Source organism: Castanea sativa, chromosome 11 (genome assembly GCF_040712315.1).
Source record: "Castanea sativa cultivar Marrone di Chiusa Pesio chromosome 11, ASM4071231v1".
In the NCBI taxonomy this organism is placed as follows: Eukaryota; Viridiplantae; Streptophyta; class Magnoliopsida; order Fagales; family Fagaceae; genus Castanea; species Castanea sativa.
In genome coordinates, this window is record NC_134023.1 from 36207579 (window position 1) to 36279667 (window position 72089).

The window sequence follows — 72089 nt, forward strand, 5'->3', positions numbered from 1 at the left end:
GACATATTCCAAGCACAAGATTGCAAGCATAAAAAAAGAAAAGCTGTATAGAAACATATAATTTATTATTATCTTGTAAATTAAGTGCTAAGTTCCAATCAAGGCATAAATGTAAAAGATGTCCTTAATACAATCCTTTATCTCAAACCAAACTCAAATGTCTGCTAAAGGGAATAACAAGACATTAAAAGCAAAAAAGAAAAAGAAAAAGTTGTGTGCTATGTATATGCTGTAACTGCAGGTAATCAACAGTGCCACATTTTCCTTGGCTGGTAGCTAGGAGTCACCTTCAAGTTCTCCTCACCACCATCACCATCATTATTATCACCACCACCATCGCCTGGGTGGGCCGCTCCTCCAGGACCATATAGCTTCCTTGAGTAGTTGGTCACCTCCAACTTAAGATTCTCGGCCAGCCATACCAACTCCTCATGCTCTTGAATAGTGGGCTGCAATTTGAAGATAGAAGTATTAGTGACTATAACAAGAAGAGAAATTGGGTGGAAAGAAAAAAGAAAAAAGAAGAAGAAAGAACTTACCGCTTAAGAGTAGGGAGGGAAATGATAGCCCATGACATTAGGGTTGCAGGGCACGACACGCTCTCGAGCAAAGCCATCCAGGCCATAGGCATAGATCGTCCAAGGGATATGTGAAGGATCAATGGGCTCACTAGCAGCATGTCCCTCTATTACAATTCCCCACATTAGTAGTCATGACAAACCAAGAAAGAAGAGAGAGAAGAAGAACAAGAGTTTGAACATATACTTGGATAGTGAGAGAAGGCATGAGGTGAGTAAGGTTGAACTCCTTATAGTCTAACCCCTTAATGATCCGCTCGGCATAGGAAATATCACTCCCCCACGAGTTGTACTCAGCATCAGTCATGGAGTGTGGGGCAAGCATGAATTCAGGTGGGTCCCTCAAAATTTATGGGTCATCCATACCCACCAACTGGCACCTCAGCCTCTCTGCCAGATATAGAGCCCTCAAACCCGCTCCTTTAAAGGGTTGGGTAATCTACAAAGCAACAAAAGCGGCAGGTTCCAAGTCCCGAGTAGCAAGAAGGGGCTAGTTGGCCCATGAGGCCCAGTTCACCTATAAAGACACAAGGTTAGGAGGAGAATATTCTAAGGAAAATACAAGAAAAAGCATGACCAACTAGAACTCTAAAATTTACCTCATTTGAAGTCAACCTCGCAAGATGTGCCTTCACTTGATGAAAATCCCTCAGAACTAGGTCAATGCTCGGAGTTATGAGGCCGTACTTAACCACCCACCACTACAAAAAAGTAGTACAAATCACAAGTTAGATACAAGATGACAGTTTGCAAGATGGCAGATGCAAGTTAATAATTTGCAAGATAGTATAGTTCGCAAGACTACAAGCTACAAATAAAAGTGCAAAAAATGAAAAGAGAACTAACTTCTAAGAGCTTCCAAGGCCCCACAAGCTACCGTAAAGTGCCTCGCCTGAGAGTGTCAAGAGTGGAGTAAAGATAAGCAAGACATGCTTACTCCCAGTTAGCCCTCTGTGCCTCCCTAAAATCCTAGAAAAGGGTTAGCCACCTTAAAGACATCGTTTACCCACCATAGGCAAAGAGGTAAGCTCCTAGCAGGTGGAGAAGAAAAGCCCTAGCCATACGGATACATTCATACACGGTCCTTTGTGGGAGGAACATGTAATCCGACACCAGGTCGAAGTAGCGGATGGAATCAATGGAGTACTTCCTCCCCAACATGTCAATGCCCAGTTGCACACCTGACATGCCGTTCAAATTGATGATGGCCCCCTCAAAGCTAAGGCCAGTCATGTAGTAAAAGTCATAGGCAGTCACCATCATCTCCCACTTGGCGATATGAAAGGTGTGAGTATTGTCCCACCACCTCTCAATGAGGCACTGCACCAAGGTGGCACTTGTAGACTTCTTTGGAAGGAGACCAATGATAGGCTTAATGCCCGCCTCCCGAATGTAGTCCCTGGTTTTGGGTGCAAGCAAGTTGAACCATTCCACCACCTCATTGGTGCTTCCCCTACTAGCATAAAGGGATGATGACTGCATAAAGAAAATGTCATTAAATTCATAATTCAAGTGAAATTCAAGGAATATAGTGTTGTGGTGCATGAGTGGAGAAAAAAAAAAGGATGATACAGTGATATTCAGATGCAAAAATGACAAAAAGGGTAAGTTAGAATTGCATGTGGAAGTGAAATAGTTGAAAAAGGAGTTGGAAATAGGCAGAGTAGGGTTTCTACTAAGCTCACATACGTAGGTCAAAGCCCATGCACGCAGACAAGACCCCATGTACACAGGTCCATTTCCACGTATGCAGTGTCTCAAGAACATACCTGCGTATGCAAAAGCAAAGCCGTGTACGCATGAATACAAGCTATGTATGCACGCCCCAGCCCACGCATGCAAGAACACAGAGTTCTTCGACATTTTCAAAGAAGCATCATCCAAAATCAATCCTAGACATGTTCCTACCCCTCTTAAGACATCAAGTTTTCATCCAAACCCACCCCACAATAAAACCCAAGCAATCACATAGCCAAAAACACATTTAAACCAAAGATTAGAGGGAAACTTGAAAATGAGAAAAAAAAAAAAAACTTACAAATTCACCCATGGGAATGTGATTCTCTAGCCAGTATGTCAATGGTGGAAGTCTCACCAACCTCGTGGCTCCACTCCAGCGGTTGAGATGGAAGGCATCAGAGGATAGGACACAAGAGGATTTCTTGGCCTTGGGTGCCATTGGAGAAGACGATGAGAGAAAGAGAGAAAATGAGAGAGTTTGAGAGAATGAAGGAATCAGAAGGTGTGAGGAAAAGAAAGAGGGGAGGGAGGTTTTTATAGAGAGAAAAGAGAGTGGAGTTATGAAGAATACAAAAAGGTGAGAGAGATGAAGAGAATGAAGAAGAGGAAAAGAAACAGTTGGCAACTGTTGGAGAAAATGAAAAGGCAGGAACACACTTGATGGCTAAACTATGTGTAGTTTAAGCCTCACCACTAAAATATATGTAGTTTAGTCATGAACAGTAAAAAATAAAATAAAAATTCCTTCTTTCAAAGGAGGGACATCTCACGACTTCCACAATTAGATACAAATTATTAAAAAAATATTTCTAGTGGATCAAGCACATCAAAAAATTCTCCAGTGAATCAAACACATCAAAAAGCCCCCCAGTGGATCAAGCACATCAAGAACCATGCCCAAGGTGTAAGCACCTCTAGAACCTTCCCTCAACGGGTCAAGCATGTCAGACATCATCCCCAAAAAGGAAGCAGAAGACTCTTCCTTAATGTTTTAAGCATCTCAAGCAATATCCCCAGTGAAGGAAGCATAAGATTCTTCTTTAAGTGGATCAAACCTATCAAACACCATCCTCAGTAAGGAAGTAGAAGTCTTTTCCCTAGTGTTTCAAGCATCTAGAGTGAATTCCCAATAAGGAAGCAGAAGATTCATCCCAAATGTATCAAATATCATTCTCATAAGAGAAAGCAGAAGACTTTTCCCCAAAAATTCAAGCATATCAGGCATCATACCTATGGAGGAGGTAGGAGATTCCTTCCCAATGGACCCAAGTACACCAAGGCATGTCCCCAGTAAGGAAGTAGAAGATTCTTCACCAAGGTATCCCTAGTAAGAAAGTAGAAGACTTTTCCCCAGTGAGTCCCATATAAAAAAAATCCTCAGCAAGGAAGCAGAAAATTCTTCCTTAAAATCCTCCATGAACCATGAAGGAAGCAGAAGATTCTTCCCTAGTAGATCACTACTCCTCAGGGAGCTTCTCATCCCCAAGCAAGTCGTGAGAGGCAAAAGATTCCTCCCCATGCACATCCACTCAACGAGTTTTTCACCATCCCTAGTGGATCCTCCTTATGCATATATCCTCCGGGAATTGAACATGCAGGCACAGTAAAAAGAAGGTAGAGATAGTGATAGAGAAAGAGGCCAAGGCCAACCCGAGACAAGAGCCTCACCAGATAAGGTAGAGAAAGAAGTGAAGAAGACAAGAGGAACAAGTCACCTAGAGAAGTTTGAGGCAAGAGCCCCGAATGGACACTACAGAGACTATATTCTTTTGTTGTTTGTTAGGTTAGCTCGTAAGAGCACCCTTTAATTGTTTTCTTTTTTTCTTTTTAGTGACTCTAAGATAGTGAGTCACTCACCATTTATTTGCAAGTGGAAAAACAAGTTTTGGGATAGTGAACCTATTGTTGCTCATTTCCTGAGCAACAAAGGTGGGACTTTGGACATACAAATCCCACGTAGCTCTTCGGAGTTGCACCTTGCCTCACGTATGTGTGATGTGTGTCATGTGCATGGGTTGGGCCCCAATTTGTACATTGAAACAAAATATTTAGTCTCTTATTCTTTTGATTCTGTTAGTGAAGCTCATAAATCAAAAGAGGGGCATCTGTAGACACCACATTTTGTACCCCTTACGACTCAAGCCCCCGTTCCCCAATGATTCTCGAACTTTAAGGCCCAAGGCCAGTTTGGAGCTACAACTAAGATTTCAGAAGCATAAGAAATGCTAGTTTTTTGGAATAATGGCTGAGGTTTGAAACAAATCCCATATCGTCTGGGAGCCAACCCCATTTTTTCCACTATAGAAGGCCTTACATTTTCAAAACATAATGAAATTCCATGGGAAAAACCTAAGATTCACTAAAAAATAGTGAATCAAAATGGAGTTTTTCACAAAACACCCTCAAGTCATTTTTTTATTTGATTGTGACATTTTCTAGGCCCAATCCTTTGAGTTTAAGATTGCTAGTCACTATTTTATTGAATTGTGATAGATTTGACTGAGGGGAACAATAAAAAATCAAACCTAGGAGCTTTTGATTTAAAGTATTCTTTTAAACTTTTCTTTTTCTTTTTTGCCTTTAATCTTTGTTTTAATTTGTTTCTTTTGTTTAGTTTATATTTACCCATGTTTTTTTTATGTTAGTTTTAGGCCTTTAAGCATGTTAGGTTGCTATATTTTATGTTTTGTGTTTTGTTTGACTTCTGCTATGTTTCTGTGTAAATTAGGTTTTCTGGGTAAGGATTTGCATATGCATGATATAGCTTGTGCACGCAGGTTGAACTCATGCGTACGGAGACTTGTTCTAGCGTGTGCAATGTCATTACCCAGAAACCCTAATTTTTGTTTGTTTTGTTTCTAAATTCACATGTGTATTCTGTGTAGCCTCATTTTCATATGTTTCAAGCTCCATAACTGTTTGTTTACCTTTAAAAATGTTTGTTTGTTAGCACATGTGTAGAGTAGGGTTTAGATTAGGGTTTCTCAGTATTATTGTCACTCATTCACATGTTCATGCAATGATGCCATGGGTGTTGTGCTGCTGAGAGGTAAGTAAAGGATAAACCATACATTAGCAATGTCCATGCATTGTATTAGGGTTTCACCTTGATGATATGATAAAACATGCTTAAATGTATGATTAGGGTTCTATAATATGTTTGCTTTGCTATGATGATATGCTTGTTGCCTTATCGTAGATGTATGATAAGTTTTCACACGTTAGATGAATGCTAGGGTCTTCTTTTATGCTTTGGCTCTCTTTTGTTTTAGATTAATAAGTATGTGTGTTTTGGGATGAAATATACCATAATTGTATGCATAGATGTATGTTAGTGTGTGTGTGAGTACAGATGCTAGTGTTGAGAGTGCTTTTAATGAGGTTAAGGTATAAGACATAATGATGGGAGGCCAACCATAGGGTTGGGAAATCTTCGGTACCTAACATTGTCCCAAGAGCTTAGCTACACTCTGAACTCAAACTCTAGTAGTAAGATCAAAGGTGTTAGGTTCTAAGACTTTAGGAACTAATGTATTAGAACATTACTTTGTATATGTTGGCAAACCATGATCAAAACATAGAGTCTAAGTTTAGATTTGCTCAAAGTTTGGTTTAATGTAAGTTTGGAATTGAGTAATTGCAGGAAATTACTACTCAATTTTTGCAAGGCTCGATTGATTGAAAATTAAACTTGATCGATCGAAAGTCACATATCAGTAAAAATCAGCAAACATAAAAATGCCATAACTTATCCGTTTGAAACCCAAATCGCGATCCGTTTTTTCTAGTATTTAAAGGACATCATAAGCTAACCCTAGGTAGGGTTTTCAGAGTTTTTCTTAGAGAGATTAGAGTGCATCTTGTGCCTATTTTGTAGATCTAGGTTTTTGTACCCAAAAAGCTCTCTCATATCTTCTATAAGTGTTATTTCTTGAAGAATCTTAAGATCCAGTGTTGTAGAAGTTGCTGCATTCTCTAGTCATCAAAGGTGCTGATGATCAAAACCTTCAAGGGTGGTCTTGGAGTAAAAAACAGGAGAGTTTGTGTTTTTTGTCACAAATGTGGGTGCTTGTGTTGCAAAGGCCTAATAGAGAAGGAGTCCGTGGATTTGGAGCTTGTACGTGGTCATGTCAGTAAGTTCTACATATGGTAGCAATAGGATGTTAATGGTCTAAATCCTATTGTAAACTTCGATTCTCTATAGTGGATTTGCTTTTAACCTTGATGATAGCTAGGTTAAATCCTCTCTAGGTTTTTTATCGGTTTGGTTTCCTGGGTGATCATATCATTGTGTTCTTTATTTTTCGTTGCTTTACATGATATGACTTTATTTTTTTAACCTAAATCTGAATAATAAACCTAAGTATTCACTTGGTTAATTAATTAGGTTAAACAATCTAGTTTACAGGGATCTAAAACTAAACAAAAGGCCCTTCCTTGAAAGGACGCTACATTCATGGTTCCTAAACCATTAAACTAGGTGGTGACTCCACTTTCTATTGTGCCCACAACTGCTGGATTACATTATCTTCATATATTCTTTATGCTTACAAAATTTAAAGATTTAAAGATGATCAAAGATTAATAACCATGTCATCAATGAATTGTTTAAATTCAAGTTTTTGTAGTTTAAAATAATGCATAAAAGATGAATTTATGGATTGAATGGTAAATTACATTAGATTGGCATGCAAATTGGTATGCATGTTAAAAATATATAGAACATGTGATTCAACGGTTAGATTTTCAAAATATGAATTTAATAATAAGTTATTAGGTGGTATAACATTGCTTAGAGTTACACCAGGTGTAACTTGAACTCAACCTAACCCTATATATATATAAGGACGCCATTTTATTTTAATCAAGTTAACTTTTAACGTACTACATTAGTTGTCACTACATCTCCATGTTTATGATTTTTGAATATTGGTAGGAAGAAAGAAATTGATTTTATTAACAAATGCCTTAAGGACATTTGTCAAATACACCCATTATAAATTCATAAGTCTAAGGAGAAAAACCCAAACTTATAAAAAATTTTAAGTATGAACATTATAGACAAAATGAATCAATGTAAAAAACAATTCAATGTTTAGGGCTTTATACGATAATGGATGATGATAAGGAGATAGACTTAATGTGGATTATATATATATTTATATAGTTTTTTTTTTGAAGGCGAACCAATTAATCATTCATTGATATGTAAAGAATCATAATACAAAGCATCCGCCGCAGGCGGTGGAGTATCTTTAATCCAATACAAATCATCAATTAAATTCCTAGCATGTTTTGCTAATGTGTGAGCAACTATGTTTCCCCCTCTCTTTAACCAATTAATGGCTAGGACTTGCATTCCTCTAAGATTGGACTTGATGTCTTCATAGATGTGGCCAAGCAGTGAGCTATTCTATGTAGAAACAGATAGAGCCGAGGTAATGGTGTAACTTTAGATAAAAATTAAGGGAACTTAGTTATTGCTTCCCAAGTTTGCATTGATTTAACTAGGCTGGGTTGGATCATGCTCAACCCAACTGACCTGAGTAGATTCTAAGTCTAGCGTATACCTTGAACTGAGCATGTCATTCCATTCATATTAAAATGAAAGATGCTCATATCTTAGGGATTCTGGAGAACAAGCAATTTCGACACCAAATATCTTGATCAAGCATCTCTAAAATGAGTAATAAAACACTAGCCTCTGAGCACGTGCTCACACGCGTGCCCAGAGGCTCTTCTATTTTTTTAGGAAAAAAGTTAATAATTTGCATTAATTATAATTTGGGATTATTACATTTTACAATTACAAAAAAACCGAGGGGTGTGATAAAAAATTATTTCACCTGCAAACGCATAATGCTCATCACACCCCTAGGTTTTTTTGTAATTAGAAACTGTAGTAATCCCAAATTATAATTGATGCTAATTATTATTTTTTTCTCAAAAAAATAGAAGAGCCTTTAAGCACGAGTGTGAGCACGTGCTTAGAAGATAGTTTTTTTTTTAATAGAAAAGGCTTTCATGTTATCAATTTATTTTTCTTGAAAATACATAAAAATAACTAAATTAATTAAATAGTTAAATTTTTATTAAATTTTATAAAACATCCTGAATACGGAAAGATTAGTAGCTTTGAATACATTTGTATAGGACCTTTGTTTTGGATATATACACATTTGTGTATATTTCGTTATGCATATAGATTTTTGTTTGATTTAATTTGTATAGCAATGTATTTAATTGTTAGATTGGATTAAAATTGATTGGTAGCTAATTTTGAGTGTGATATATAATTTTCAATGTCTGTCATACCCTCGGATTTAATTTTCACAAAGCTGGAAATGTGATTAAGGCTCAGTTGAAGTAAAAGAAAATTTGAATAGTATTAATTTATTGAAACACCAAGAATACTGTTTGATAAGTCCACCTATTCTCTAAGTTTAATATCAAGCAATGAATTTATTTGGTGCATCTATTATTTTTTTGAACCCAAGCCCAAAAGTTTAATGAATGATTTTTTTTTTTTTAGAGTTTCAACCTATGGCGTCTGTTCCTGATGATAGCTTTTTATCATCAAACCAAGACACCAATCAGTTTTTGGTGTAGGCGGGGATTGAACCCCAGATCTCTTATACAACCATCAGAGATTTTACCAATTGAGTTAATTGGAACCCACAATGAATGAAAATTATTCCTTTTGGTTTGTGAATTTTGTAATAATATAAAAAGATATACCGGTCATAGAGTATCACAATTATTGGTTTTTTTTTATTAATTTTAAATGAGAGTTATCAATTTAAAAAAAAAAAAAATCCTAAAAGGCAACCACTTAGTCCTAAAAGGTAGCTAAAGACTCTTAGTTAGTGCACATCCATAACAAAATTTTCAAATGCTAAAGACTCTCATGTTGTATAGTCAGAATTTTTTTATTAAAATTTTTAAAATTGGTAGTTATTTAATCCTAAAAGATAGGCACTTGATACACATCCATAACCATATGATTCTGGATGAAAGCAAGTTCACAGATTTCTTCCACGATTCTTATGTTTCTCATCACATGCACGCTAAGCTTTACTTGGAAACGGTTAGTTATTTTTTTGGATAGGGGAAACAACTTCTTTAATACTACACACTTGACATTGTAGATAAGCATCCATTTTTTAAAGACCAATTTTTAATAATAAAAAAGGAAAAATATATATGATAAGTAATTTTTATTATTCTCATTCTATTATAATTAATCTCAATGATTAAGCTAAGACACAAAATTTTCACATTTAAAAAAAAAACGAAGGACAATTTCAAATTTCATATGGTAAGATATTTACAAAAAATTGTCATTACCAGCTACTTGATAGATTGACTACCACTTCGCTCACCCAAATTGATCCAATGTGTCTACTATGCAATCTAACAAAATTGTTGATATGTCACCCTAAAAAAAATACAAAAAAATAGAGAGTAAAGCTTAAATGAAAAACAACAGAAAAAAATAATAATAATAGGAGGAAGAAAGAGCACCACTTAGAACACATACACTAAAATGATTAGCCAAACCCGATAACCACAAAAAAAACAAAAATATATATATTATTCTTACTCTTTAAAAAAGAATCATTAATTAGAGAAAATATAAACACTCATCAAATTGACCAAATAAAAGAAAAGATTAAAAAATAAAAATGTGGTCCTATTTTGTAGGTAGTATTTATGTGGGAGTTAAAAGATTTTTTTTTTCTTTCTTTCTTTAAGACTCTAAATCACAATAAATGAATATGATTTTTTTTTTCCTCTAAATTCTAAGTCTAAGCCAACGTTCAACTAAATTTTTTTCTTAAAAGAAAATATCATTTTGAGTTCAAATAGAACTCATATTTAAAAACGTGAATATAAGATTGGGTTCAAATAGAAACATGAATATAAGATTGAGTTCAAGTATAACTCATATTTGAAAACGTGAATATAGGAACTCATATTCACGTTTTCAACTAATATGAGTTGAAAACATTTTCTTATATTCACGTTGAAAGAGTTCTAATATGAGTTGTGAGCAAAACAATAGGAATATAAGAAAACATGAGAGGATGTTAGAGGATTTTTTTTTAAAGATAAGATAATGATATAGAAATGATAATGATAATAAAGTAAGGAAACCAAATACATGATAGTAAATATCGAATTGCAACTCATGAAAGTAAATGTAACACAGAGAACCCAACAGGCATGAGGCATCCAAAATAGAGGTGATCAAAGATACTTACATTTTGGCCATTGACTACACTTCAAGTCTAAAGTCCAAATAGTTCGATGATGTTGGAGGATAGAGCACATAGAAATCTTGAAGATCAACACCTCAGTGCACGTTCCTTGAAGTTTAGATACGAAAATCTTGAAGATAGACACCCCACTGCACGTTCCTTGAAGAAATATGTGAAAGAAATTAAAGGTGAGGTTGAAATATTCGATTTGTTTCTAAAATATAAGAATGAAGTTGTTCATGAATTATAAAACCAAAATAGAAAAGACCAATGTACATTGACAGACACATACTGTTGAGCAGGAGCAAATTTGAGCAAAGCAAATAGAAAAAGTGATGGTAATTGTGAAACGAAGATTAACACAGAATTGAGAGAATTGAAGAACTGAAGAAGAAGCAATTTGAGTTTGAAAACCAACTTGAATGTACTGGGAGTGTGGTCCTATTTTGTAGATAGTATTTTACGAGAAAAAATTGGAAACTAACACTAAATTTTAAACAATTTTGTTAGTTAGCAACGTTTCCAAACTATTTAGGAAACTAACATTTTGAGTGTAAGAGACTCAATTTTGCTCTTTGAAATCGACTCTGAGAGGCACGATTTAAAGAAAAAAGAGATAGAGGACAACCCCAAACGCCCGAGGAAGAAGAAAAGCTTTGCAACAAATCCTTTGCCTAGAGCCCTAGCCACCACCGCTTGGAGCTTTTGTTGCCTGAGTTTAGTCCGAGCTGGCCACCGTCGCCTGGATTTAGTCCGAGTTGAAGGGTGGTTAGGGAGATTTGGGTTCGTTGATCTCGCCTGGATCTAATCTTGTTTTTTTTTTTAATCTCTTTGGGTTCGTTGTTTCTATTAGGGGTTTGGGTTTGTTGTTTTTGATTTGCCTTATCTTCTTCTTTGTATCGTATCAGCTTCTTCTTTGTTCATCTGCATTTGCTTCTTTTTTGTTCCTTTGTCCATTTCATTATGGAACTCGAGTCTTAAAGACTTGATTTCCACGTGAAACTTGTGGCTTTGTGGCTCGAGTTCGAAGAGCAAAATCGAGCCTTTCACTCTCGAGATATAAGTTTCCTAAATAGTTTGGAAACGTTGCTAACTAACAAAATTGTTTGAAGCTTGGTGTTAGTTTCCAATTTTTCCCATGTTTTACGTGGGAGTTAAGGAAACAATTTTACCAAGTTTTGACCCTACTTAAACGTAGGGTGTAGGGGTATTTTGGAACTAAAAAAATCTGGTCTAAATAGAGTAAGTCTCTTAAATAGTAGTATAGATAATAGGAAAATGCTAACGAATGCCCTTAGGGCATTGGCTAATAATCTATTTAAAGAAAGATTTTATGGGATAAAAAAAATTAATATTTTGACGGTTTTTTTCATTTTTCATAAAAGTGATATCAAAACTTTCTTAAAATGGATTCTTAGCATGACCCTAGATAATAAGCAATGCTAGAGAACAAGCAACTCTAAGGTTGCATTTGTATAAACTATTGCAAAATGGTGTTTTTCATTTGAAATGAGTATTTGTAAAAAAGTTATCAGAAATTTCTGTTGCGAAACAGAGTTTTTGGTTGTAAAAACACACTATCAAAATGCCCTAATTTCGAAAACCACAATCGCCCTAAATAATAACTAGCATTCATGTCTTCATCATCGATGTGAACGTCAACAAAAGGATACATTACTTTACACATCATCATCATCATACATTAGAACGTACTTCATCATACCAAACTTTAAAATTTACACGTTGATTGTAATATATATAGCTGCATTAGTTATGGCAGTATAAGGTTCTGCCATTCCTTTAGAAGGAGAAACGTCTTCATAAATGTTAGTATAAAAAAATTCAAATTTTTGGAATAATGTCACTTAGCCACTGGCTAAGTAATTCCATTTCACTCTTTCCCATTAGGCGTGGCCTTAATTGCAGCAACCCTATGTTTCGACCGTTCCTCTTCCCTATGTATTGGAGCCTCCTCCAACCACATTATATATGCCCTTATCAACAAAGCCACTTCAAATTTCATACCACAATTAATCAGCCTAAACAGCAATGGCAACCTGCAAAGTGAGCCTGAAGCTCCTAATTGACACAAAGGGCAACAAAGTCCTATTTGCAGAAGCTGGAAAGGACTTTGTAGATTTCTTATTTAACATTCTTTCTCTACCACTTGGAAATGTAATTAATCTACTCACCAAGAATAGCATGGTGGGTTCCCTAGGCAATGTGTATGAGAGCATAGAAACTCTCAGTGAGGCTTACTTGCAGCCAAACCAGAGCAAGGATGCCATTCTAAAGCCCGAAACTCCAGCAAGTGCTACTAGTTACCCTCTCTTTCTGTCAAGTACTGTTAAATCAGTGAGTGTTAACAAGTTTTACATGTGTCAGTATTTTCACCAAAATGTAGCTGATGATCCACGTGTCACTTGCCCACAATGCCAATACTTGATGTCTGTTAATGTACCATATATTTCTCCAGCAATGGCAAAAGAAGCATTGTCCAATGATGAGGGTGGTTATGTGAAAGGGGTGGTGACTTACGTGGTGATGGATGACTTGGTAGTGAAGCCTATGTCTACTACATCCATTATTACTTTGCTCCAGAAGTTCAATGTCAAGGAAATCGGTGCACTTGAGGAGAGGGTTGTTCATTTGGGCATGGATGAGGTATGTTATGGTTCATTTTGATATGAGGCATGTAACATTCTTTTTTATCATATTTTATCTTTTGCTGCTCAGCGAGAAAGTTAGAATTTCCATTTTATTGCTAGGGTCTGAAGCTGCTGCAAGCCTCTTTGCAGTCTAAGACAGTTTTAACAAGTGTGTTCCTTGGGAAGATAGGAACACTATACAAGCAAATGATGAAGGATACGTTATCCAGAAAATATTTGCTTCAAATATTCAAAGGTGCTTAATTACCTATGATGTGCAAAACAACACATTATATAGCATATGCAATCAATAATATAAAAAATAATTATATGCCTAAGTTATTAAAAACAATTGAATATTTGTTGATTTACTCAAGCAATAGGTTCATATTATTAATTAGATTTATTTAAAAATTTACATTTCCACTTTTTTCTAATAACATTTCATATAATTGAAGTTGATTCTTCGAAAGTATTTCAAAATGCACTGCTAAAAGGAACTCCTCTAGCGGTTAGTCAAAGAACAAATGTTCTGCTCATTATGGTGATAAAATTGGAGATTTTGTAAGGAAACATATACTGTGTTTGGTGAAGAGAAACATCACCCAGAGTGGCTAGTGCATAATACACTGTATTCCAAGCTGCAATTGGAATTGGCATCCTGCAAGATCCTTCAGTTCATTGCCCAGTTGCTTGTGAGCTGTAAGATTTTATTTTTATTATGCTTGGAGTTCAATGGTAATGCCTAAGAGAGTTATAGATGTACTTTTTAGTTAGAGAAGTTGGTTTTTGGAATGCAGCCCCTCTTTGCTTATGCCTTATGTGGACAATCTGGTGAACTAAGTTCACTTAGATAGAGCCTATGGTGTCACTGTATGCAAATGATCTATAGTCTACTCAAACACAGAATCAATGTAACAGTGAAGAATTGGTGAGAAATTGGAGGTGAGTAGATGATTTTATTGACATGTTGAACTAGTTGGAAACCTAGAAGCACCAGACCGTCTGGTCTCTTGCTCTTGAATCATCCAACCAAGTCTGATGCATGTGCACCCAGCTGAAACCATCTGGTAGCTCTGCCTGATGAAACCCAGAAATCACAGATAATACATTAATAATTACCATACTTATGCTCTCTCCAATGTAATCAAGTAGTAAATCAGAAAGGAGTTGAAGGACAGTAATATATTTCGAGGAATGAGAAGAGCCGATTTGTGGTAATACCTTTAAACTCATTAAGACTGTTGTCACATAGCACTGCAGCTCATTCCCTATAAGAATAACCAACAATTTAGCAATAGACACAAGTGAGAGAAAATGCAAAGATTTTATAAACTCTCTTTACTATAAAGAGCTTCATGCAGAATTTTTCAATTTATGCTCTTTTCACACAAAAATTCCCATGAAGCTCTTCATCTTTATTTTTGCTTATCAAAATTAAGAATCTAAATAAAAAGGTCAATTAAATATTATTGTAAGATGACATCAACAATAGCAAAATTAAGAATCTAAATAAAAAGGTCAATTAAATATGATTGTAAGATGACATCAACAAGTTTCTTTTCTTAACTTATCTCATCTATGATCCACACTCACTTCTTTCTCCAGATGTGTGCATTGCACATACTCTCTCTCTCTTGCTGCAACATATCTTATCACACACACAAAGGCTTCTGCCTTTTTGGATGAAAAAAGGAAGAGAGACGTAAAATAACATTGGTTGAAGTAGTGAAAAGAATGTATTAATTAAAGAGGTGACAACAGAGTACAATTTTGGATAAGATAGAAAAGAGGAAAATAGTACATGTTGAGGAACCATAGCTGACCTCAAAGTTTTGGGACTACAGGTTTATTGTTGATGTTGTAGTAAAGACTTTTTTTTTTTTTTGGGAGAAAAAGGAGAACCCTATGAGAAATATTTAAAATTAACCAATCCTTTAAACAAGTATCGGTTCTTGTGGTTGTCCAATCTTTCAAAATATAATAAGAAACACAGACCACTTATTTAAAGCTGTATGCATATTATCTAACAAATAGGACAATTTCAGAGGCCTACAATGAACCTCACTGCTACAAAGTCGCCCAGGCGAAGAAACCCAACCTGATGCCTATGGAACTCATTATCCCCTTGCTGGGAAAAGTAAAGAAGAAAGAAAACCAACCTATCACTTGTTTGGAACCACTAGAGCCTTTAGCTGTTGTTGAACACTCATCAGTAGCAATTCCAATTTGGCTAATTTAGCTCTTTAATACAACTGTAGCCAGTCTACTGTACTGCATATGACAAAACTCCAAGCAAGGACAAGAAAATCTACTAATAATGAAGCCATTTCGCTACTAATGGCTTACGGTACTTGAAAAAGTCATTTGCTTTATTTTCTTCTACAACAGTGATGCATAAAGATGCTGCTATAAGATTTTTTTTTTTTTCCTTCTCTTTGATAAGCAACAAGAAGTTATAAGACTTCTGTAGAAAATAAGAATAGAATAGGTTGCCCTAAAAAATTACAAACTAAGCTCTAGAAATTCTATAAAATCTACAAAAGAAAGAATAGAAACAGTGCCAAAAGAACTCAACCACTCATACAAAGAATGGAAATATTGACTTCACCTCAAAAGCAGACAGCTCATAATGATTAAATAAGTGGTTATTCCTCTCTCTCTCTCTCTCTCTCCAAATTATCCACATAAGGCATAAATGAGCTGCACATCAGATGGAGCAACTCCTATACTTTCCAACAAAAGCTTGCATCAATCAACCTCTGCAGCATCACCCAATGTACTCCAAAAAACATTAAAGACAATGACCATATATCCTTTGCCAATTCCTTTGCACGTGCAACACCAACCCACTAGGATGATATTTGCTTTGGGAAAAATTATCCGCACAAAAGATCTTACCTAATGTTGCTGACCCAAAAAAAAAAAAAAAAAACCTTCTTTGTGGATTTTGCTACCCCAGATACTCCTCTAAGGGAACTGCAAACCAATAGAAATTCTCAGTACCTCAGAACAAGAACAAAAATTGAACTTGCCACTGCAGTTCAGCTTCCACCACAATCAGTTAGGCCCTTCTCCAACAGGAATTTAGAATGGCACAGACCAAAGCAAGAGAAAATCAGCTGACTCCAATTCCAATACATGAAAGGCATGAATAAGATTGAGATTCTGAGGAATTCCCCAACTTGCATAGCACCCAAACTGCACGGGTTCTTCTTCGTCCTCTGCTATCGGTAACAAATTTGGAAACACTTCCTTTATGGCCATGTCAATTTTTAACTAAACTCTAGTGAAGATGATATACTGGATTTAGTAGTTTGCTGTTTGATTCATATAATGTCAATGGTTGGAGTTAGCAACCTGGATAATGATGTGTATGTGTTGCATTGCTATTGCATAAGTGCTTTGTTTCACATATTCTAGAAAAATAAAATATTAAATATTCAAAAAGACAATGAACAACTTAGATTGATGAATAATCAAGATGGTTTCAAAACAAAGGTACTTGTAACAATTGCCATTCATTTCATCCCTACAATAACAAAACTAATGAAAAGGATAGATGATAGTTGGTGCACTTATTTATCAAATTTTTCCTACAGTATTAAAGAACAAAAGAAAGGAAAAAATTTCATCACTGATAAAGTTGGAGTTATTCTAGTCCTAAGCCAATAAAGAATTTAGACTGCCGCCTGAGATATGAAAAGCAAATCTCTATTCAAGGATAAATTTTGCAGGAAGTATAGAAATGCCTCAGCCAAATTTATTTATCTACTTTATGTACAGATGTTTCCTTAAGAAATAGAGCATTAACAATTGCAAAAATCGGAGTCTATTTTTGGAAGTTTAGACAACAATTTGGAGCTTGAATAGTCTAGGACAGCATGGTCGGCTTTGTTATGATTAGAATCAGAATCTGCATTGAGTTCATCCATGGACAGAATGAAGGAATTCTTTATTTGGACTGGGCTATGGCAGAATGAAGGAATTCTTTATTTAGAGTGGGCTATGGCAGGACTGAACTGAGCTGAGCATAGCCCAGTCCATCCCTAAAGATGTAAAGTAGAATACAAACTAAGAGTTCATATATCAATATCAATTATGTTAATCAAAAAAATCTCACCAGATAGCTCCCACTTATGAAACTTCACCAAGCATATGTCTGAACCAATTTGTGCAGAAGATATTCGATCCACCCATACCCGAAATCGGTGTCCCTGCTTGTCCCCATACAATTTAGCCATAGAATCTATACACTGGTGGAAAGGTTGCTCACCTCCAGAGGGATGGACATAAATACCCAATGGACACTAGGGGAAAGGAGGGAAAAAAAAGTAAGAGCAAAGTAGCAATTAAATTGTTGTTTTTAGCAAATTATATCAAATTGCAATGACAGAAAAGGTATGCAAGGTAAGAATTGACTGCATGTATATGAAATAGTTTCTAAAAATTGATTATGCTTGGATTCTTCAATCGAAAAATGCTTATGTTTCCTTCTGTGTTATTATTATTATTTTTTTATATTAATTTATAGAAGAGGTAGAGAAACTTAATTAACTAATAAGTTTATATTCACCATGGTTATTAATTTTGAAGGTTCAATTGAACACGAATCCTATGTCTATGTCATATTGTTGAGGAATAAAGAACATCATGTCTAGTCTCACTGCCTGAATCCACCTCTTTCCTTTTTGTTTTATTTGGTCCTTCCTTAGCTAATTCTCTTTATTCAATCTTCAACTCAAAAATTATTCTTCACTTTGAAATCTACATTACTCAAATGAAGGACTTCAAAATGGCTTTCGCCAGGCTATATTTTTGCATATACTGCATTGTTTAATAAAATAATGTAGAATAATACCAGATTACACTTACAAATACTAACTTTAGATTTTGCACGTACTGCTCAGATTTCTCAACTTCTGCACGTCGCCATCTCTCATAAAACAAATAATACTTCACCACTTCATGACTAGGACTAAAAGTGTCTACTTTGCATTTTTGAAAGTCTCTAATATCTCTTGGAGATACATTTGGTCCCAGAAAAAATTTACCAATGGCTTGTATGATCCCAGCCGCACATCTCTCAGTGGCATGAATTATATTAGGATTATTCTTGGCATTTTGTGTATACCACTGCAACAATTCTTCCTGTGCATTGCTAACCTGCATATTTGATAATAAGTGGCACTTGATATCACAATTATCAATTTGTAACTAGGATGACATAAAACAAGCACGTGATAAACTAAACATGCTTATCAGACTACAAACCATCACACCATAGACTTCAGGAACGCTGTACAGTTCAGCATCATTTCCAGAGTCACCACAAACAAGAGTATGCATAGGCACTTTTCCATCAACTTTGAAATTTTTAAGCAGATATGCAAGAGCCTGCCCTTTGCCAGCACCTTGCGGTAATATATCCAATGCAATCCCGCTGCTATAAATTATTTTTACATCTACCTGGGCAAGAACAAATCAAGATTAGATGAATATGTATTCAAGAATAAATAAGAAGCTTTAGTAACAAACACATAAAGAAAAATTAAAAAAGGCCATAAAAGCATGAATGAAAGAGATAATCCTCAAAATCCTTGAGCATATAAGTAGCATTAAAAGAGATTGTTAATGTTCTAGCAATATGGTTTTAGATCAACAGGCATATCCTTACACCACGTTCCTCCAGGCGTTTAGGGAGAACATTGATTATTTCCCAGGCCTTAGCCTTCTCCACAAAAAAGCTAACCTTGTGTGGTCGTTGATCCTTTTCTGACTGCAATAAACACATAAAATTTTAAGTATGAGAACTTATCACAAATATTTGATTGTCTCAAATCGCAAATACATTCCTATTTTTTTCATAATAATTGTATAACACAATATCCAAAAGCATTAAGCACACAGTCCATATTAAGGCCAAGGCAACTACCGAAGTCTATTAGCAAGAAAATGTACCTGGGGAGTAAGTTCTGGAAACTTGGCTGTTTCCTGTGTGACTATGTCTCTGCTCCACTTCTGGTTCAGATATTGTGTCCAGGCAGTGTCTGGTACCATTGATTCACCATATGTAATCTCAGTTCCCACTGACATTATGGTTATATCAGGGGTCAACAAAGGTTTCCTAGTCCTCAACTTCTTGTAACTTGTAGGTGACCTTCCCGTTGAGAACACAAGCAAAGAATCATGGCGGTAATAGGCTTCCCATAATGCATTAAATCTAAGAAGAGAGAGGTTATCCAGATCATCATGATCAACCTGCATTGCAAACACTTATCCAATTGAATCACTAGAGGGATAGCACAAAGATATCAATAAACCATTATAAACAAATTAACAGGAAATCTACCATTGTAGAATCAAGATCTGAAACTATCATGAGACGGGCAGAACCATTGAAGCGATCCATATGTACTCTATTTCCTAAAGTCTGCATAGAAATCAGGTAAATTGCCTGACACTTGATAATGTTCATAACATGAGCATTTGAAAATTCTCCATTTCAATAAAAAGAAAAAATAGGAGCTCAAATTTGCAACTTGATGGCCATTGGGGGCTCAGTCCTTATCCTTGAGTGTTGCTTTAAATTTCCATGGTATCAATAACTAAAAAGAAAAAAAAAACATACATACATACATACATATATATATATATATATATATATATATATATATAAAGTTGAAATAAAAATGGCCCAGAATAAGGTGTTTCATAGAATTCATTCTCTTTTTGTGCTGATTTTGCATACTTTGTTAAATATTGTGTTGATAATGACAATTACAATCATAACAATGATAATAATGACAGTGTATCTGATGGTGAAAGATGATATTGTGACAATGGAGATGAACATGACAATGTTTGTGAAGGTGACAACCACGGGCTTATAACAGTGACTGCAACTGTTGAAGGATAACTATATCCCTGATTCCAAGACCATTAAGTCCATGGTACAGATTATTCCTAAAGATAGTATCTCAATGATGTATGACAGTGATGATGAAGATATAATGTTGACAACAGCATATCCCTAAAGAAAATGGTTATGAGTAGTGATGAAAACAACGATAAGAGTAATTGCAAGGAGAGAATGGCCCATGCATGATGTATGCCAATCTAGATTATTTGCAAAGTTTTTCGAATCAAAATGGAAAAGGCAATTCCAGAATTAGTGTTTTCACATATCACAATTAAGAGAACTAAAGTTGCAGCAGCAACCATTAAGGGTCACTTTTGTCTTATTGTTCCATTGATGAAAAGAATGGAGACCAACAAGAAACTCACATCATCACTCTGTGCTAGCAATCCCAAGCATCTTAAGACCCATACCAAGCCAAGAGCCTTGTAACTCAAACTGCTTGGCACCTCCTGATGTTTCCAATGGAGACATATATAGGGTTCAAATCCCTCACCCCCAACTATTGAATTATCTTCAAAAAAAAAAAAAAAAACTTGCACATCTACTATAAAGTTTAGTAGCTTATGCTCTTAGTAGAAAAAAATAAGTCTAAAGACAACAAATTTCTCAACATTTTTCGCAACTGCAGAGGTGGTAGGTTGGATTGGTCTACAATAAAAGTGATGTCAATAGTGGTCCAATGAAAGTGATGTTACATAATTCACAACCTAACAACTCTACAAGTTTGTGAAATTTGTTGTGCTTTAGCATTTTTGAGCAGAAAAAACTACATGCTAAGAAAGCTAACATAGTTATATACCTGCCCAACCCTACATAAATCCCCCCCACCTCAAACCTCCAACCCATTAATTGGCATGGGAATGGCAATATTTTTAAGCCATTGATTATCAATTGGGCTGTCATTCTCTTCAAAGAACATGCCCACCCCATCAAAAACCAGACAATGCCATTTGTTACCAATCATGCATAGGTGGACATTAGACAAGAACAAATATGACTCATCATCAGTAAAATCACACCCATCTTTTTTTTTTTATGAAAAAAAAAAAAAAAAAAAGACAAAGAACTTGTACATAAGCAAAAAAAAATGGCACCCATTACTCTACCTTCAGTGTCTTGGTTCCTCTTATCTTTCTATACTGAGTTGCTGCCCTTGACAGTAACATTTGACAATATTTGGCGTAAAAGTTAAGCATACATCAATTAAAAGTTAAAACAAAGTTATAAATATTTTATTACAATTAATTTGTACATATGCAAACCACTTTTTTTCATGAGAGGCATATAAGAGAAACAGAAGTGAAAAAAGATATAACAATTAGCAAAGATAAGACATGAAGAAGAAAAGAAAAAAGCTGAGATTATGTACCGGTTGAAATACGCGTATTGACTGAAACAGAGTTTTTCTTTTGAGCCAAAATGGAAGTTGGGAGGATTATGTGCATCGATTGAATGACTGGAACAAAACATTTTCAACTATTTCAACCGGAATAAACTATACGCAACAAATGTCATGGCGGACATCTCCATATCTTCCAGTGGGCCTCTCCATATTCATCACAGATAGAGGCCCAATAAGCAAGATTCTAGGCTAGAAAATTGTATTCACTATTGGCACAGACAGGAGAACAAGACAAGCGAAAATGTTGGCCTCCAATTAAAACTAATAGCATCTTATTTGTCGTGAAATTATTACAATATTTTGCACTGTTCTAAAACTTAGACTTGACCGTCCCAATCGGGTTAACCTCTAAATTTCAGTTTTTTTAACATTAATAATCAGTTCTAAAAATCGAACGTGGGTCAAACTTGTTTTCTAATTCTTTTAAGTTCTAAGATTACTCTTTAAGTTTTTTTCAATTCTATGGGTTTCAATTAATTTAACTGGTAAAGTTTCTGATGGTTATATAAGAGATCTAGGGTTCAATCCTCGCCTACACCAAAGACTAATTGGTGTCTTGATCTAATGATAAAGAGTTATCATCAAGAGAGAACGTCATAAGTTGAAACTCTCTAAAAAAAAAAAAAAATTCAACTTCCGTGTTTCAAACACCCCATTTGTAAGTTAAGCACCAACCAATAGGCTAGGTCACTAGTTTGATTTTCAAGGGTTTGAATTTATTTTATTTTTATTTGAAGTATTTTAAAGATTTGTTTAGGTTGAATAATTACATGCAATAATAAATTCCACACGTCATCATTTAATTGAGGCCAACTATCATTAGTAGCAAACGCCATAAGTTGAAACTCTCTTAAAAAAAAAAATTTTTTTTTTCAACTCTTGTGTTTCAAACACCCCATTTGTAAGTTAAGCACCAACCAATAGGCTAGGTCACTAGTTTGATTTTCAAGGGTTTGAATTTATTTATTTTTTATTTGAAGTATTTTAAAGATTTGTTTAGGTTGAATAATTACATGCAATAATAAATTCCACACGTCATCATTTAATTGAGGCCAACTATCATTAGTAGCAAACGCCATAAGTTGAAACTCTCTTAAAAAAAAAAAAAAAACTTTTTTCAACTCTTGTGTTTCAAACACCCCATTTGTAAGTTAAGCACCAACCAATAGGCTAGGTCACTAGTTTGATTTTCAAGGGTTTGAATTTATTTATTTTTTATTTGAAGTATTTTAAAGATTTGTTTAGGTTGAATAATTACATGCAATAATAAATTCCACATGTCATCATTTAATTGAGGCTAACTATCATCAGGAGCAACACCATAGGTTGAAACTCTCTAAAAAAAAAAAAGTATTTTCAACTCCCGTGTTTCAAACACCCCATTTGTAAGTTAAGCACCAACCAATAGGCTAGGTCACTAGTTTGATTTTCAAGGGTTTGAATTTATTTTATTTTTATTTGAAGTATTTTAAAGATTTGTTTAAGTTGAATAATTACATGCAATAATAAATTCCACATGTCATCATTTAATTGAGCCCAACTAGCACATGTCTTCGTCGAATATGTTACTAAATGTAAACATCAACAAAAAATTGACAACGGAACTAACGCTCTTCAAACGTGTGTTTTGCATTTTAGCTTTTGATTTTTGGGCATATCTTGGGGGCATATATACCAAAATTATCCTCAAAAAAAGAATTTGTACAACATGATGGAAAATGCATCTAATGCTATTGCCTCGGGATGGAAAATCATAGTAAATCATCCTTGTGGCATTGGCAAAAAAATAAATAAATAAAAATATATAGACCAAGAATGGAATAAGTATATTCTTGGTACACTAACACAAGGTAACATAGGTTTTGTTCATATGCAATATGTCATTTACAATCGAAAGACTAAAAAAATCCCAAATATGTTGAAATGTTGGTAATCGAAATGTTTCTAAAAATTTTGTTCCAATTACTTGCTAATTCGATTACATCTTTGATAAAAATAGTTATTAATTTACAAATAATAGGGTAGGATGGGATTCTTTCCCAAAATTTTTTATTAAATTACAAAGTATAGGATGGGGTTCTAGAACATCTGGTAAACTATACTCTGAAAAAATTCTCCAAAAAAAAAAAAAAAAACTTTGAAAAGACATGAGTGGATCCATGTGAATATGAAATCAAGTTTTTTGACACGAATATGGAAAGCAAAATAGCACTAGAATTGGGTATTGGGTATCAATTTGACTTTTGGGGCTTACAAGGGTTGATTTTTTTTCCCCCCTCAAATCCTTCGTGCTAAAAAGTATCATGAATTGCCTCTAGATTTAAAGGACTTACTTCAATTATTGGCATCTATTGACTCTGCTAATTGGAAGGTCATAGTTGATCATCTTTTATTGTGAAATTAGTTGAAACAGGTCAATTATATGAATGAAAGATTAAATGATTATAAATATCCAAGTAACACACAAGTGTGGCAAAGGATTAATCATGTTACGAATCATATAGAGCAAAAATATGATAAGTATTTCTTAGTACTAACTGTGGCGGGCAAAAAGTAAATAATGACGTTGATAGATTTTATCTTGCTACTTTTGCTCACACAATTAATTTTTAAGAGGTGTGATGCTCAATCAACCTTAAATAACTTTAACAAGAGGATAAATTTAATAAAATTGATTCCAAACATGAACAAATGATATTTAATAAGGAACAGTCTTGGAATGGTGGTATTGGGGTCCTCGAGTTTAGTTTGAGATAGGGGATACAAGCAAGGTGGTCGATACCGTACCGATACTAGCCGTACCGGCCAGTGCACCGGTACCGGTACACTTCTATATTGTATCGGAAAAAATACCGGCCGTACCGGTCATACTGGCCAATTTTGGGCAATACCGGTCGGTACCGGGTGTACCGGCCGGTACAGAAAAAAGCTTTTTTTATTTTTTTTTATTTTTAGTTTTGTAATTTTTGAATTTTTGTAAGGGCATAATGGTAACTTATTTACATTAACTTATTAGTATTATTTATTTTCTTAGTATGCAATGAACAACTAAGCTTTCTATTTTTTATATTGTGTTTTTTTTTCTTTTAATTGATACTAAAGTTTAAAACTATGAATAATTTGTTCTGAATTGAGGTAATGTTTTATGATAAACTTTTATATTTACTATAATATAAGTGAAATATTATATGTTTATAAACATGGTTCTAGAGATTTTGGTGTGTGTGTGTGTGTGTGTATATATATAATAGCGGTAAACCCGAAACGGTACACCGATATTGACCGGTATTCGAAATATATCGTACTGGTGGCCAAACCGATACAGCCTCCGGTACGGTATTGACTTCCTTAGTCACAAGTAATTTCTAAGTTCAGAAAAAATCCATCCATCGATCTAGGGGCTTCTTGGCTTTATATAATCAGCCAAGATGTATCTGAGCCCCACATTTGGAGGGTTAGAATCAAATTTCCTTGATACTTGTCCCATCAAGATCTTACTAGAAAGTTTCTACATTGAGATATGAGTTGTGTGGATACAGTTCATAGGTCATTTCCTCATTAATGCGGCTAGCTAAGTGATTGTGTGCATTTAATACGAAGGGGATGGTTGCTTTACCCCTCCTTTTTCCTTTCTTCTTTGTTCAGTGCCAAGTATCTCTTTTCACCCTCAGTTTGCACCCAACTTCCTTTAGCTTTGGTTCTCGGTTTACTGAGAGTAAGTTGGCATCCTCAAAGTCCTCGTCCAATGTAATTTTTCTGCCTTTACACAAAGTAGCTAGTATTTTTCTAAGGACATTTTGCTAGTGTTTCTCGGGGTTCGCTTCCTCAGTGCTGTCCTTAATCACTTTATTTGTGTTCTTGGATCCTCATCCCCTCACACTAACAAACACAAATATGTGAGGTTTATTAGAGAATTGTTCATAAATGTGCAAGAAAGAATTGTGATAATGGACAATATGTCATTTACAATCGTAGAAATAGAAAATTTTCAAATATGTTGAAATGTTGGTAACGAGATGTTTATAAAAATTTTGTTCTAGTCACTAGCCGATTTGATTACAGCTTTGATGAATCAGTTAATAATTTACAAAGTACAGAGTAGGATAGGACTTTGCCAAAAAATTTATTGATTTACAAAGTATAGGATAGGGTTCTGGAACATTTGGTCAACTATGCTTTAAAGATGCGCGAGATTTGTAAAGTGGAGAGGATCCATATGAGTATGAAGTGAAGCTTTTGGACACGAATATGAAAAACGATATAGCACTAGGTTGGGTATTATATATGTTTTGGGACTTACAAGAATTAATTTTTCCTTAAATCCTTCTAGCTGAAAAGTATCCTGAATTACCTCTAGATTTAAAAAATTTACTCAAATTAATGGCATCTGTTGACTCTGCCAGTTGGAAGGTTATAGTTGATTATCCTTCGTTGTGAAGGAAAGTAGGGAGGATCCATATGAAGTGAAGCTTTTGGACACGAATATAAAAAGTCATATATTTTGATATCATTTTGACTTTTGGGGCTTACATGAGTTGATTTTTTTTCTCAAATACTTCCCGTTGAAAAGTTTCTTGAATTGCTTTTAGATTTAAATAACTTACTTCAATTATTGGCTTCTACTTACCCTACTAATTGGAAGATGATCATCCTTCATTTCGGAATTAGCATAAACTGGTCAATTATATACATGAAACATAAAATATTATCAATATTATCAATGAAAGATGAAATGATTACAAATGTCCAAGAACACGTGCTGTAGATGATTAATCATGTTATGAATCATATAGAGTAAGAATATGATAAGTATATTCTTAATACTGACTAACATAGATATGTGAGATGTGAGATTTTTTTTAGGGTATTGTTCATATGCATAAAAGAAATTGAGATAATGGACATTATGTCATTTACAATCTATGGATACAAAAATTCCAAATATGTTGAAATGTTGGTAACCGAGATGTTTCTAAGATTTTTGTTCCTGTTACTTGCTGATTTGATTACATTTTACATATATTATTATTAACTAATTTGTAACCTCATGCATATGCATGTATAAATCTAAAAAATATACATTAAAATATATAATATAATTCTTACCTATATAATTTAAATACTATTGATAGTATATATTATACCGTCTGGAAATAGAGATTGCAGATACACGTGAAAAGCTAGAAATAGAGCAGGCACAAATCATACAGTCTACCCACATGAATCTACACTATGCCCAATCAACCACAAATCCAAAAGAGACAAATATCCTAATATTATACAGTATAATGAAAGAAGATGGAAGATATTGAATAAACAAAACCACCAACTGCCAGACACAAATCAACTTTATCAAAAAGCAAAGATCAAATTAATTGTATAATATTAAAAAGAAGATGGATAGCCTTGAAAAATCAATATCACCAGCACAGTCAAACACGTAATCAACTTTTGAAGATCACAAAATAATTTATAATATAACAAGTAGATATTCACGCTAAACGATAAACACAAACTCATTTTTTATCAAGTTTTTTTTGTCCATAGTGAAACAAATCGCCGATTATCAGTTGGCACACAAGTTTATCAAAAAACACAAAATTCCTTTCACCGTAAATCACAAAAATAAATTATAGAGAAATTCTACTTTAAGATTGTTGAATTTATTTCAACAATTTACTTTTGTGATTAATAAAAAAGAACAACATACAAATCTAAATAGAAGTAATAACAAAAAATGATGTGATAGCAAAAGCAATAGATAATACTGTACACACATATATATATATATATATATATATATATATATATATATATAAAGAAATATGCAAATAATTAACAACTCAAAGACCAAATACAAGAATAATGAATGATTCAGATCAAGTCTTGTATTTGACACAATCTCCTTAAATCAGATTTCCCCCCTCACGCAATTTGTAGTGCTTTAAAACTCACGGACGTCTATCTCCTAAGATAAAATGATCTATAGCACGGAGAAGAAGCACACAAAGTCTGTACTCTGTGAACTACTCTATGTCTCTTTCTCTCTCTTTAACTCAAATGAATGTAGAAAAATATTTTCTCTCTGAGAGTGTTTTTTTTTTTCTTTCAAAAAGTCAGTTTTCATGAATGAGAGACTATGAATTTATATACGTTAATGAACAGACACACTGTTCAAAATAAAAATTGTTGTGCATAGACTGACTAACTCAAAAAATAAAATAATAAAAAATTATTATTTGGATAAGAGGGCCCAGTCCACATATGCCAAAGCCCAACCCAATGTTCGTCCCATGAGCATATAAACTCATATATATCTCTTTTCTTTTCTCTGTGGGACTCAGGATTTTCATCACTTTTAATAACATCTTCAAGTGAACAAATTAAACGTCAATTTCTTATTCACTCAATATTATTTTTCCAACAGTTAAACTAGCCACGTGTGCATTGATGAAGAACTTGAAATGTTGTCGTTCTTGGAAGCCTGAAGACAGTTAGATTTAGGTAGAAAATTCAGTTTCCCCTCTTAGCTGTTGAGCTTAACCACCTCCAGGTTTCACGGATTTGTTCCGTGATTTATGGAAATGTACTTATGCAGTTATAGACGGATCAAGTTTATAAACAGAGCAGTTGTACTTTGAATTAATTAGAGCAACCACATCAGCTCGTGTAAAAATTTACTCTATTTTACACAAAAAACCTCATTTTAAAATTTTACACATTCATTTTTACAAATCACCCACATCAGTTCATCTATCCTACCACCTCTATTAATTAAATGATAATTTCCTCACTTTTTTTTATTATTCCTCTCCAACTGCCTCGCGCCTTCTCTTCATTTTTTGGTAATTTCTCTCTCTCTCTCTCTCTCTCTTCATTTATTCTCTTCATTTCTGATTCATGTCTCTCTCTCTCCTTCTCTTCATTTCTCTTTCGCTCTCTCTCTCTCTCTACCCATTTTCCAGCTCCGATCTCCGATCTATAGCACCAATCTCCGATCCCAGCCGCGATCTCCGATCCACGACCACCGAGCCCAGCCGTGATCTCCGATCCACGCCGAGCCCAGCCGCGATCTCCGATCCACGCACCACCGAGCCAAGCCATGATCTCCGATCCACACACCATCGATCCCAGCTCCGATCTCCGATCCCCAGCACCACCGATCCCAGCTCCGATCCGCAGCTCCGCCGACCAAAGCATCGTGGGTGTGTTTGTGTATCTGTGTGTTTTTTTTTTTGAGCAAGTGTATGTCTGAGTTTGTTACTGAGTATCTGTGTTAATTTCTCTGTGGATGATACTGAATTTGTTGAGTTCGTTGAGAACGGAGAAGAGAGAGGAAAAATGGAGCAAACTATTTCTGGAATAAAATAATCCATACACGAGCTACAGTACTCGTGTATATTTACACGGTACTGTAGCTCGTGTATGGATTTCCACATTTTTGGCTATTTATACACCCACTGATGTGGGTATTTTTTTTGCATAAAATGTGTAAAAATTGTACTTTCTTTTATTTTACAAATTTTTAACTGAGCTAGTGTGGATGCTCTTAAGCAAGCATTTTACAAAAAAATCTCTTCTAGAAATCTCTCATTCTCTCTCTCTCTCTCTCTTCCCCTTTTACTTCTCTTTTTTTTTATTTTTTTTATTTTTTATTTTTTTTAATCTGCTTACTTCACTGTGTACTTGCAAATTCAAGTTTTGCTTAGTTTTCTTCATGGTATTAGTGCAAACTACGATCCTTGCTAGCACAATTTTTGCTAGTACATGCTCCACAATGGCGGCTTCAACTTCAACAACTTCATCCTCTACTGTGTCTCCATTAACTAAAACTTGGCCAATGAATTTGGTCAATCAGCCTTTACTGCTATTGTCAAGCATGGCCAATATGATGAATGTCAAGCTTGATAACTCAAACTACATTGTTTGTAAGCACCAAATTTCAATGGTGCTAGAGACCTACTTGATGATTAAGCTTCTTGATGAAGTTCAACTTGTTCCAGAGAAGTTTCTTAAGGATCTTTCGAGTACAATTACAACTGTGCTCAATCCAGATTATCTCACTTGGAAATCCAAAGAGAGAGCCTTGCTTACCTTCATCAGCTCCACACTTACACCTTTAGTTCTTGCTTTGACTGTTGGTTGTTCTTCAGCTTTGGAAGTGTAAATAGTCATGGAGAACAAATTCTCTTCTATTTGAAGATCTCATATTATGAATCTCAAGGGAGAATTACATAATGTCATAAAGGGTTCTGATTTTGTAGATGGATATTTGCAAAAGATCAAGATCATTAAGGACAAACTAATGGCAGTTGGTGTCCTACTTAATGATGAGGGCATACTCCACGTTGCATTCAAAGGTCTTCCTAGAGAATTTAGTGCCTTTAGGTAAACTATTAGAACCAGAAGCACAAAATTGAGTTTTGATGAATTAGCTACTATGTTAAATGCTAAGGAAGAATCACTGAATGAAGGTATGGAAATCAAAGATCCTACCTTTGCTATGGCTGTCAATACTACACCTAGGCCTAGCAATAACAATGGCTACAATTCCTACAATCAATCTTCCAATGAGGTCAAGGCAGAGGAAACAACAACAGAGGTAGAGACAGAGGTCCTACTTCTAATCAGTTCTCCCAGTACTTATCAAATCAAACATCAGGCACAAGACCTGTGAGACCTACCTATTAGATTTGTGGTAAGGTTGGTCACTTAGCCATCAATTGCTACCATAGGATGGATTATGCCTATCAAGGCAAGCATCCTTCTACAAAATTGGCAACAATGGCCACTTCATCCAACTCAGTAATCACACAAGAGCAGCCTTGGGTTGCAGACAATGCAGCCACTGATCATGTCACCTTTTGCCTTAACCATCTCAGCTTTCCCAAACCTTACAATGGACAGGATCATCTCATAGTTGGTAATGGGTAAAACTTGTCAATCTCACACATAGGTAATACTCTCATTCCTTCACCTAATTCAGCCATTCATCTTTAAAATGTTCTAAGAGTTCCTTCTATACCATCTAATCTTGCATCAGTTCACAAAATCTGCCAAGATAATAATTGTTGGTGTTATTTAGCATCTAATCTTACATCAGTTCACAAAATCTGCCAAGATAATAATTGTTGTTGTTATTTTGATGAAACATCTTGTCTATCCAGACTTTGGCCATAGGGACAGTGCTTTACAAGGGCAAGAGTGAAGGTGGGGTGTATCCAATATGCCCTTGCAAAGCATCTAAGCTTCTTCTTCCTCATAAACTTTGCAATTCAGTTTTCACAACCACTCCTAGCTGGTTTCTGTGGCACAGTAGACTTGGGCATCCTAATCACCAAGTTTGTAGTCTTCTTTTTCTAGATAAAACTTTGTCCTTTAATAAGTGTACGAACCTTGTTAACACTTGTACACATTGTCTTCATGGAAAAATGCATAAGCTTCCTTTTCCTAGTTCTAAGTTTGTTGCACACTCACCTTTTGAACTTGTACACACTAATTTGTGGGGTCCTGCACCTCAAGATTCAATAAATGGATTAAAGTATTATATGATATTTGTTGATCATTTTACATGTTTTACTTGGTTATATTTGCTTGTGCATAAATCTGAGGTCTGCTCCAAATTTCTCATGTTCAAAGCTATGGTTGAGAATCAATTCTCAACTACTATAAAAACTTTAAGGTCTGATGGTGGAGGAGAATACACTGCTAAAGCCTTTGAATCTTATCTTGCTTTAAATGGTTTTGTTCATCAAATTTCCTGTCCATATACCCCTTAACAAAATGGCCTAATAGAGAGGAAATATAGACACTTAATAGAAACCACTATCACACTCCTTTCATATTCTTCTTTACCCTCTCAATACTAGTCTTTTGTTGTCCAAACTGCTGTGAGTCTCATTAATCTCCTTCCCGCTGCTACTCTTGGTGTCTTATCACCCTGGTTCAAACTATATGGTCATCATCCAGACTTAACCAACCTCAAGGTGTTTGGTTGTGCTGACTATCCTTACCTCAGGCCATACACACATCACAAGTTAGAGCACAAAACCAAAGAATGTCTTTTTCTTGGTTATTCCAATGTTTCCAAAGGTTATTTGTGTCTTGATTTACATACTAATCATTTGTACACTTCTAGGCATGTATTGTTTAATGAGTCAAAATTTCCTTTCCTTTGTTTCAATCCATCTATTTCTGCTAATATTGCTTCTAAACCTACTCATGATGTTTGGTAGTTAAATCTTCTCTATCTGCACACCTCCAATCAACCTCCTGTCTTAGGTTCATATGTGTCTTCCAATTCTAATATCCCTGTTGTCTCTCCCACATTTGCTTCCCATTCTAGTCTACCTACACCATTTGTCACTCCCACTCCTCCTCTTTTTATTGCCTCTCACAATCCCATTCCACCTACTGTTGATAATCCTGTCTTATCTCCTGTCACCAAAACACATACCATGACTACAGGATTTGGCTGCAAATGGATATATAAACTGAAATTGAACAGTGATGGCACAATTGCTTGATATAAGGCAAGGTTAGTTGCCAAGGGATTTCATTAGTAGGCTGGCATTGATTATACTGAGACTTTTAGTCTAGTGGTTAAACTAGCAACATTCAGATTGATCTTAGTTATTGTAGTAAGCTTTAGATGGCCTCTTTGACAACTAGATGTATCTAATGCATTTCTTCATGGTACTCTAAAGGAGGAAGTATATATGCAGCAATTACCACGCTACGTTGATCCTAAACTTACTAATCATGTCTGCAGATTACATAAGTCTCTATATGGCCTCAAACAAGCCCCTAGAGCTTGGTTTGGACGTTTTACCTCTCTGCTTCTTCAGCTTGGCTTCACTTGCAGACTCTTCCCTCTTCCCTCTTCATTTATCATTGTTCTTACACTACCAGCTACCTACTTCTCTATGTTGATGATGATATAATTATTACTAAAAATGATCCTTCTCAAATTTCACATCTCATCACTGCTCTTAGTCATGCCTTTGAATTAAAAGACCTTGGTGCTCTTTCCTACTTCCTTGGTATCCAAATTGTTCTCACTAAGTTTGGTCTCACCTTGTGTCAATCCAAGTATGCCTTTGATATTCTCCATAGATTTCACATGGAGAATGCTAGGCCTACTAAGACACCTACTTGTTCTTCCACTAGACTCACTCCTTATATTGGTTCCTCCTTACCTGATCCATCTGAGTATAGAAGTATGGTTGGGGCACTACAATACTTGACATTTACTCGCCCTGATTTAGCCTTTAGTGTCCATTAGTTGTGCCAGTTCATGCAGCATCCCACCACCACGCATTCAGAGGCTGCCAAGCGTGTTCTTCGCTATGTCAGAGGGACTTTACATCATGGTATCCATTTCTCTCCAAGCCCTCTCACTCTATCAGCATTTTCAAATGTTGATTAGGCTGGAGACTCATCTGATAGGAAGTCTACAACTGATTTGTTGGTTTTTCTTGGTTCTAATCCTATTTCGTGGTCCTCCAAGAAGCAGACTGCTGTCTCTCGTTCTTCCATTGAGGCAGAATATCGTGCTTTGGCTTTCACCGCAACAAAACTGTCCTGGCTTTGTACTTTGTTCATGGAGCTTCGCTTGCTTCTTCATCACATTCCAGTTCTCTGGTGTGATAACATATCAGCCATTGCCTTAGCTTTTCATCCTGTATTTCATTCCAGGACGAAGCACATCGAGGTTGATTATCATTTTATTAGAGAGAAGGTTCTCAGGTGTGATTTGAAGATCAAATTTATTTCTGGCAATGATAATTATGCCGATATTTCCACTAAGCCCCTGCCTTCATTTTCTATTTCTTAGGGGAAAACTCTTGGCTGATTCTGCCTCGTGTTTGAGGGAGGATGTTGTGATAACTAAAGATAAAAGCTAAAACCAAAGCTAAGCTAAAGCTGCAAAACAACCCAACAGCTAGTTCTTCTAACGACTAGTTTATAAATACAGAAACAGAGTCTTATACGGTGCGGTTTCTTTTAATTAAACTGGTCACATGTGCGTTGATGAAGAACGTGAAATACTCTCATTCTTGGAAGCTTGAAGACACTTAGATTTAGGCGGGCAATTCAGTTTCCCCTCTTAGCTGTTGAGCCTAACCACCTCCAGGTTTCACAGATTAGTTCCATGATTTATTTAAATGTAATTATGCGCAATTATAGATGGATCATGTGTATAAATAGAGCAGTTGTACTCTGAATTAATTAAGCAAGCATTTTCAAAGAAATCTCTTTTAGAATCTCTCTCTCTCTCTCTCTCTCTCTCTCTCTTCCCCTTTTAACTTCTCTGTTATCCTAATCTGCTTGCTTCACTGTATACTTGCACATTCAAGCTTTGCTTAGTTTTCTTCATTCTCTCCCTCGAAAGGGGCCTGTCCCACCCCGTTGTCACCCATAAATGGTAATGACCAAAATGAAATGTTACAAAAAAAAAAAAAAAAATTAAGGACCAAAACAAAAATTATGAATACGCAAGGACGAAAATAAAAATACCACCAAAATATAGAGACAAAAAATAAAAATTTTCCTTCATTTCTTTTTTTCCTTCTTTTAAAAACTATGTAAGATTTCAAGCGTTAACCACTGGTAATCTTCTTAACACCGCTTTGGTGCTCAGTGCTCACTTATCAAACAACAATTTTTTTACAACAGGAATTTAAAAACGATAAGTTACATATATATATATATATATATATATATATATATATATATATATTATATCTCTCTCTCTCTCTCTCTCTCTCTCTCTCTCTCTGTCTGTCTGTCTGTCTGTCTCTCTCTCTCTCTCTCTCTCTCTTCAAACTATCATTCTTTTAACAGAGTGTTTAGAAAAGATATGGAATGAGAGCCTTAACATCCTCGGGAAAAGTTTCAAATTTTGAGAGATACCATCTCCTGGTGGCATAACTCCTTCCCATCAAGTAAAAAATAGTGCCTAAAGTGAAGGAGAATGCATATAGCGTTTGGGAGATAAAAGAGATCCCTAAGAAATCTATAATTTCAAAAAGATAATGTGGGCATATCACTAAGTCAAACAAACCACCATTTGGAATCCTATATTCTTTGTCACCTTTTCCCCTCAGTTTAGAGAGGAGGTAATGGTGGTAAAAGTTGCCACCAATTCCTATAAGAAACAACAATATTCCAGGATACTTCAGATCAACTGGTGGCTCTGAAATGTCTTGTGATAGGTGCTGGGCATAAATCATGCTTGCGGTGGACAAGAAATAGCTAAGAGAGATAGGAATTGCAGAATCAAGTATCATTCCGCCGCTGAATTGGTGGACAACTAGCACCTATAAAACATGGTAAAGTATTTAAGTGTTTAACCAAGTACGAAATCAAACGAGAAAACACTAACGTTCCGTTTGTTTTGATGCAAAATATTTACAGGATAATATTTTCTTATTTTACTATGTTTTTTTTGCAATAAAATATTTAGCCAAAAGTAAAATATTTTTAGTCAACCAAATCAACCTAAGCAAATTTGTATAAAATATTTTACACTTAAAATTTGGGTAAAACATTTTACATTTGTTCATTGGCTCTCATCTCGATAACTCACCCTCCCTCCCTCTCACGCTATCTCTCCCTCTCAGTTCTCTCACAGTCACAACCCAACATTCCTTCTCTCACCCATTAATCCATCTCTCCCAAAACCTACCGGCCGGCACCACCCACCGACCGGCATCACCCACTAACCAGCGCCACCTGCCGACCGATGTCACCCTTGACCAGTGCCACCCGCCAACTGGCATCACCCCTTAACCGGTGCCACCCACAGATTGACTCCACACCTCCTCCCTCCTCTCGTCTCTCTCACAAAACCGGATCTGACTATTGAGTGGTGGATTGGGTTTTTGGGTGGTTAGTGATGATTTGGTGGTTGGTGGTTGTTTTTTAGGTAGTTGGGAGCGGTTTTTTGAATCTTTGGTGGTGGTTTTGATGGCTATTTTTTAAGTGCTGGTGATTCAGGTGGCTATTGGGTGTTAGGGTAGGTGGATGACCGTGGCCGATGGGATGGGATTACATGGTGTTTTTTTGCAATGGTTGGTGATGGCTAGGTATTTGCAATGTTAATGTTACAACACTTACCAAACACTTAAAAATGTTAGTAAAATATTTACACGTAAAATATTTTCATATTTAAAAATATTTTACGTCAAAACAAATGGAGCATAATTGATTGCCTCTATATATATTAGATCTTTTATTCTTTTTTCTTTTTCTAAAGTTTCTTATTACTATTTGTTCCAGTTGTCAATAACATAAATTCATCCATTATATTTGTCAAACAAGAATGATATATAAAATGGAAAATGTTTTTTTTTTTTGGTAAGACATCAATATCTTTTCTAGATCACTGTCATGAGCTTCTCCAAACTTATACACAAAATCATTGTATTTCCCTTTGATTAATACTTTTAAATGTCCTTTAATCATCTAACAATAATCTCTTCACATGATTAATAAACTTTTCAACTAGGTAAATTTGCTCTGAGTAATACATGTTGTGGTATAATATTATGACCGTTAAAAAAAAAATTAATTATCTATATGAGTTAAACAAAAAAGAACTAAAAACAGTTACTATAATTCAACAAAATTAACTTGTGTGTGTGTGTGTGTGTGTGAAGGAGAGAGAGAGGGATGGGATTGTACCTCAAAGATCCTCTTAAAGAAATGAAGGGCTAGAGCAGAATTAAGCAATAGAGATCGGAGATCCTTATGCGTGAAAAGCACAAAGGATGTGAAAGCAGCGGGAAATGCTGGAGTATAGAGAATGAGCATGCCCGTTCAACTAGAAAGTTTAATTTGATTTCTTGCAGATTTGGAAAAATTTACATTCCAAAATTTGGAGTAATTCAAGTGCTTTCCTCTTGCTTCCGAGAACCCAGTATAAGCCAATGATGTTAAACTCACAACTGACATGGCATTGATGAAAAGTGATGGGGGTGGTGGGAAAATAAAACTCAGAAACACAGACATCACCATGGCTACCCTTTTGTGATTGGAGCTCTCTCTCTCTCTCTCTCCCGATTTCTGCAATGTTCTGGAGATATATGGTTGAGAGAAATGTGGTTGAGAAGCTTAATTATATAGTTGTCCCAAATAAAGAGAATGACGCGTTTGGTCGTCTTGTCACTCGTGGCTGCATCGCATTCACACACAAAAAGATAAAAATAAAAAATAAAAACATGTACTAGTATATATATATTTTTTAATCTAATGATTGGAGTGGCCACATCTTTCTGATTCGATTCAGATATGGTTTTGATTTTGGAGAACACATACAAGTTTGGACAAAAAATTTGATATTTGTTGATACGATGAATTGTTAGTAATGGGTCAAATAATAACTAATGAAAGTTTACCAATTTAATTATTGGTAGCATTGCTTTTTGCTCTTTTGCTCCGTTTCTTTGCTTTGATTTATATTATCTTTACTTAAAAAATAATAATAATAATTTGGCCGGTGGTGTTTTTAAGACAAAGATAGAGCTTTATGCTATTTCGCAAAGTATGAATGAATAACATAAAATTCATTTATCATGTAGCATTTGGCATTATGGAGCAACAGTAATAATGTGGCCATGTCAAAGATAGTTAGATAGCTGTAGGTTTTTATTTTTTATTTTTTATGAACAGAAAAATTTTATTACAAAAAGAAAACTCCAAAAAGAGAAAACACAGCAAAAAGAAAGAAGATTATACAGCAGAAAGAAAATTAGCCTTCACCTTTTATAACTTTACCAAAACATTTACCAAAACAAGTTCAGTTTGTAACATTAAGAACCTACAAAATTATTAAGAAGGGACCATCTCGCTAGAGTATGAGCTCTCATATTTGCCTTCCTAGAGACCGAACAAACCATTAGATTTTTTTTTGCTGAATAACAAACCATTGGATTAGAGTTTGGTTTTCAGGAGGGATTTATTATATCATTTTTTATGAATGGACGTTATTATATCATATGTTTGTTGGGCCTCTCGGTATTATTACCTAATTAATCATATGTAGGGTTAATCATATATGCAATTATTGAGAAAATGTTATGTTAATGAATGCCCTTAATGCTATTATTAATAAATCACTTTAGAAGCATTTTGGAAAAATTATTAGGTACTCCCGAAGTATCATAAATACGTACTCCTTCCTCTTATATTCATGGTAGGTCCCACCACAAATTTAATTAGTATGATCCACTATTCATGTGAAAGGAAGGAGTACGTATTTATGGTACTCCGGGAGCACACAATAATTTTCTAGCATTTTGGCATAACTTTTATGGAAATTATAAAAAGCTGTCAAAAAAATTAATTACTATTTTTTCCATAAAAAATTTCTAAAAATATATCTTAAATCAATGGTTTTAGGACACCTATTAACTTTTTACCGATGAAAAAGAAAAGAAAACGTCACTAAAAACTCATAAACTAAGCTGTCAAACCCAAACCCAATCATAGTCTTTCTTTTTTTTTTTCACCAAACAATACCAAATCCTCAAATCTTCTTTCCAAGTTACCTTCCTCCACAGCTCCACTTGAGTCGACACCAATGACCCTTCCAAACTCACCTATACCATGACAAACCGCTCTTGCATAACTAAACTCAAATATTTGATTACGATGGATAAATTGGGGTATTAAGTGGGGTTTGTTGAGGTGGCATGGTGGTGGTGCGAAGTTCCAAGGTAGAGTTCACGACAGCTATGATGTCGATCCAAATCGTGATGTGGTAGTGACCTTTTTTTTTTATTTTTTTTTATGTCACCTTATTATTGGTCCAACTAGACCACATTAATTGAACGGATATGCTCCCGGGTTTAATCTATTTTCTTGTGGATCATATTAAAGCCTAATAAATTTTGACACTTCTATATATATAATAATAGGTGTGGGGATAAATAGCTTAGATAAGGGTATTGGGCTGTGGGTCGCGCCCGAGGACATCAAAGAGCCTAAGGACAAACAAATATTAGTAAAGGCAAGTGGGTCGTCAGGCCGAGGATGAGAGCTGGTTAGGACAGACAAGTGATGTTGTCTGTGGAGACAAACCTCCTCGGGAAACAGAGTGGAAACTTGAAGTCCGATCACCTAACAAGTACTGGGAAGAGGACAACCATGCGCAGAAGAAGGATAAGCTTTGGAGAGAGGAGAGTCAACAAGTTATTGAGAAATATCTAGAAATAAAGCTGCTATCACTGCATTGAATGCTTTGCACCTAAAAAACTGGCCGCATTAATGTGCAGGTGATGTCTGAACAATGACTTCTAGCCTCACAGCTACCCACCAAAGATTTCAAGAAGGTTTGAATAGGACAAGTATCAAGGAGATGAGTTACTTAACCAACAGGTGGAAGGCTAAGATAAGAGGAAGAAAGGAGTATAAAAGGAAAGGGATTCCCTTACAAAGGGGGATTAGAAAAAGAAGACAGAAAACCTCTTTGTAACCAAGCACTTGAATATTTGAATGAGTCTAAGAAATATATACAATAACATACCATCCTCGAACTTGACCGATGAGTGTTTTTCTTTTCATCTTGTTATTTACGTTCATTCCAAGATTAAACTAACCTATAGTGATTTATACTGAACTCACTGAACGTTCAATATTAGACCCATTCTCTAACAAATTCATTGTTGTGGGCTTATTGTGTCATTGTCCAAACCTATTGGGCCTTGAACCAATTCTCATCCTTACAATTGACACCATTTGTGGGAAATGAACCCTCTTGAGCCTATTCAATCATGGTGGGTTCAGGGCCAAGTCGAGAAGAATCTGTGGGGTCTCAACATCAAGACCATTTCCAAAACTTGGAACAAAGGAGAGACTGTGAACTAAGTGTGCATACGACTCACACCAGTAAAAGGCAATCTAGAACTGGGAGTCATGTTTCACATGGAGAGGGTACTAGAAACTTGCAACTGGAGATAGATCATTTGCGGAGGAAGCTACGTTGTAAGCAAATGAGGGAGTCTCCATCGGGCTCAGAGTCCCCATCTGATGATGATGACAGTTATAGGCCTAGATCAAGGACTTCTCCTATTGAGTCTTTCTCTTTTAATGAGGAATACCATCATAAGCGAATGAGTAGAAGCCCATCCCATAGGGGCTTAGGTAATGATGCTATGAGTAAGGCTTTGCACCAAATCTCAAAGTCACCATTTACATGAAGGATTGAGAGAGCAAAACTTCCTCGGCGGTTCATACAACCAACTTTTACCGTGTATAATGGTAGGACGGACCCGATAGAGCATGTAAGCCATTTTAATCAAAGGACGATAGTTCACTTGAGGAATGAAACTCTGATGTGTAAAGTGTTTCCATCCAATTTGGGGCCTGTGACAATGAGATGGTTTGATGGGCTGGAGGAAGGTTTTATTAGTTCATTTCAAGAACTTACCAGGGACTTTGGGACTCGATTTATTACATGTAGTAGGGTTCCTCGTCCCTTAGATTCCTTATTATCAATGGCAATGAGGGAAAGGGAAACTTTAAAGACTTACTCAGATAGGTATTGGGAGATTTTTAATGAAATAGATGGAGATTTTGAAAACGTGGCTATAAGGAAGATCAAGGCCGAGCTCTATACTGAGAATGAGTTGAGAAAATCCTTGACTAGAAAGCTTACGCGCAACATGCGTCAATTGATGGATCGTATTAATGAGTACAAGCGAGTCAAGGAAGATCAATAGCAAGGGAAAGGGAAGGCCAACGTGATCCCCCCTGATCGAAGGGATTTCAAGTCGGATAGGTACAATAACAATGGGGCCAGAAGGGACTTTCCAGGGCCTAGAGGGCAGTCCACGACACAAGTAGTTAACAAAGTTTTCAGGGAACCTGTATATAGGGCTTAATCTAAAGCTAGAAGATATGGTCAATTATGATTCCCCTCTAGTGGGATTTGATGGGAAGACTGTTGTCCCAAAAGGTATGATTAAACTGCCCGTTCAGGTGGGCTCTAGATTAGTAGAGGTCAATTTCATTGTGGTGGATGCTTATTCACCTTATACTGCCATTCTGGTGAAATTGTTGCTTCATGCTATGGAAGCTGTATCTTCAACTTTGCACTTAAAAGTGAAGTATCCCTCTGGGGATAATGTGGAGGAACTAGTTGGAAGCTAAGCAATTGCAAGGCAATGCTTGATTGCTGCTGTCAGACACCAGTCCAAAAATGAATCCTTGGTGTCCTCAGACAAGGCTTTATAGCAACTAATGGAAGTAGAAATATCCTTGGGTGCCATGGACAAAGAAGCGAAATGTGAGGGGTTAGAAAAGGTTACAACAGATGCTGACGAAGAAACGTTTTTTCAGGTTGGGGTCCAGATGCCTCTTTAAGAGAAGGAGGAACTATGAGCTTTCCTACGAAAGAATGTGGATGACTTTGCTTGGTGCACATACGAAGCTCTTAGAGTGGATCCAGATTTCATATGTTATCATTTGAATGTCAATCCAAACATTGTTCCGAAGAAGCAATCACCTCAGCTATCATTTGGGGAACATGCCAAGGCTGTTAAAGAAGAGGTGACAAAGCTTAAGCATACAGCGGTAGTAAAAGAAGTCTTTTACCCAGAATGGTTGGCCAATAGTGGTAGTGAAGAAGAAGAATGGAAAGTGGCAAGTGTGTGTAGATTTCATGGATTTAAACAAAGCCTACTTAAAAGACCCTTTCCCGATATCCCGAATAGACTAGTTAGTGGACGTGATGGTTGGACATCCTTGAATGAGCTTTTTGGATGCCTTTTGGGGGTACCATTAAATACCACTAACTCTGGTCGACCAGAAGAAGACTGCTTTTGTGACACCCACTAAGAATTTTCATTATAAGGTAATGCCTTTTGGATTGAAAAATGTAGGGTCTACTTACCAAAAGATAATGACTAGAATGTTTAAGTTCCAACTAAGTAAGAATATTGAGGTCTACATTAATGCTATGGTTGTGAAAAGCAAGGTGGTTGATGAGCATCTGAGGGACCTTAGGACTGTCTTTGAAGTGTTGAGGAATAATAAATTGTGTCTCAATGCTTCTAAGTGTTCTTTTTGTGTTAGCTCAACAAGTTTTTGGGTTATATGGTCACACATAGTGGAATTAAAGTTAATCCTGATCAAATTAAAGCGATTAATGATTTACAACCACCTCAGAATCCCAAGGAGGTGCAAAAATTAATTGGGATAACTGCAACCTTGAATAAATTTATCTCTTAGTCACCAGACAAATGCAGGCCATTCTTCCAACTATTGCACAAGTGGAAGGGGGTTGAGTGGAATGAAGAGTGTGTTCTTACCTTCCAAGAATTGAAGGATTACCTTTCTCGACCACCAATTATGTCTAGACCCAAAAAGAAGAAGTCCTTTTTGCCTATATTACTGTGGCCTCTCATGCAATTAGCTTAGTATTGGTGAGAGTAGAGAATGGGGTGCAGAGGTCAGTCCATTATGTGAGTAAGTCACTACAAGAAGCTAAAGTTCATTGCTTGCCTTTAGAAAAGGCCATCTTGGCTATGGTACATGCTACACGGAAGCTTCCCTATTACTTCCAAGCATACATAGTTGTAGTTTTGACTCAACTTCTTCTGCAGTCGTTACTGCGAAAGGCTGATTATACGGGGAGAATTGCTAAATGGGGAATGATTTTAGGTGCATTTGACATAAAGTACTTGCCTCGTACCTCAGTTAAAGGGAAAGTGCTTGCGGATTTGGTGGTAGAGTTTACTGAATTTCCAATACAAGGAGAGGTCGAGGATCTTAGATTTGAGGGAAAGTAGGTTTCAGCAGTTGCTCTACATGGGCCCTCACTTTGGAAGTTATATGTAGATGGTGCAGCAAATCAAAAGGGATCTGGGATAGGTTTGGTGATAGTGTCTCTAGACGAAATTACCATTGAGAAGTCCTAAAGGTTGGGCTTCATGGCTAAAAATAACTAGGCAAAGTATAAGGCTTTACTGGTTGGGATAGCTATGGTTAAGAAGATGGGAGGAAAACTGTTAAAGCATTTTTAGATTCAAGGCTGGTCGTGAGGCAAGTGAAGGGAGAGTTGGAAGCTAGATATTTGAGAATGCAAGGGTATTTGAGTCAAGCTCGACATTCAGTCAGGTTTTGAGTCTTTCACCATACAACAAATCCCGAGAAGTAGAAATGTGCATGCAGATTCCTTGACAACTTTAGCTACATCTTCTGGACAAGATCTTCCTCAGGTCATACTTGTTGAGGATTTGGATAGGCATACCAAGGAAGAGAAAGGGAAAGTCCAGGTACACCAGATCAGGGTCGGACCTAGGATGGATCCCATAATCCTATTTCTAAAGGAAGGTGTTTTTCCTCATGAAAGTGGAGAGGTAAAGAAGATACGGAAGAAAGCTCCTCATTTTTGGTTGTCCGAGGGGCAAAAATTATACAAATGCTCTTTCTCGAGACCATACTTGCTTTATGTTCATCCCGAAGTAGTGGAACCACTTTTGGAGGAGTTGCATGAGGTAATATGTGGAAGTCATACGGGGGGCAGATCGTTATTACATAGGGCTCTTACCCAAAGGTATTGGTGGCCTAGTATGCAAAAAGAGGCGCAAGAATATGTTAGAAAGTGCAATCAATGCTAGAGATTTGCTCCGAACATTCATCAACCTAGGGATGTACTCAATCCCCTGTTTAGTCCATGGCCATTCGCTCATTGGGGCGTGGATATTGTAGGACCCTTTCCCAGGGCTGTGGGAAATCGAAGATGGCTTCTGGTCGGAATTGATTACTTCATGAAGTGGGTGGATGCTGAGCCATTATCCAATATTAGCGACGTAGATGCAAAAAAGTTTGTTTGGAAGAATATTGTTACTCGATTTGGGAATCCTAATGCCCTCATCTTGGATAATGGGCTCCAGTTTGATAGTAAAGCCTTCAGGAGATACTGCTGTGAATTAGACATTAAGAATAGATTTTCAACTCCAGCCTATCTGCAAGGAAATGGGCAAGTTGAAGCAACCAACAAAGTCATAGTCAATGGACTTAAGAAGAGGTTAGACGAAGCCAAGGGTACATAGGTGGAAGAGCTACCATATGTTCTTTGGACATATCGGACCACTCCTCGGTGGTCAACCGGGGAAACACTATTTTCAATGACATATGGGTTCGAGGCTATGATCCCTCTAGAGGCTGGATTTCCAACACTAAGGACAACCTTGTTCACCCAAAAAAATAATGATCGGCTATTTGAGAAAAGTTTGGACTTAGTTGATGAATGAAGAGAGGCACTTATGGTACAACTGATGCATTATTAAACATAGGTATGATACGGGTGTGAGAGCAAGGCCGTTGGCACCAGATGACTTGGTGTTGAGAAAAGTGGTGGGTACTGCAAAGAACCCATCTTGGGGAAAGTTAGGGCCTAATTGGGAGGGGCCATATCGCATCACCTCGGTAGCTGGTATAGGTGCCTATTTTTTAGAAGATTTAGATGCAAATGTTATACCACGTCCATGGAATGTAAATAATCTATGAAGGTACTATTATTAATGAAAAGACGCCTTGTCACTTTCTATTTCTGCTGTTATATGTTTTACTTCCAGTTATTTATCTAAGTGTTAAACAAAACCTCGGTCATGTCTAGTTCCTCGGACTACATACCTTGGGTATATTAATGCTTCCTATTTATCTAAGTGTTAAATAGAACCTTTGTCATGTCTAGTTCCTTGGACCACATACCTTGGGTAAATTAACACTTCCTATTTATCTAAGTGTTAAATAGAATCTTGGTCATGCCTGGTTCCTCGAACCACATACCTTGGGTAAATTAATAATTCCAGTCTTTTTTTTTTTAAGTGTTAAATAGAACCATGGTCATGCCTGGTTCCTTAGACCACATATCTTAGGTAAATTAATACTATTTGTTTATTTAAGTATTAAACAGAACCTCGGTCATGTCTAGTTCTTCGGACCACATACCTTGAGTAAATTAACACTTTCTATTTATCTAAGTGTTAAATAGAACATTGGTCATGCTTGGTTCCTCGAATCACATACCTTGGGTAAATTAATGCTTCTAGTTATTCTTTTAAGTGTTAAACAAAGCCTTGGTCATGCCTGATTTCTTGGACCACATACCTTAGGTAATTTAATACTATTTGTTTCTCTAAGTGTTAAATAGAACCTTAGTAATGTTTGGTTCCTCGGACCACAGACTTGGGATAAATTAATGCTTTTATATGGCTAAGTGGTGAGCAAAGCCCTAGCCACATCTGGTTTCTATAACCAATGTCTCATATCTGATTGAAATTATGAATGAGGCCTTAATCATACATAGTTTTCCGAGCTGAACTTCTAAGGTACACTAGTTCTAATTGTGAATTAAGTAGTTAGGTTATTGATTGTAAGCATATGTTAATATGGAAAGCAATGTTGTGCTTTAGTGGGTAAAGCCCACAATTTGGAATTCATAGTTAAGTACTTAGTTATGCCATGCCTAATAGTACATAGATAGTATCATAAGTCATATCAAAATGATGGTAATGTAAAGGTAACAGATATTTTTCATTAAATGAAGCGTTGTAAAGGCAAAGGAAGTGCATACTTAAAAAGAAATACATATAAAAGAAATACATAAAAAACAGGGGGAAGTAAAATCCTAGCTAGTCTTAGTTGGAGGAGGATCATTTTTTATTAGTGGCTGGGCAGAGGGATCAGGTACTTTGGCTGAAGCTGCATACTTTGCTTTGGAAACCTCCTAAATCATCAAAGTAGGTTTAGCTTGCCTAGATGATTGACCTTGGGCTGCTCCCTTCTCCTTGGAGGTATCCTTGGGTAGGGGTAGAGGCTTTGCTGGCTCAGATAGCTTCTCTTTGGTCACCTCTTTCCCCTTATCCTGGGTGCCTGCTTGAACAAGTTCTTTGGGGTCCTCAAAGGTGGTTGTAAGGGTGCCAGTAGGGGTGGCCTGGCTAGACTTAGACACTTTAAGGGGGATATCCGCCTGGGGCCTAAGAGGACAGGTTATACACATAGCTGGGGGTAGAAAACATTCTCTATCCTCCTTAGCTCCGAGGAAGTGTCAACCCCAGCCTTGTTTAGTGCCTCAGTCCACACCTAGAGGCAGTAACCCCAGCATACCCAGTGACTTAGGATCTGATATTTTCTTCAGTTTCTTGGACTCCCACGTCATAGCCTTCCAGCTCGGCTTGAGCTGTAGCCTCCTCTACCTTCTCCAGTTTTTTCTTCAGAGCCTCTATCTGCTTTTTGGCGATGGCAAGTTGATCCTCGGTTCTACGTAGCTACTGGCATTGATCCTCAACTTGCCTTTCAGCCCCAGCTAGTGCAGCTTTGGCACTCTTCTTCTTCCTGCTCACCTCAGTTTGCTTAGTTTTAAGGTCTTGGATTCTTTTTTCAACAATGGCAAGAGTTTCGACGGCAGTTATGCGTTGGCCCTCCTCGTCCTTCCATTGCTTATGGGCATCATCTACCCATTCTTCAACAATATTTGTTGTCTAGATTACCTATAAAAAAAAGGGAGACATTAAAATAAATCCTCTAAGAAAAAGAAAGAGAAGGTGTATGCAATACAAGAAATAAGTAGAAGAACTTACCATAGCCAAGTCTCGCTTCAAGGTCAAGAAGACCTCATGCTTTTTCAAAGTCCTCAAGTCAGCCATATCTTGAGGTAGAAGTAAGGGCTGTTCCAAAGCATCGGCCACATAGCCAACCTTGCCCTTTTGGAAGTTCTTGATGGAGGAGTCTAGAGGGAGTGGGGCCCCGTTCAATTCCAATGGAAGGTTCTAGATTTGAACCCTAGGACAATGGTCGGGAGCTCTTTCCACGCCTGCTCTTTCAGTCATAGGTCTCTTGGGCGCCCTTTTGGCCATTTTCGCCCCTTTTTGGGGTTCAAGCTCCTTGGAAGGAATGGCTTCGCCTTCCTTGGCTACATCCTTCCCCTTTTTATCTCTCTTCCTTTTCTTGTCTGCTTGTTCAGGAGGGGAAGTGTGGATAGGGAGAGGAGTTGGAGGACGGGTCTGGATGGATACTTCAGGAGTAGATCCTCTAGCGTGTGATTCCAGTAGTTCGAGGAGGCTGGTCTTCTTCTTCCTTTGTAGCACCATGGCTTCTAGAACGTCGGATAGTTCTTAGCCGTTGCTTACTTGGGCAGGGGGTAAGTAAGAGAAGGTATTATGTAGGGAGTTAGGAGCAGGTGGTTGATCAAAGATCTCGAAATCCTCTTCAGAGTCTATGACCTCTATTACTTTGATTACTTCTTCCTTGGTAGCTAGGATTGAAGAGGTCGCTTCTTCCTTGATAGCCAGGCTTGAAGAGTTAGCTTACAAATTGCAAGAAGAAGAATAAGAAACTGTTAGTTTAGAATGTGCAGTGTTAAAAAGCAGGGAACCTAAACCTAAGTACCCCACCTGGTTTCTCCTCTTGTGTTAGGAAATGAAATCCATAATGCCATTCACCCAAAACAATTAAAAAATCTTGGTCCATGCCTTTGTTAGTTTCGGGAAGACACGAGATGAGTCTGACTTCAAGGACCCTAGTTTTAAGGTAGTATCCTGAACTCTTAAGGAGCTGGTAGTTATACACCCAGTTCACGTCATGATGGGTGAGGTTTACACCCATCTTCTCGTTAAGGGCGTCTATGCTACCTAGTATTCTAAACATGTTTGGGGAACACTAGGTCGAGCAAAGTCTGTGGGCAATCAGGAAATCCCTAGTTACTCTACTTATAGAGATCTTCATCACTCTCTCTATAAAGGCAATCATAGGGATTACTACCTCATTACCCATACTATATATATCTTCATTACCCACAAATATAAATGAGGTCATTCAGAGATAAAACCCTAGATAGGTTTTCTACAACACACACACCCATCTTTTAGAGAAAGAGTTACTCATCCTTATTGAGAAATCATTCTAATCTATTCTCCTTCCCTCTCCTATTGTCACACCTTGAGAGGAGATTTGTACCCAAACACAATCCACACCTTTTCAGAGTGTAGAGAGTGTTTTGGAGCTTGGAAAGCTTTGGAAATTTGCCAAAAGAAGCCAGTGAAGCTTGCCGGATGCAATCGGGCATATTGTGGGATCCAGAGAGCTAGAGAAAACGAGGCTTAAGTCAGTTGGTAGCAGGAACTTGGAGGGCTTGAGCTTTGAGGGCTTAAGTACATTGAGTAAACTAGGTTTAGAGGGTCTTTTGTTATTCGTGTACTTCAACTTTATTCTCTAATAAATCAATTTACTGCTTGGAGGGCAGCGGAGAGGTTTTTCCCAAGTTCTTCGATTTCCTCTTCGATAACACTTCTTAGTATTATCTTGTGGTTTCATCTCTCTTCCCTTACTCTTATGCTTTACTTTTATTGTTTGTTATTCATGTTTATGCACTAGAATAGTTTTCGGTTTATTGCACTCCATTTGCTTTTGTTCTGCACTTAGATAAGTTAGAGTAAAATCAACTGAGCCGTAATTTTAAATTGGGGGTCTAAACAAGCTCTTGTGTTTTCACACAATTTCGAGCTTTCAATTGGTATCAGAATAGATACATTTGCCATGGTTTCATTACCTAAGTGTGATCCTTGACCCCTTATGTGTGTTTGCCATGGATAGTGTTTTGTATGCTTTTATGGATGTTTTGGATGATGTTGATTGTAACATGCCATGTGTTTGTAAAAATGTCTCTATGAGTTTTTATCCACATGATTGTGATGCCATGTTACATGAATCTTTGGGTGTTGTTGATATTCCAGACATCAAACTCTTGAAAAAAAAAGTTAAGAAGTTTCATAAGAATTTGAGCAAATTTCGTTGTGAAAAGGATGATTTGATTGCTAAGCTCAATAAATTGGTTGAAAAGTATAAGAAGCTTGCTGAAAATTCTCTTGAAAAGTTGAAAGAGTTTGAATGTTTGAATATGGACTTGGATGCTAAGCTTGTTTTGTCTAAGAAACTAGTTGATGAGCTAAAAAGTGAAAATGAATCTCTTAAGATGCATGCCAAGTGTTTGATTGCTGAACCTATTACTAAAAAGGATAAAAATATTTGTTGCAATCATATTGTGGTACTCAATTTTGTGTCTATTGTGAGTTCTACCTCTAAAGATAAATCGGTGTACATTCCTCCACACAAAAGAAATCAAAAAGTAGAAAGAAAGACTCTTAAGCCTAAGCCTTTGTTTAGGTCTCATCCAAGGGAATTGAATGGATCTAAGTTTGTTCCTAATTGCCACCATTGTGGTGTGATCGGCACATAAGACCTCAATGCCCCATGTTGAAGAAAGAACAAGAACATGGTGCTAGATCCCTCCCTAAAAAGCCTAGTAGACCTAAACCCACTGTTTGTCGCCATTGTGGTGCCCTTGGTCATCTTAGACCTCATTGCTCTAAGTTTCAAGTTTTTAAAAGAATCAAAAGAAAAGAGAAACTTGAGCGTTTTGGAAGTTGTGCTATGAAAGCAAAACCGATTTTGGGAAAAAATGGTAGGTTGTGGAATAAAGTTTTTGATGTTCTTACCTCCTTGTCTATGTGCATCTCTAGTTCTCATTCTTCCAACTCTCGTCTCATTTCTCTTAAGACACTCATTCCAAACAATCATTTCGTTTGGATAAGGAATGGTTCCTATGGTTGAGCTTATGTTCTTTTGGTTTTTGATCTAATTCTTTCGATCTTTGTAGAACCCTTCATGCATTAAATGCTTCATTATTATACATTTGTGCATCATGCATCTCTTTATATGCATTATTTTTGTTTTTGATTTTGATTTTACTTTATTACTTTTGTTTTGTGTGAGTAAAAATCCAAAACCACATAAAAAGTGAAAAATTGAAAAGTTTGATCATATACATTTGGGCACATATCACATGTGAGTTTGGCCTAGTACCTTCACATTAATGGCGTAGTGTATTTTCAAGCCTAGCTTGTTTTTTATGTACATCCATCTTTGTGGGAAAAATCTTGAAATCTATGTGTGATTGTTGTAAATCGATCTTCAAACTTTTTATGAATGATTAGTCAATAGTCTTGATGGTATTGACACATGCATAATCTTGTGCCTATATATCTTCTCACGTTTTTATGTTTTTGCTCTATAGCTCATCAAATGTAAAATCTCAAAAAGAGATATTGAGTTGCAAAAATCGTCACACACACTAATATTTGACTAGGAAAAAATGAAAGCAACTTGTATTGAATGTATGGTGCCTCAAAAAGCTAAAGGATTACGCACAAAAATGAAATATCAAAAATTCAGGCATTGATCTCAAAATGAGATGTATTTTTCAAGAATGATCAAATGTTATGATGTGTGTAGAAGCTAAATGAAAAGTTTCAAAGAGATGCAATCATTTTCTTGTGGAAGATCATATATGGTCATTTCTATAATTAAGATAGACCACTTAACTTATTACTAGTTGTGCATGACTTGATTGAATTGATCATTGAAACTTCATTCTAGACTAAGGACTATTCAACATTTGATACACACACATAACACACAGGTTTAATGTTCAATGAATACCTATTTCATTTGTGTGTTTGTACATGTTCAAATGTGATGTGTGTGTACTCAACCTTATGTGGATCAAACCAAAAAGATTTTTGTTCTTTTTGTTTTCTTTTAGAAATGATTTGTATCACCCATGTTTTTCAAGTTGTTTTTGTGTGAAAACATGTTTTCTGGGTGTTTTCATGATGTAAGCTCAGTCACGAGTTAAAGTGTCCAATTCTCAAGTTTTTCAACTTTGGACAGAGAGTTTCGTGATTGTTTCACAAGTAAGGCTTACCAGCAAAATACCAGCGAAATTTCGTGGGAAGCTTACTAGGGAAATTACCAATGAAAATTTCCAGATTAGCTTTTGAAGGGCATTTCGTGGGACATTTGTTTTAAACTTCTCCCATCTTCTCCCAAACCCCTATTTTAATGCTTCAACATCAAAACCCAACTAATTTCAAGTGTTTAAATTCCATAAATATCTCTAAGGTAATCTTTAACTCTTTTAATTGATTTTGATCCTTAGATTATGTTTTTGGGGGTTTTATGTTCTTTTTTATTAGGTCTTGTTTTAAATGTTGATTTGCTTTGGATGTTGGCCCCTTGTGGCATAAATAACATGTATTTAGGCAAGATTTTCATATGCTCATGCATTGTTTAACATATATGTGTAGTGTGTACACTCCAAGTGTTTGATAAAATGCCCAAATGACATTTTTTTCGTTGTTTTGGACTCCGATGAGTACCAATTTTTGGGAACTACCATGATTATGCATGTTTATCATGTTTTGATAATTGGTTATGTGTTTTACACATTTTTTCCCGTGAGTGCTTGCTCATGCATTGATCATGTGGTTCACATGCACACTAGATGCACACTAGATGCACACTAGATGTACACTAGATGCACCTTTGTTGCATACACTCTAATACTTGACATGTTGCACTTACTCATGCTAGTTAAGTCTTTTTAGACACTTTAGTACACATAACATGTTCTTGTGCCTATGTCATGCCTAGGTCTATATCATGTTCCATCATCCTTAGAATGTCATGTTCTTTGTACTTTGTAGCATTTTTTTAGATGTTTTTGTCTTTTGTTTGAGCTTCATTGTCTCATTCATCTTGCACCCTTCATGCATCATCTTTTACCCTTGTTCATATCTTCTTTTCTTTCTCTCCTTCTTCTTGATTCATTTGTCTATTCATGACAAAAAAGGGGGGAATATATCGAAGAGTATACCGGTGAGTATCGTCATTTCTATATGAATCATGTACACATTCTTAGGGGGAGAAATTCTATCTCGTGCACATTTGTAGGGGGAGAAAACCATAGGGGAGATGCATATACTAAGAGGGAGAAGACATTCCATTTATGAGAAAAACTTGTTTTGTTTTGTTTTATATTATACTTGTTTTCTTGTTGCTTTATAGTGCTTTGAGTTACTTTTAGTATCTATGCTTTATTGCTCTCATCGTATCGTTTTTATGTGTTGGGCATGCATACATCCTTATACTATTGTGCTCTATTGGTTGCATGTTTGGATAATCATTTACTTTGATATATGATCATTGTAGTCACTTTCTTATGATTGTCATGTATTTGATCAAATTGCTCATATGTTTCACATATTGTTTACTTGATCGCAATTTACTTGTTACATTATACTTGTCCTTTTATCACTTGATTTACCTTAATGGTCTAATGTGTTTTGTGTAAATGTTTCAGGTTACAAGTATATATGTTCCAAGTTCATCACAGCTTCTAGATTTAGGTGTGAGTGAGTTTTGTCATTGTTTCTAAACTCACGTTTAAGTCTAGAGTCTGTTATAAAGTGTTTTGTAATAGAATAGCTAAAGGGGGAGATTGTAAAGTTATGATTTATAATTATATTTTATGTTGACTTTATTCCATTACAAAAAGTGTTGTAATTGCTTTAATTTTGTTCTTTGTATTTTGTCGGATTTTATTGTATTGGGTTTAGTATTAAGTTGGTGAAGAATCGAGCATAAAATGAAGAATTAGTGGATTTTGCGAGTATCTTTCTAGAAGCTAACCCATGGAAGAGCCACGTGAGAAGTACATGTTTGAAGCTGAAGAGTCATGCCAGCCTAGAGGATTTCACAAGTGTCTCACGAGTAAGGCCTTCTCGCGAGATACCCACGAAACTCTTTGCCTAGAAGATTTTTAAGTGTGACTTTCCTACCCTTCACCCATACTATATATACCCTCATTATCCACAAATGTAAAGGAGACCATTTAAAGAGAAAAACCCTAAATTTTCTACAACACACACATACCCATCTTTTAAAGAGAAAACTACTCATCCTTAGTGAGAACTCATTCTAGCATCTTCTTCTTCCCTCTCCCATTGTCATACCTTGAGAGGAGATTTGTACCCAAACACAACCCACACTTTTTCAGAGTGTAGAGAGTGTTTTGGAGCTTGGGAAGTTTTGGGAATATGCCAAAAGAAGCCGGTAAGGCATGGTGGATGCAATCGGGCGTGTTGCGGGATCTGGAGAGCTAGAGAAAACAAGGCTTCGTTGACTCAGTTGGTAGCAGGAGCTTGGAGGACTTAAGTACAATGAATAGACTAAGCTTGGAGGGTCTTTTGTTATTTGTGTACTCCAACTTTATTCTTTAGTGGATCAATTTATCGTTTAGAGGGCAACAAAGAGGTTTTTGCCGAGTTCTTCGGTTTCCTCTTCGATAACATCTTGGTGTTATCTTGTAGTTGCATCTCTCTTCCTTTACTCTTGTGGTTTACTTTTATTGTTTGTTATTCATATTTATGCACTAGAGTAATTATCGGTTTATTGCGCTTTATTTACTCTTGTTCCGCACTTAGATAAGTTAGAATAAAATCAACCGAGCCATAATTTTAAATCGAGGGTCTAAACAAGCTCTTATGTTTTCACACAATTTCAAGCTTTCAGTAATTATGCAGTTATAGATGGATCAAGTGTATAAATAGAGCAGTTGTACTCTGAATTAATTAAGCAAAGCATTTTTAAAGAAATCTCTCTCTCTCTCTCTCTCTCTCTCTCTCTCTCTCTCTCTCTCTCTCTCTCTCTCTCTCTCTCTCTCTCTCTCTCTCTCTCTCTTCCCCTTTTAACTTCTTTGTTATCCTAATCTGCTTGCTTCACTGTATACTTGCACATTCAAGCTTTGCTTAGTTTTCTTCATTCTCTCCCTTGAAAGGCGCTTGTCCCACCCCGTTGTCACCCATAAATAGTAATGACCAAAATGAAATGTTATAAAAAAATAATAATAATATAGGACCAAAACGAAAATTATGGATACGCAAGGACAAAAATAAAAATACCACCAAAATATAGAGACAAAAAATAAAATTTTCCTTCATTTCTTTTTTTCCTTCTTTTAAAAACTATGTAAGATTTCAAGCGTTAACCATTGGTAATCTTCTTCACACCGCTTTGGTGCTCACTTATCAAACAACAAATTTTTTACAACAGGAATTTAAAAAGAATAAGTTACATATATATATATATATATATATATATATATATATATATATATATATATATATATATATATATATATATATATATCTGTCTTCAAACTATCATTCTTTTAACAGAGTTTTTAGAAAAGATATGGAATGAGAGCCTTAACATCCTCGGGAAAATTTTCAAATTTTGAGAGATACCATCTCCTGGTGGCATAACTCCTTCCCATCAAGTAAAAAATAGTGCCTAAAGTGAAGGAGAATGCATATATCGTTTGGGAGATAAAAGAGATTCCTAAGAAATCTATAATTTCAAAAAGATAATGTGGGCATATCACTAAGTCAAACAAACCACCCTTTGGAATCCTATATTCTTTGTCACCTTTTCCTCTCAGTTTAGAGAGGAGGTAATGGTGGTAAAAGTTGCCACCAATTCCTATAAGAAACAACAATATTCCAGGATACTTCAGATCAACTGGTGGGTCTGAAATGTCTTGTGATAGGTGCTGGGCATAAATCATGCTTGCAGTAGACAAGAAATAGCTAAAAGAGATAGGAATTGCAGAATCAAGTATCATCCCTCCGCTGAATTGGTGGACAACTAGCACCTATAAAACATGGTTAAGTATTTAAGTATTTAACCAAGTACGAAATCAAACGAGAAAACACTAATTGACTGCCTCTATATATATATATTAGATCTTTTCTTTTTTTAAAGTTTCTTATTACTATTTGTTCCAATTGTCAATAACATAAATTCATCCATTATATTTGCCAAAGAAGAATGATATATAAAATGGAATACGCTTTTTTGATAAGACATCAATATCTTTTTTAGATCACTGTCATGAGCTTCTCCAAACTTATACACAAAATCATTGTCTTTCCCTTTGATTAATACCTTTCAATGTCCTTTAATCATCTAATAATAATAATAATCTCTTCACATGATTAAACTTTTCAACTAGGTAAATTTGCTCTTGAGTAATACATGTTGTGGTATAATATTATGACCGTTAAAAAAATTTAATTATCTATATGAGTTAAACCAAAAAAAAAAAAAAACCAGAAACAGTTACTATAATTCAACAAAATAAACTTGTGTGTGTGAAGGAGAGAGAGAGGGATGGGATTTTTTTGATAAAGGTGAGAGAGAGGGATGGGATTGTACCTCAAAGATCCTCTTAAAGAAATGAAGGGCTAGAGCTGACTTAAGCAATAGAGTTCGGAGATCATGATGTGGGAAAAGCACAAAGGATGTGAGAGCAGCAAGAAACGCCGGAGTATAGAGAAAGAGCATGCCTGTTCTGCTAGAAAGTTTAATTTTTGTTATAGATTGGAGAGAATTTGCATTCCAAAATTTGGAGTAGTTCAAGTGCTTTCCTCTTGTTTCCGAGAACCCAATATAAGCCAATGATGTTAAGCTCACAACTGACATGGCCTTGATGAAAAGTGATGGGGGTGGTGGGAAAATAAAACTCAGAAACACAGACATCACCATAGCTACCCTTTTGTGATTTGAGCTCTCTCTCTCTCTCACGATTTCTGCAATGTTCTGGAGATATATGGTTGAGAAAAATGTGGTTGAGTAGCTTAATTATATAGTTTTTGTGCCAAATAAAGAGTATGACGCGTTTGGTCGTCTTGTCACTCGTGGCTGCATCGCATTCACACACAAAAAGATAAAAATAAAAAATAAAAACATGTACTAGTATATATATATTTTTTAATCTAATGATTGGAGTGGCCACATCTTTCTGATTCGATTCGGATATGGTTTTGATTTTGAAGAACACATACCAGTTTTGACAAAAAAATTTGATATTTGTTGATACTATAAATTATTAGTAATGGGTCAAATAATAAATAATAAAAGTTTACCAATTTAATTATTGATACCATTACTTTTTTCTCTTTGGCTCCGTTTCTTTGCTTTGATTTATATTATCTTTACTTAAAAGAAAATAATAATAATTTGGCAGGTGGTCTTTTTAAAACAAAGACAGAGCTTTCTGCTATTTGGAAAAGTACGAATGAATAACATAAAATTCATTTATCATGTAGAATTTGGCATTCTGGAGCAACAGTAATAATGTGGCCATGTCAAAGATAGCTGTAGGTTTTTTTTATTTTTTTTATTTTTTTATGAACAGAAAAATTTTATTACGAAAAGAAAACTCCAAAAAGAGAAAACACAGCAAAATGAAAGAAGATTATACAGCATAAAGAAAATTAGCCTTCACCTTTTTATAACTTTACCAAAACATTTACCAAAACAAGTTCAGTCTGTAACATTAAAGGAACCTACAAAATTATTAAGAAGGGACCATCTCGCTAGAGTATGAGCTGTCATATTAGCCTTCCTAGAGACCGAACAAACCATTGGATTTTTTTTTTTTGCTGAATAACAAACCATTGGATTACGGTTTGTTTTTGAGGAGGGATTTATTATATCATTTTTTTATGAATGGACGTTATTATATCATTTAGGAGTGTCAATTCGGGTTAGCATGTCGGGTTTGTGTCATGTCGAGGTAAGAGTATTCGACTAAATTACTCAACCCTAACCCGACCCATTAAATAATCGTGTCATGATCTTTCAACTCTAACCCGACCTGTTAATAAGGCGGGTTGACCTGACCCAACCCATTTGACACGCTTAATAAACGAGTTTTGTTGGGTTGACGCGAATGTAACACAACCCATTTCAACCTGCATAATATTAAATACAGCATCCATCTAGAAATAATTTTTTTTTCATCCCAAAAAGCAGTACATACACTCAAATCTTCAACCCACATTCAAAATAATATAGTTCAGCAAAAATATAACATTCATTTAGAAATAAATTCTTTACACTCCACAAGAAGTGTATACACTTCAACCCAAATATAAAATAACAAAGTTTAACAAAAATAAAATAACATAGTTCAACAAAAATATAATATCTTTGGAACTCGCCAAATGCTAAGTATCAATATTAAAAGAATTTGAGCAAACAGTAGACTAATCCTGACTATGACCACGATTATCATCCATAGATTCTTTGTTGATGTCCAAATTCATAATATCTTCCACAAGCTCATCCAATTTCATTTGTGGAAATTCTATGCCAAAAAAAAAAAAAAAGTATTAGTAGTTCTAGGGTCTGTAAAGTTTCAATTTCCAATTATATATCTCTTGTAAATTTTTGTAATTGCTCACTTTTCTTTTTAAATTTAAAATATATGTTGGATAAAAAAGGTATTTGACAAATCTAAAATAAAATAAATATTTATTTGTTATACGAGTTAAAGGGTTGTGTTAAGTGGGTTATTTCAGATTGACACAAATAAATTGGCATGTCAAACGTGTCTATTGTGGGTAACGCGGGTTGACCCGCTTATGAAACATTTCTTATCGTGTCACTTTCGGGTCGACTCGTTTATGACCCAAACCCATTAAGGCCCAACCCTAACCCGAAAAAACCCATGTCGGGTTCGTGTTGGGTTCGCAGGTTGGGTCGAATATTGGCACTTCTAATATCATATGTTTGTTGGGCCTCTCGGTATTATTACCTAATTAATCATATGTTGGGTCAATCATGCAACTATTGAGAAAATGTCATGTTAACAAATGCCCCTTAATGCTATTATTAATAAATCACCTTGGAAGAATTTTGACACAATTTTTATGAGAAATATAAAAAACTGTCAAAAAAATTAATTACTATTTTTTTCCATAAAAAATTTCTAAAAATATATCTTAAATCAATGGCTTTAGGACACCTATTAACTTTTTCCGATGAAAAAGAAAAGAAAAGAAAATGTCACTAAAAACTCATAACTAAGCTGTCAAACCCAAACCCAAGCCGAATCATAGTCTTTTTTTTATTTTTTTTGTCACCAAAAAATACCAAATCCTCAAATCTCCTTACCTAGTCACCTTCCTCCATAGCTCCACCTGAGTAGACACCAATGTCCCTTCCAAACTCACCTTTACCATGACAAACCGTGCTTGCATAACCAAACTTAGATATTTGATTAGGGTGGATACATTGGGGTATCAAGTAGGGGTTGTTGGGGTGGCGTCATGGTGGTGTGAAGTTCCAAGGTAGAGTTCACGACAATTATGATGTCGACCCAAATTGTGACGTGGTAGTGACGTTTTTATTTTTATTTATATGTCACCTTATTATTGGTCCAACTAGACCGCATTAATTGAACGGATATGCTCCCGGGTTTAATCTATTTTCTCGTGCATCATATTAAAGCCCAATAAATTTTGACACTTCTATATATATAATATAATAGGTGTGGGGATAAATAGCTCAGATAAGGGTATTGGGTCGTGGGTCACACTCGAGGACGTCAAAGAGCCCAAGGACAAACAAGTATTAGTAAAGGCAAGTGGGTCGTCAGGCCAAGGACGAGAGCTAGTCAGGACAGACAAGTGATGTTGTCTGAGGAGACAAACCTCCTTAGGAAACAGAGTGGAAGCCTGAAGTCCGATCACCCAACAAGTACTGGGAAGAGGACAACCATGCGCAGAAGGAGGATAAGCTTTGGAGAGAGGAGAGTCAAAAGGTTATTGAGAAATATCCGAGAATAAAGCTGCTACCACCACATTGAATGCTCTGCACTTAAACAACTGGCTGCATTAATGTGGAGGTAATGCTTGAACAGTGACTTCTAGCCTCACAACTACCCACCAAAGATTTCAAGAATGTTCTGATAGGACAAGTATCAAGGAGATGAGTTACTTGATCAACAAGTGGAAGGCTAAGATAAGAGGAAGGAAGGAGTATAAAAGGGAAGGGATTCCCTTACAGAGGGGGGATTAGAAAAAGAAGACAGAAAACCTCTTTGTAACTAAGAATTTGAATATTTGTATAAGTCTAAGAAATATATACAAGAACATACCATCCTCAGACTTGACCGATAAGTATTTTTCTTTTCAACTTGTTATTTACATTCATTCCAAGATTAAACTAACCCGTAGTGATTTATACTGAACTTACTGAACATTCACTATTAGACCCATTCTCTAACAAATTCATTGTTGTGGGCTTATTGTGTCATTGTCCAAACCTATTGGGCCTTGAACCAATTCTCGTCCTTACAATTGGTGTCGTCTGTGGAAATTGAACACTCTTGAGCCTATTCCATCATGGTGGGTTCAAGGCCAAACTGAGAAGAATCTGTAGGGTCTCAACATCAGGACCATTTCCAATACTTGGAACGAAGGAGAGACTGTGAAGTAAGTGTGCATACAACTCACACCAGTAAAAGCCAATCTAGAACTGGGAGTCATGTTTCACATGGGGAGGGTACTAGAAACTTGCAACTGGAGATAGATCATTTGTAGAGGAAGCTACGTCGTAAGCAAAGGAGGGAGTCTCCATCGAGCTCAGGGTCCCCATCTGATGATAATGATAGTTACAGGCCTAGACCAAGGACTTCTCCTAGTGAGTCTTTCTCGTTTAATGAGGAATGCCATCATAAGCGAAGGAGTAGGAGCCCAAACCATAGGGGCTTAGGTAATGATGCTATGAGTAAGGCTTTACACCAAATCTCAAAGTCATCGTTTACATGAAGGATTGAGAGGGAAAAACTTTCTCGACAGTTCATACAGCCAACTTTTACCATGTATAATGGTAAGACAGACCCGGTGGAGCATGTAAGTCATTTTAATCATAGGATGGTAGTTCACTTGAGGAATGAAGCTCTGATTTGCAAAGTGTTTCCATCCAGTTTGGGGCCTATGGCAATGAGATGGTTTGATGGGCTGGAAGAGGGCTCTATTAGTTCCTTTCAAGAACTTACCAGGGCTTTTGGGGCTCAATTTGTTACATGTAGCAGGGTTCCTCGTCCCTTAGATTCCTTATTATCAATGGCAATAAGGGAGGGGGAAACTTTAAAGACTTACTCGAATAGGTATTGGGAGATTTTTTAATGCAATGGATGGAGATTTTGAAGACGTGGCTATAAGGACGTTCAAGGTCGAGCTCCCCACAAAGAATGAGTTGAGAAAATCCTTGACTAGAAAGCCTGTGCGCAGCATGCGTTAATTGATGGATCATATTGATGAGTACAAGCGGGTCAAGGAAGATCAACAGCAATGGAATGGGAAGGCTAAAGTGATCCCCCCCTAATCGAAGGGATTTCAGGTTGGATAGGTGCAATAACAATAGGGCCAAAAGGGACTTTTCAGGGCCTGGAAGGCAGTCCACGACACAAGTAGTTAACATAATTTTCAGGGAACCTGTGCACCAAATCCTTGATAAGATAAAAAATAAGCCGTACTTTAAGTGACCAAAAAAAATGGGAGGGGATCCTTCCCGGCGCAATCAAAGTTTGCATTGCTAATATCATTAGGACCAGAGGCACACAACAGAGGATTGCAAAACTTTGCAGGACTATCTAGAGAAGCTGGTCAAGGTCAGAAAATTGAAGCAATTTTTGTTTCAACCATCTGCACATGGAAGCCAAGCCGGGCCAGCTCCTCAACGGGTGAACTATTCAAAACCATCCTTGGGAACTATCAATGTAATTCTAGCAGCCCCAGGTCGGGCAGGTATGTATCAATCCAAGGTGATGTTTGTGTTAAATTCACACGTCGGAGATCTAGCCCTAATGGCTAAGCGAGTGAAGATGCAAGCCTGACCAATTATGAGTTTTTTTTTATAAGGATAAGGTTGGAACCTATCAACCACATGATGATGCATTGGCGGTTACCATTCAAATTGGAGGTTATGACGTAAGAAGGGTCCTGGTAGACCAAGGTAGTGGTGCAGAGAACATGTATCCTAATCTGTATACGAGGCTTAATTTGAAGCCGGAAGATATGGTCAGTTATGATTCCCCTCTAGTGGGATTTGATGGGAAGACTGTTGTCCCAAAAGGTATGATTAAATTGCCCGTTCAAGTGGGCTCTAGATTAGTAGAGATTAATTTCATTGTCACCTTATACTGCCATTCTGGTGAAACCGTTGCTTCATGCTATAGAAGCAGTATCTTCAACTTTGCACTTAAAGGTGAAGTATCCCTTTGGGGACCATGTAGAGGAACTAGTTAGAAGCCAAGCTATGGCAAGGCAATATTTGATTGCTGCTGTTAGACACCAGTTTGAAGAAAAATCCTTGGTGTCCTCAAATAAGGCTTTTATAGCAAGTAAAGGAAGTGGAAATACTCAGGTGCCATGGACAAAGAAGCGAAATGCGAGGGGTTAGAAAAGGTTACAATAGATGCTGATGAAGAAAGGTTTTCAGGTTGGGGTCCAGATGCCTCTTCAAGAGAAGGAGGAACTGCTAGCTTTCCTACGAAAGAATGTGGATGACTTTGCTTGGAGCACATACGAAGCTCTTGGGGTGGATCCAGATTTCATATGTCATCATTTGACTGTCAATCCAAACATTGTTCTGAAGAAGCAACCACCTCAGCGATCATCTAGAGAACATGCCAAGGTTGTTAAAGAAAAGGTGACAAAGCTTAAGCATGCATGGGCAGTAAAAGAAGTCTTTTACCCAGAATGGTTGGCCAACATAGTGGTAGTCAAAAAGAAGAATGGGAAATGACGAGTGTGTGTAGATTTCATGGATTTAAACAAAGCCTGCCCAAAGGACCCTTTCCCAATATCTTGAATAGACCAGTTAGTGGACGTGACAGTTGGACATCCTCGGATGAGCTTTTTGGATGCCTTTCCGAGGTACCATCAAATACCACTAGCTCTAGCCGACCAGGAGAAGACTGCTTTTGTGACACCCACTAAGAATTTTCATTATAAGGTAATGCCTTTAGGATTGAAAAATGCAGGGTCTACTTACTAAAGGATGATGACTAGAATGTTTAAGTTCCAGCTGAGTAAGAATATTGAGGTCTACATTGATGCTATGGTTGTGAAAAGCAAGGCCGTTGCTGAGCATCTGAGGGACCTCAAGAGTGTCTTTGAAGTGTTGAGGAAGCATAAATTGTGTCTCAATGCTTCTAAGTGTTCTTTTGGTGTTAGGTTAGGCAAGTTTTTGGGTTATATGGTCACACATCGTGGAATTGAAGTTAATCCTGATCAAATTAAAGTGATTAATGATTTACAACCACCTTGGAATCCCAAGGAGGTGCAAAAATTAATTGGGATGACTGCAACCTTGAATAGATTTATCTCTCGGTCACTAGACAGATGTAGGCCATTTTTCCAATTGTTGCACAAGTGGAAGGGGTTCAAGTGGAATGAGGAATGTGTTCTTGCCATCCAACAACTAAAGGATTACCTTTCTCGGCCACCTATTATGTCCAGACTAAAAAAGGAAGAAGTCCTTTTTGCCTATATTACTGTGGCCTCTCATGCGATCAGCTTAGTATTGGTGAGAGTAGAGAATGAGGTGTAGAGGTTAGTCTATTATGTGAGTAAGTCGCTACAAGAAGCTGAAGTTCGTTGCTTGCCTTTAGAAAAGGCCATCTTGGCCGTGGTACAAGCTACACGGAAGCTTCCCTATTACTTCCAAGCACACATAGTTGTAGTTTTGACTCAACTCCCTCTGCAGTTGTTACTGCGAAAGGCTGATTATATGGGGAGAATTGCTAAATGGGGAACAATTTTGGGTGCATTTGACATAAACTACTTGCCTCGTACCTCAATTACAGGGCAAGTGCTTGCGGATTTGGTGGTAGAGTTACTGAATCTCCAATACAGGTAGAGGTTGAGGATCTTAGATTTGAAGGAAAGCAGGTTTCAGCGGTTGCTCTACATGGGCCCTCACTTTGGAAGTTATATGTAGATGGTGTAGCAAATCAAAAAGGATCTGGGGTAAGGTTGGCGATAGTGTCTCCAGACGGAATTACCATTGAGAAGTCCTTAAGGTTGGGCTTCTCGGCTACGAATAACGAGGCAGAGTATAAGGCTTTACTGGTTGGGATAGCTATGGTTAAGAAGATGGGAGGAAAAATGTTAAAGCATTTTCAGATTTAAGGCTATTCGTGGGGCAAGTGAAAGGAGAGTTGGAAGCTAGATATTTGAGAATGCAAGGGTATTTGAGTCAAGCTTGGCGTTTCCAGTCAGGTTTTGAGTCTTTCACCATACAATAAATCCCGAGAACCAGAAATATGCATGCAGATTCCTTGGCAACTATAGCAACATCTTCTAGACAAGATCTTCCTTGTCATACTTGTTGAGGATCTGGATAGGCATACCGAGGAAGAGAAAGGGAAAGTCCAAGAACACCAGATCAGGGTTGGACCTAGTTTGATGGATCCTATAGTCCTATTTATGAAGGAAGGCGTTTTGCCTCACGAGAGTAGAAAGGAAAAGAAGATACGGAAGAAAGCTCCTCGTTTTTGGTTGTTCGAGGAGCAAAAATTATACAAACGCTCTTTCTTTGGACCATACTTGCTTTATGTTCATCTCGAAGTAGTGGAACCACTTTTGGAGGAGTTGCATGAGGGAATATATGGAAGTCATACGGGGGGTAGATCATTATCACATAGGGCTCTTAACTAAGGGTATTGGTGGCTTAGTATGCAAAAAGAGGTGCAAGAGTATGTTAGAAAGTGCGATTAATGCTAGAGATTTGCTCCGAACATTCATCATCCTGGGGGTATACTCAATCCCCTATCTAGTCCATGGCCATTCGTTCAATGGGACATGATATTGTAGGACCCTTTCCTAGGGCTATGGAAAACTAAAGATGGCTTCTGGTCCGAATTGATTACTTTGAAGTGGGTGGATGTTGAGCCATTATCCAATATTAGGGACGCAGATGCAAAAAAATTTGTTTGGAAGAATATTGTTACTTGATTTAGGATTCCTAATGCCCTCATCTCGGATAGTGGGCTCTAGTTTGATAGTAAAGCCTTCAAGAGATACTGTTGTAAATTGGGCATTAAGAACAGATATTCAACTCAAGCCTATCCACAAGGAAATGGGTAAGCTGAAGCAACCAACAAAGTCATAGTTAATTGGCTTAAGAAGAGGTTAGATGAAGCCAAGGGTAGATGGGTGAAAGAGCTGCCACATGTTCTCTGGACATATCGGACCACTCCTCGGCGGTCAACCAGGGAAACACCATTTTCAATGACATATGGGTCTGAGGTTGTGATCCCTCTAGAGGCTGGGTTTCCAACACTAAGGACAATCTTGTTCACCCCAGAAAATAATGATCAGCTATTTGAGAAAAGTTTGGACTTAGTTGATGAATAAAGAGAGGCAGCTATGGTACAACTGGCGCATTATCAGCAGAAACTTAAACATAGGTATGATACGGGTGTGAGAGCAAGACTGTTGTCACCAGGTGACTTGATGTTGAGAAAAGTGGTGGGTACTGCAAAGAACCCATCTTGGGGAAAGTTAGGGCCTTATTGGGAGGGGCTATATTGCATTACCTCGGTAGCTGGTATAGGTGCCTACTTTTTAGAAGATTTAGATGAAAATGTTATACCTCGTACATGGAATGTAAATAATCTACGAAGGTATTATTATTAATGAAAAGAAGCCTTGTCACTTTCTATTTCTGCTGTTATACGTTTTACTTCCAATTATTTATCTAAGTGTCAAACAGAACCTCAGTCATGTTTGGTTCCTCAGACCACATACCTTGGGTATATTAATGCTTCCTATTTATCTACATGTTAAACAAAACCTTGGTCATGTCTGGTTCCTCGGACCACAAACCTTGAGTAAATTAACACTTCCTATTTATCTAAGTGTTAAACAGAATCTTGGTCATGTCTGGTTCCTCGGACCGCGTACCTTGGGTAAATTAATACTTCCAGTAATTCTTTTAAGTGTTAAATAGAACCTTGGTCATGCCTGGTTCCTCAGACCACATATCTTGGGTAAATTAATACTATCTGTTTATCTAAGTGTTAAATAGAACCTTGGTCAGGTCTGGTTCCTCGGACCACATACCTTGGATAAATTAACACTTCCTATTTATCTAAGTGTTAAATAGAACCTTGGTCATGTCTGGTTCCCCAAACCACATACCTTGGGTAAATTAATGCTTCTAGTTATTCTTTTAAGTGTTAAAAAAAACCTTGGTAATGCTTGATTTCTTGGAATACATACCTTAGGTAATTTAATACTATTTGTTTCTCTAAGTGTTAAATAGAACCTTAGTAATGTTTGGTTCCTCAGACCACAGACTTGGGATAAATTAATGCTTTTATATGGCTAAGTGGTGAGCAAAGCCCTAGCCACATCTGGTTTCTATAACCAATGTCTCATATCTGATTGAAATTACGAATGAGGCCTTAATCATACATAGTTTTCCGAGCTGAACATCTAAGGTACACTAGTTCTAATTGTGAATTAAGTAGTTAGGTTATTGATTGTAAGCATATGTTAATATGGAAAGCAATGTTGTGCTTTAGTGGGTAAAGCCCACAATTTGGAATTCATAGTTAAATACTTAGTTATGCCATGCCTAATAGTACACAGATAGTATAATAAGTCATATAAAAACGATGGTAATGTAAAGGTAACATATATTTTTCATTAAATGAAGCCTTGTAAAGGCAAAGGAAGTACATACTTTTAAAAAAAAAAAACATATAAAAGAAAAACATAAAAAAAGGGGAAGTAAAATCCTAGCTAGTCTTAGTTGGAGGAGGATCATTTTTGATTGCTGGCTAGGCATAGGGCTTAGGTACTTTGGCTGGAGCTGCATCCTTTGCTTTGGAAACCTCCTTAATCATCAAAGGAGGTTTAGCTTGCCTAGATGCTTGACCTTGGGCTGCTCCCTTCTCCTTGGAGCTATCCTTGGGCAGGGGTAGAGGCTTGGCTGGCTCAGATAGCTTCTCTTTGGTCACCTCTTTCCCCTAATCCTGGGTGCCTGCTTGAACAAGTTCTTTGGGTCCTTAGAGGTGGCTGGAAGGGTGCCAGTAGGGGCGGCTTGGCTAGACTTAGACACTTTAAGGGGGATGTTTGCTTGGGGCCTGAGAGGACTGGCTATACGCAGAGCTGGGGGTAGAAAACATTCTCTGTCCTCCTTAGCTCCGAGGAAGTGTCAACCCCAGCCTAGTTTAGTGCCTCAGTCCACACCTAGAGGTAGTAACCTCGGCAGACCCAGTGACTTAGGATCTGAGATTTCTTCAGTTTCTTAGACTCCCACGTCATAGCCCTCTTGCTCGGCTTAAGCTACAACCTCCTCTACCTTCTCCAGTTTTTTCTTTAAAGCCTCTATCTGCTTTTTGGCAATGGCAAGTTGATCCCCGGTTCTACACAGTTATTGGCGTTGATCCTCAGCTTTCCTCTTAGCCCTAGCTAGTGCAGCTTCAGCACTCTTCTTATCCCTGCTCACCTCAGTTAGCTTAGTGTTGAGGTCTTGGATTCTTTTTTCAGCAACAACAAAAGTTTCGATGGAAGCTATGTGTCGGCCCTCCTCGTCCTTCCGTTGCTTATGGGCATCATCTACCCATTCTTCAACAATATTTGTTGTTTGGATTGCCTACAAAAAAAAAGGGAGACATTAAAATAAATCCTCTAAGAAAAAGGAAGAGAAGGTGTATTCAGTATAAGAAATAGGTAAAAGAACTTACCATAGCCAAGTCTCGCTACAAGGTCAGGAAGACCTCATGCTTTTTCAAAGTCCTCAGGTCGGCCGTATCTTAAGGTAGAAGTATGGGCTGTTCCAAAGCATCGGCCACATAACTAGCCTTGCCCTTTTAGAAGTCCCTGATGGAGAAGTCTAGAGGGAGTGGGGCTCCGTTCAATTCCAATGGAAGGTTCTAGATCTAAACCCTAGGACGACGGTCGAGAACTCTTTCCACGCCCGCTCCTTCAGTCAAGGGTCTCTTGGGCGCCCTTTTGGCCATTTTCGCCCCTTTTTGGGGTTCAAGCTCCTTGGAAGGAACGACTTCGCCTTGCTCGGCTACATCCTTCCCCTTTTTATCCCTCTTCCTTTTCTTATCTGCTTGTTCAGGAAGGGAAGTGTGGATAGGGAGAGGAGTTGGAGGATAGGTCTAGATGGTTACTTTAGGAGTAGATCCTCTAGCGTGTGATTCCAGCAGTTCGAGGAGGTTGGTCTTCCCCTTCCTTTGTAGCACCATGGCTTCTAGAACGTCGAACGGTTCTTGGCTGCTGCTTACTTGGGCAAGGGGTAAGTGAGAGAAGGTATTATGTGGGGAGTTAGAAGCAGGTGGTTGATCAAAGATCTCAAAATCCTCTTCGGAGTCTACGACCTCTATTACTTTGATTGCTTCTTCCTTAGGAGCTAGGATTGAAGATGTTGCTTCTTCCTTGGGAGCTCGTTGATCGGGAAGTTCAACTAGCTAAGTGCCTGCGGGGGGAGGACCGCTGAGAAAGCCAGGAACAGAGATGTTAATTTGGTGAAGCCTAGGATCCATCGCCTTAATGGCGTATGTAGGAAAGTAGAAGCTCATGGATATAGGCTGGTATCCATGGATGACGTGAGCTGCTCGCAACTGCACGTCTGTTTGGAGATAGATCTCGGACTTGAGAATCCTCGTTAGGTCGGGTTCGTTGACTAAATTGAGATTAAGGGCTGTGAACTTCTTATCTGCAAAAACCCCAAAAATGAAGATGTCATTAGAAAGAAAATGCAGTAAATAAAGGAAAGTTAGCTTACAAATTGCAAGAAGAAGAATAAGAAACTGTATGTTTAGAATGTGTAGTGTTAAAGCAGGGAACCTAAACCTAAGTACCCCACTTGGTTTCCCCTCTCATGTTAGGCAATGAAATCCATTATGCCATTCACCTGAAACAATTAGAAAATCTTAGTCCATGCCTTTGTTAGTTTTGGGAAGACACGAGATGAGTCTAACTTGAAGGACCCTAGTTTTAAGGTAGTATCCCGAACTCTTAAGGAGCTGGCAGTTATACACCCAGTTCACGTCATGATGGTTGAGGTTTACACTCATCTTCTCGTTAAGGGCGTCTACGCTACCTAGTATTCTAAACATGTTTGGGGAACACTGGATTAACCAAAGTCTGTGGGCAATTAGGAAATCCCTAGTTACTCTACCTATAAGGATCCTCATCACTCTCTCTATAAAGGCAATCATAGGGATTACCACCTCTCCTTCTGATTGTAAGGCATGCCATTCCCCTTAAAGGCAATGTTGGATGGAAACCCCAGCTGGTATATTATAACGGGCCTTAAAACTCTCTATGCCCTCAGGGGTATCTACCAAGCTAGCGAATCTACCCATTCTTAGACATGAGTGAAGGATGTTAGAAGAATAAGGTGAAAATTATAAGGCCGAGGAAGAAAGAGGTCCTAACAATTAGTACGTAGGCTAAGGGTTACTTACAAAAATATAAGAAAGGAGCACCTCAGACTGGTTCTTGAGAGTTGAAAATTCAGAAAGTGGGGCATTCGATTTTTTTTGAGAGTTTTATATAGGAGAGAAAAGTAAGCGGGAAAGTTCCTGCTCAAATCCCTAGAAGAAGTCTTTGCCGTAAGATCTTCATTGCACCGTAGTACGTGGGGAACAGGGCGCCGTGCGAAGTAATTGCTAAAGTGTCCCATATGTGGAAGCGTTAGGAGCGTGCTTATGGCAGGTGAAAAGACACTCACACAGGTGGAAACGTCATAAGTGTGGGAAGAATAGCAATGAAAGGTCAAAACCCCATTTTTCTCTCAAGGGAAAAGAAAGAACAGAGTTTCCAGGGGCTATTGTGGGGATAAAATAACTCAGATAAGGGTATTGGGCTGTGGGCCATGCCCGAAGACATCAAAGAGCCCGAGGACAAACAAGTATTAGTAAAAGCAAGTGGGTTGTCAGGCTGAGGATGAGAACTGGTCAGGACAGGCAGGTGATGTTGCCCGAGGAGACAAACCTCCTCAGGAAACAGAGTAGAAGCATGAAGTTCGATTACCCTACAAGTATTGGGAAGAGGACAACCATGCGCAGAAGGAGGATAAGCTTTGGAGAGAGGAGAGTCAACAGGTTATTAACAAATATCTGGGAATAAAGCTGCTATCATCGCATTGAATGCTCTGTACCTAAACATCTGGCCACATTAATGTGGAGGTGACGCCTGAACAGTGACTTCTAGCCTTACAGCTACCTACCAAAGACTTCAAGAAGGTTTTGATAGGACAAGTATCAAGGAGATGAGTTACTTGACCAACAAGTGGAAGGCTAACATAAGAGGAAGGAATGAGTATAAAAGGGAAAGGATTCCCTAACAAAGGGGGGATCAGAAAAAGAAGACTGAAAACCTCTTTGTAATCAAGAACTTGAATATTTGTATAAGTCTGAGAAATATATATAAGAACATACCATCTTCGGACTTGACCAAGGAGTGTTTTTCTTTTCAACTTGTTATTTATGTTCATTCCAAGATTAAACTAACTTGTAGTGATTTATACTGAACTCACTGAACGTTCAATATTAGACCTATTCTCTAACGAAATTATTATTGTGGGTTTATTGTGTCATTGTCCAAACCTATTGAGCCTTGAATCAATTCTCGTCCTTACAATAGGTGAAGGTAAGAGAAACTCACATTAAAATTCCAAATTAGAGTTCCAATTTTACGCCATATGTCCTAAATTATTTATTTTTAACAAGTTTTATTTCTTGATTTTTTACAAAATATAAAAATGACTATCAATAGTATTTAAATTATTTATATATATATATATATATATATATAAATTATATTATACATCTTATTATATATATTTAAGTGTATCTATGCATTTATATGAGATTACAAGCTAGTTACAATAATTTGAACCTAGGGAATCTAAAATATTCTCATATACCAAAAGTATTTGAATTCCCGTCATAATCAACACGCTATATCAAAATCCACACAAATCCCATTGCCTATGAATTTTGACAAATATTTGTGTAAGAATAAACCGTGTGATGCATAATGAATTTGGTTGTCCAGGGTAGGCTTTCGGCTATTGAAATATCTAGATTTGTCGGCAAGACATTTTGGATTGTCTGTCAATTCCTGCTTTATATGCAAGATATTGGACCCGGGCACGTAACTTGTATATATAAAATAAGGACTCTCTTTCCTTATTAATATGGAATTCAAACTTTAACTAAAAAATTAACTTTCCTTCAACCCCACATAGCTCCACATTTTTTCTTGTTAAATTTATCAGTTCATCGTTTAATTAATTTATTAAATAATATTTTAATATTGAAATGTTCCAACCTAAAATAATACCATCATTTTTTGACATGGTGGTCTATAAAATATATAATAAGAGCTTTATAAAATTTAATTGGGTAAATTTCATTCATACCTATTGAGATTTGGGTTAATGCCAACCAAGTCCAAGACTTTTTGAAACTAACAAATTTAGTCCCTATAGTCAATTTAGTCCCTAAAACATTTGAGAAAAAATAACTAACTGATTATGGACTAAGTTGGCTTTAGGGACCAAATTGACTAGTTTTGAAAATCCTTGGATCTGGTTGGTATTAATCCCAACCTCAGAGTATGTTAGTTGATGACGTCGAAAATCGTCAGTAAGTTGCATGATCCTTGCCCACTCTTAGGCAAGACCTGCATAACAAAGAAGAAAAAGACCTTACAGAGAGTACCGGTGTGGTACCGACCAAATACCCTCTGAAGGTTAAGTTAGAGAACTTTCATAACTCTAGAGTGCCAGAGCTGGGGTAAATTAAGCGTACCTTGATTTTTGAGGGTTTTGGGTTTTTATAGCAGTGTAGAACCGACTTTGGTTTCTTGCCGAGGAAGATGTTTCCTTGTAGGGAAGATCCTCGTTAATACATGTATTTTACTGGATCTTTCCATATAGAGACTTGGTTGACTATGGTTAATCGTGGAGCACAAGACATTTCCATTTGAAGTTCCTTGAGGACCAATTAAACCATGTGGGTGCCACGTGGCTTTGCCACCGCCCACTTTGTATCCGTCTGTTTTCCCGTCTGTCAGCCATAGAGAGTCCATCCACATTCAACATGTTTCGCCGTGTTGCTTCCTTCCCTTTGATCGTCCACTACCTAGTACCGTCGCTCATGGCAGGTTTTGTAAAACAAGACCGTCTACTTTAATTTCATCCTCTTTAGTTGCCCCCTCACTCTATGGGTCCGTCGCCTTATTTCCTAAACGGACCCATAGAGTGACGGTTTAACTTAACCCTTAGGAAATGCTTTCTGATTTGACAGGCTAGCCTAGTGCCATTAATGCAGTAAGGGCACGAGGCAAGTTTTTAGTGGTTAATTGCTCGTACCGAAGTGTCCCTTCGTCTTCCATGCCATTCCCTCTATATATATGTTGCTTTCTCCCTCTCATTTTTACTTTCCACAACAAATTTTCAGAGCCAGAGTGCTACTGTCTACTTTCTTTGCAGCTACGTCTTCTCTGTCACATTTGGGTGACCGTTCACTTGTTGCGATTGTCCGCCATGTCGTGTCCATTGCATTTCGTATCGTTCAACTAGTAAGCACTCGTTGCCTTACATTGACTTCTCTTTTTGTTCTTTACTTCAAATATTGCTTGCTCGTCGCCTATGTAGACCTGTAGAGTCTTAGGGGTTTATCCGTCACGTGTAGGTGACAAATGTCTAGTGAGGCGTCGAGTGATCAATCATGTGTCCGCGAAGGAGCAAGCTACAATGAGGTGTATTCGTCTGGTCACGATTACCCCGGAACCTCTCATGATAAAAAGGTTTCGTCTGCCAATTCTCCTTCCGTGGAGGAGTTAGACTTGGACGTCGTCAGATCAAAAGAGGGTTCAAGCGGTGATTCAAATAGTTCAGACGTGATCTATGTTGATCCTCCCGTCTAGTCCGTCGTAGGTCCAGATGGCCTTAGGGTGTTTATCCTTCTCCCGCTGTGGACTGTAAATGACTTTAATTTTACCATCAAGAAAAAACACTTCGAGTCCTTTATGGAGAGGTACCAGATTCTCATCGACATCCCTATCCATTTACCTTTTAAGTCTGAAAAGTGTTACTACGAGGGCGTCGAGGACGTCGGGGTGTATGAGCAGATGTTTAAGGCAGGACTTAGGTTCCCTCTAAGTGCTCTTCATCGTCGTCTTCTTCAGTACCTGGGGCTTGCCGTCACCCAAATCTCTCCGAATGCTTGGAGAGTATTCCTTGGTACGAAAGTCTTGCATGGAGTCTTGAGTGATGGGAAGCGTAGGATAACGGTGGGGGAGTTCTTCCACTACTACTGTCCATCCGAAATCAGCCAGTCCAAGGGTATGTATAGCTCCCTACCAAGGAAGCTTGTACTCAAGTTAGTGTGTGACAATCCTGACTCCAACAGAAACTGGAAGAGCCGGTATTTCTTAATTCAGGGTGACGACTGGATGTGTCACCCCAACGATCAGGAGTACATGCTCGTAGACAAAACTTAGGGCATAATGCCTCCATCTGGTAGGTGTTCGTCTGGTTTAAATTTTGTCTTTTTTTTTTTTTTTTATCATTGTTGGTCTAACCGTCCCTTTTTTTGCAGCTCGAGACCGTCCAGAGGTGACCTTGGAGCAGTGGAGCTTTTTGGAGAAAATTTTTGCGATTAAATTGAAGAAGAGGATGTGGGCAAAGCTTGTTACCTTAGACACAATCCACTAGTATTACGATGGTCCTGAACCCACTGCTCGTCACTACGACAGTTAGGCATGCAAACGTAAGTCCATCGTTCTTTATTTT

General features: G+C 37.0%; 3 protein-coding genes and 1 pseudogene across 6 annotated transcripts; 1 reads left to right on the plus strand and 3 right to left on the minus strand.

Moving 5' to 3' along the window:
- Positions 1-12628: 12628 nt before the first annotated feature.
- On the plus strand, positions 12629-13280 carry LOC142616431 (uncharacterized). The gene has a single exon (XM_075789290.1). It carries the CDS (start codon positions 12629-12631, stop codon positions 13262-13264), a length of 636 nt encoding a protein of 211 aa, XP_075645405.1. The 3' UTR covers positions 13265-13280.
- Positions 13281-13922: 642 nt separating this feature from the next.
- On the minus strand, positions 13923-21770 carry LOC142617308 (sucrose-phosphatase 2-like). 4 transcript variants are annotated; one of them, XR_012840957.1, is made up of 9 exons: positions 21256-21431; positions 19580-19660; positions 19189-19488; positions 18905-19006; positions 18502-18696; positions 18113-18393; positions 17351-17537; positions 14452-14498; positions 13923-14307 (listed from the first exon to the last, which is right to left on the minus strand). XR_012840957.1 is itself a non-coding variant. In XM_075790095.1 (9 exons), exons 2-9 carry the CDS (start codon positions 19637-19639, stop codon positions 14215-14217), a joined length of 1275 nt encoding a protein of 424 aa, XP_075646210.1. In that variant the 5' UTR covers positions 19640-19660; positions 21519-21770; the 3' UTR covers positions 13923-14214. The 4 variants fall into 4 exon arrangements, 3 of the variants coding, with proteins under 3 accessions (XP_075646210.1, XP_075646209.1, XP_075646208.1); XM_075790095.1 differs by lacking the exon at positions 21256-21431 and adding an exon at positions 21519-21770 and having other exon boundaries at positions 18103-18393; XM_075790094.1 differs by having other exon boundaries at positions 18103-18393; positions 18980-19006; positions 21256-21429.
- A 12573-nt stretch (positions 21771-34343) lies between these two features.
- Positions 34344-36652, minus strand: LOC142614941 (steroid 5-alpha-reductase DET2-like; annotated as a pseudogene).
- A 16942-nt stretch (positions 36653-53594) lies between these two features.
- Positions 53595-55071, minus strand: LOC142617621 (uncharacterized). Its single transcript, XM_075790535.1, has 2 exons — positions 54678-55071; positions 53595-54114 (listed from the first exon to the last, which is right to left on the minus strand). The coding sequence occupies exons 1-2, from the start codon at positions 55005-55007 to the stop codon at positions 53644-53646; spliced, it is 801 nt and encodes a 266-aa protein (XP_075646650.1). The 5' UTR covers positions 55008-55071; the 3' UTR covers positions 53595-53643.
- Between the last annotated feature and the right edge of the window lie 17018 nt (positions 55072-72089).

Coding starts and splice junctions, on each gene's coding strand:
- LOC142616431 (XM_075789290.1), top strand. CDS start 12,629: ATGGCAACCTGCAAAGTGAGCCTGAAGCTCCTAATTGACACAAAGGGC.
- LOC142617308 (XM_075790093.1), bottom strand. CDS start 21,345: ATGCTTAACTTTTACGCCAAATATTGTCAAATGTTACTGTCAAGGGCA. Junction 19,489..19,579: donor CAGATCTTGATTCTACAATG/GTAGATTTCCTG, acceptor TTTGCAATGCAG/GTTGATCATGATGATCTGGA. Junction 14,499..17,350: donor TCATAAGTGGGAGCTATCTG/GTGAGATTTTTT, acceptor TTATTCTTATAG/GGAATGAGCTGCAGTGCTAT.
- LOC142617621 (XM_075790535.1), bottom strand. CDS start 55,007: ATGGTGATGTCTGTGTTTCTGAGTTTTATTTTCCCACCACCCCCATCA. Junction 54,115..54,677: donor TCTTTAAGAGGATCTTTGAG/GTACAATCCCAT, acceptor CATGTTTTATAG/GTGCTAGTTGTCCACCAATT.